Source organism: Ruditapes philippinarum, unplaced genomic scaffold (genome assembly GCF_026571515.1).
Source record: "Ruditapes philippinarum isolate M1 unplaced genomic scaffold, ASM2657151v2 ctg5514_1_1_1_1, whole genome shotgun sequence".
In the NCBI taxonomy this organism is placed as follows: Eukaryota; Metazoa; Mollusca; class Bivalvia; order Venerida; family Veneridae; genus Ruditapes; species Ruditapes philippinarum.
Genome location: NW_026855379.1, coordinates 1 through 57,138, shown reverse-complemented (window position 1 = coordinate 57,138; position 57,138 = coordinate 1). Strand labels below are relative to the sequence as shown.

The window sequence follows — 57,138 nt, the reverse complement described above, 5'->3', positions numbered from 1 at the left end:
TATTGAACGTTCTTGTCAATATTTGACAGAAAGGGCTTAGCTTAACCCTTTACCAAGAAAAAAGGAAATTATTTTGAAAATCTATTTTTAATGTGTCAAATATGAGTATACAGGTTTTTCTAATGATATAAAATATGAAACTGATTAATGAAAAATAACTTTGTAATTAATAGATAAGCATCGTATACGTCACTGATAAGAGACCTGTTCTTAAAATATCCACATATCGTAAGTTTCGGACAAAGAATCTGGATTAATCTACATGTAGATTATACAAGATAATGGTTACGAATACTTCTATTCACATTTCTCTCAATGAAAATGATGTTTGCGTAAAGCATGATTGAGAAGCATTCTTATGTACAACTACGATGATGATTTAAAAACATCTGGAAAATAAAGATGGTGAAAAAGAAATTGCTTTTGGGGCTTTATACTTTCCCTGCATGTCAATTTGAGAAAAATGCGGCGCTTGGCAATTTGTTTTTGTTTCACTATTTATCAACATTTGAAATGGTGAGATGATATTGTATGATTTCAAGAATTTGGAACTAAAAATGAAAGTGTATCTTTTTGTTCCAGATATACCGTACGAAATTTTGTTCATATGTAAAATACGTAGATTGGAGATGTCTTGAATCTATCCACCAAAGTGCTACGTGATTAATTAATTTTACCTAATAAAAAATGCCGATTCTAGTATTTGTTTTATCAAAAATAATGTATACGTACATGCATGCTTGCATGTATATTTAAACTTAAATGACAATTGAAGACCATGATTTAACATACGTGTGTACACTGTTTACGTACAGACAATAAAATATAAGTCATTTGTATTTTTTTGTATTTTTAATTTCCTTGGATATCATATGTCTCACACAAAATATTTGTTTTTAAATCATCGACAATTACTGGTGCATTTTTTAAAACTTTTTTTTCATTAACAAGGTATAAAGATGTATATAGAGACCAGAGCAGATCGTGACATATGTTTAAATGTAACTTATAAGTACAGTGTTCAGTTGTCCCTTTTCTTTTCACACTAAATTCCATTTCCAACTTTTTTGCTTTCTATAAAATTTCTTAAAATATTGCATGTAAACAAACTAAATATCCGCTGATTAACATCATGTATAATTTGTACTCCCTAATCGCTTGTCAGGTGATGGAGTGGTGATTAGGTAAAATCTATTTTTAGAACAGTGTTACCTTCAGATCGAAATTACAATTATTTGCATCTCATCAGCCGCTATACATACAAGCTACCTGTATTTCTTATCTGCAATCTGTTACTAATAATAGATTTTATAACGATAACGCACAACCTATAGTCACGTGTTTCAGGGAGAATTTGTTTATAATTAGATAAAATAATGAAATATAACAGGTCTCATAAAATATAAACAACAAAATAATTTAAAAGTGTCATTTCAAATATCATTCATGATTTATATATCATAAAATAGCAACGCTTGAAACATGGAAAAAAAGTTAAAGTATCCCTAAATTCAATGACTGATCCTTAGGGATACATTATTGATTCATTTTATGAATATTGTAATGTTGCTTTTTTAGATGTCAATATGTGTATATTTCATTTCATTGAGCAAAGTTATCATATGTTTGATTTTTTTAGATTACTGAAAATGAGTGTGGTCTTTAATGGTTCAGTAATTGATATGCTTTTATTTTCAGATTTTAAGGGCTTCTCCTACCATAGGTATAATATTAAACTGTTACAAATATAGTCGCCGGTTTCTACCGGCGACTAATTACATACTACCACGCTAAGCACGGAAAAGAAAAATCGGTGTCCACTTGGTAACAGACTATGGAGTAAGTGCAAAGGTTGTTGGACTGTCTGCTAGTAGCGCACTAGGTTTACTTATTGCCAGATTTAAAAAATTGGGTGACATACCACATAATGTATTTTTCAAAGTATTGTGATAATGTGGTATGGCCGGTTATTGCATATGGCGCCGCCATTTAGAGAGAAAAGTCAGATTCATGTATTGATGCTATTCAGTACAGGGCTATGAGGTTTTTCTTGGGGGTAGGGCGATACACGCCAAATAATTTAATGCAGTTACCGGTGATATGACATGGGTACCACCAATTGCTGGACAGTGGAAATGTATTAATAATTCTATTGTAAGAATTAGTAATATGGATAATGATAGATTGAATAAAAGACTGTATAAACATTTGGTAACATGCATTACTATCTCACGGAATACAAACAATTTCTCTCTCACGGAAAACAAACAAATATTTAATTGAAAAGCAAGTAAAAAATGTAATTTTCTAATACATATTCTATAATACTTTTCACACTTTTCAGTTTACATGACAGTCCTAAAATAAGAGTTATTCGGAGTGTTTTTTTTCCATCGAAAGCATTTGATTTTTAATTTGATTTTTTTTGCAAGTATCTTACAGAAAACCTGACCTAGCTAAACAGATTCGCATTATGAAATTAAATTTGCTATACTTTGTTACTGTTTTGATTGAAAACACCATAATTTTAGGTAGAAGTGGCAGTTGATGACGAAAAATCGTAAGCAACTTATATCAAGCAATGAAAAATAATTTTTAATGAGAGATTATGAAGACTTGTATTTATATTATCTGTTCATAAGAGATTATGAAGAGTCAAGACTCGTATTTATATTATCTGTTCATAAGAGATTATGAAGACTCGTATTTATATTATCTGTTCATAAGAGCTAGATTATGAAGACTCGTATTTATATAATCTGTTCATAAGAGATTATGAAGACTCGTATTTATATAATCTGTTCATAAGAGATTATGAAGACTCGTATTTATATTATCTGTTCATAAGAGATTATGAAGATTCGTATTTATATTATCTGTTCATAAGAGATTATGAAGACTCGTATTTATCTTATCTGTTCATAAGAGGTTATGAAGACTCGTACAACATCACCGCCCATCTCCACCATGCATGCACCTACCACCAGTGTATGAAATAGAATCTATCACTGTTCAATCATTGAAATCATGATCCCGAAGGACCATAAAAATATAACAACATTGGGAAACTTTTTACAGCTGCCACATAACACTTATCAGCTATCTAGTTCCAAAATGCTTTTACAATGTCGATTCTGATTTAAAACCTAATAAAATTGTGGTTGAGTAAGAATTTTTTATTTAGATATATATACTTGCCTTATATTATAGGTTATATGTTACCTTTTTTCTAATCTTGTTTTTTTTCAATCACACGTACTTATTACTTTTACCAGGCATTTGTGAATAGTGCACTTCCTTTGAAAAGGACGTATCATGACATGATGGTAAGAAAAAACATCCGATGGCCACCAAAATCCAAGATGACCGCCATATATGAACTATGTATAGGAACTCATTGCATTCAAAACAACATCTGTGACACCAAAACACCACACAAAAATCGCCTACAAAAGAATACAATCAAGATAAATGTATAGCCCACACCAGAAATTGAAACAAAAATCCATTTGAATTGCGGTTATTACATATTATAAGCAGTCCAATATAGAATAGCTTTAGAGCTACGTTCACACACTATATCAGTATTATGAAAGCTACCAACACCACCACTTAATTGATAGGAACCACGTTTTAGCCCCCACACACATTCAATATGAACTAGAATCTTAAATTGGGTATTTAAATTTTAATATATTTATTAAATAGCCCCATGACTTGTGTACAAAACACTTCGTTAGAAGTTATAAATCATTGTAGTCTTAGATTCGCATTTAACAAATAATTTACAATTTCCCACTTTGCAACCCCTGTTATAATTATCGAGAGTTGAGCAATTGAAATTTCGTTCAAATATTTGTTTGAGGCTGATTTACTTTGATAAGCGTAGGAATTCGTCCTCGTTCAGATTAATATATTTAACAATGAATTATGATAAAGCAATAAAATATACGAACTGCAAAAAAATCTTAATTGTGTTAAAGTTTATACATGATTAAACCTTATATTGTCGATGCGTGGTATTTTCTGAAATGGTATCAAATATGGACACGCTTATTCTACGAGGTATGATAAAAAACGTTCTCGGCCCGATATACTTCTGGCCACTACACTGACATTTACACACGATATGTCGATACCGATACATTTTGGAAGCAATGAATGTGTCATGAAGGTGGCCAATGAGTTCTTAGAGGACCAAAATAGAGAGTTCTTTTTTGAAGGATTAAACAAGTTAGAGCACAGGTGGGCAAGGTGCATTGATGCAGAAGGCGATTTTATTGAAAAGTAAGACCATAAGTTGGGTTCTCTGACTACTGGAAGTACATCGGGCCAAGAACTTTCTGAACAATCCTCGTAGACTATACTCAACCACAAAATGGGCGTTAAAATGGGCGATGAAACGCCAACTTCTCTTGCCACTGTTTCTGACCAGCGTCTTTGACAGCTATATAAGTGTCGCTTGCATTTCAATGAAATCATTACATTGTTTTGTGACATATGAAAATACTTGAAAATGAATGCTTTTGGATTCCTTCTGTGTAATATATTTTTCTGTTACATTTTAACTTTTCTAAATTAATTTACACCATTTTTTAAAATTTCTTTTACCTGAATTAAAATGAAATTCTATGTTTTCAAGTAATTACCTTTATTTCTACCATAGATCGTTGAAGAATCATGTTTTATATTTCAGGTGTATTTGTACCAGCTGTGATCGCGGCGGTCCCTCTTGAAAGCCGACATGCCAGAGATGTCAAGCCACCTTGTTTCCTGAACGATGACAATATCCAACCTGAAGTTAATTCAACATTAGCATCTTCTTTGGAAAAAATAAAAGATCAAGTACAGGATCTGAAGGCTAAAATTCAATTGCAGATAACGAGGGTAAGTGAGAAGAAACTACTTTCAATTCCATGTTTCAAGAGCAATAAATACACAAATATAGAAGCGAAGTTTGTCTCTAAATGTCTACAGAAAAGAATGGCGTTTCTTGTCATACATATTGGTTATCATCTCTGGTCGAGAAACAACAACAACAACAACAACAATAACAACAACAAAACGAAGAAAAAAATGTTAACTATCATATGTTTCTAGGCAAATAACAGATTAACCAAGCATCCACCATTTATGATTTTTATATGAGTACTTTTTGGTTTTTATTTTGTTTATTAGTCTAATTTAATTGGCGGAAATGTATTAAAACTGTAAGCAAAGTAACTGGGAATGTGCATATTTTCATATAGTTTTACAAATAGGGAAAATGTCAACGTTTTGCACTATTTTGGTTTTCTGATTGTCTTGCAATGAGGTGAAACAAGTATATCAAATGCAATCAAGTTGTAACGATTCAGTTTTAAATTGATCTTGTATGTAGTATTGTGTATGCTATGTCGTAATGGCAACCAGCCTTGAAAAAGTGAAATTTCATGACCACAAATGGCAACATGATGATAAGTTATTAATTGGCACAAGATAAACTCAAGATCACATTGATGTTTCATGCTAAAACGGTTTCGGATCAATAACTCGATAACCCAAAGAGCCCTTTGCCCTGGACGCCTTTTGATTTTGGGGTCGCGGATTTAAAGGTCAAAGTAACATCGGTCGGTTTGTCCGTACGTTCGTTCGTCCAACATAGTTTCCAATCAATTACTTAAGAAAACATAGACCCATCAACATACAACTTTATAGGTGAATTGCTCTTTGGAAGAAGATGACGTACCTATTGATTTTAGGATCAAGTGGCCCGCCTTTAAACTACATTGGTACATTGGTCTTTGACAGAAGATGACCCCAAATTTATATTGGGTCTATTAGCGCTCAAAGGCGATGCTCACATTGACTTGGTATGCCAAAACGTTTTCCGGGCAACACTGTATGCAATTTCCGAAATGTTAACGAGGGAAACATATGCTTGTTTTATAAACATCTCTTGTCTTATGTTTATTTGATGACTACTTTAATAATTGTCTACACACCTTATGTTTCAGATGCAAACATCTTATTGTATAGAAAGAGATAGCGATGCGTTGATGTCGGCCATTCTTTTGTTTTCACTTTCTGACAACCAGATTTTTGTACATGAAGTAAGTTCTTTGTATGACAACTTGTGTATGATTGCTACATGTATAATAATAATAATAATAATAATAATAATAATAATAATAATAATAATAATAATAATAATAATAATAATGCAATATAAAAGGCTATGTTTGACTCTTATTAAGCAATTAATGTTTTTAATCATGTACTGTATATAATTAAATATATACCTTATTGTGCCTTGAGTGAATAATGAAATGTTGTTCATTTTCTTTTACAGTTCACTGTAAATCAGTCATCTTTTCTTGAGAAAATTACTGGACATTACGATATGCTTGATAAATTGGCTCACACTTTGGAGAAGCTTTCTGAAACAGCCGCTGATGATCATGCTAAACAGAAATTACTGCAGATCCAAGCCCGAACATATAACGCCATGTGTGCCATGAAAACCTTATTGCGATCACAAAATAAACATCTTACCAATGAAGTACCAAGTGGAGGAAACAATTTTCATATTGATAGTATATGTGATCAGCATCAGTTGGAATATATTACAATGTTGAATGGTTATTTACTAGCGGAATACCTTGATTTGATGTATACAACGGTGTTAAATCATCAGAATTGACAAGTCAAACTGTTACGAATTTTTCCTTGCAGTATTGAATTGGAAACTCCTCCGGTTAATTATCTGAATAAGAATAGTGATAAGTGTTAGCGTGGGACAGATAATTCTTTATTCATATTCCTCTCCTCTTCTATAAATCATTCATTACTTCTGATATGTACCTGATTTGAAACCGGTGTTCACCATTCTGAATGCACTTCAATAGTATTTTAATGTCGCGGAAACATATTATATGTTAACGCAACTTGGAGGAGACAAAGTGGTATTTGTGCCTGCTTGCGCATCACTGCAAGCAAGACTTGTATTAAAAGACACAGTTCTAAAACAATTTAAGGATATTAATACTTACTATACTATACTCATGATCAAGGGTGGCATATTCAAATGCAAGCATAAATGATAAAATTGACATACATTTGTTATTTCACTGTGTTTATAGCGTTAATTTTTGCATTATGATTATGTGATCCAGCCTCTTGCTATAAAAAGTCATTTCTATTGCAGAATGATTTGTCCTTCCTCCTATTCGTTAACTGCATGGAATGCTTTAAAGAAAAACTGAAAGTAAAGCACCGTTGTAACACACTCGTAATAAGCTTACATGAAAATAAATATTTGAAACTCGCAATATTCAGGAGTAAATATTTTCTTATGCTTCCACTATAAATGCTTTGTCCTTTTCCTTAAAAATGATCATAGACATGTTCAATGGTCAAATTGTGCTATAACTAACTAGCCTATCTATGCAGATTGGCTTTAAAGAGAACATTCTTATATCAGAAAATTATTACTTATCTGAATGCTATGTATATTCATTAAAAAAACACTTCTTTTCACTGAGCTGAAACGTCCACTCTTTAATAAGGCGCAAATAACCCACGAAGAGCACAACACGTACGTATATTACACTTTCGATCCACTTGGACTGAGCATTTATAATTCATTTCATATATAACATACTTTAAACCTTACCTTAGTGCGTTTTCTCGTTTCGTGCAAAATGATGTATATTTTTCTAGCATGCGAAATCAATGCATACCGGAAAAATACCAAGTTCATCATACTCATATATCATATAAGGTGTTGATTTCTTAAGTTTAAAAATATATTTGTAAAATTTTAAATGAACTTTTTAAAATATATCAACATTTTCAAAACCCCCGATTTCGTATTCAAAAATTAATACAGGTTTTACCATTTTGTAAAATAGATTAACTGTAATTCGTACGGTAAATTAAAAAATTTAATTCTTTTTTTTCTTTGTTGAAGTAATAACTATCCCAATGTGGATTTAACTGTACCATAAAAATCCTATAATCGTGGGTCGTGTGAGCTTCACTGTACTCGCTAAAGCAAACCCGAGGTTTCACTGCCACCAGAATACCCTAATAGGCCTATCACCATGGGTCGTGTGAGCTTCACTGTATTCCATGAGGCTTAGAAATGTATATTACCGTGGATCGTGTCAGCTCAACAGTAATCCCTTTTTACCCCCTAAAAGGCCTATCACCGTGGTGGTCTGAGCTGCGATGTATTCCCTGAGGCTATGGTCTAGGGTGTTTCTGCGATCAGAACCATTTAAATGTCTATCACCGTTGGTCGTGTGAGCATTTCTGTATTCCCTGAGGCTATCACCGTGGTACTGAAAAATAACAATGCCACGCGAATATCTCCCTGACAATTTTCTTAAGTTTTGGCTTTGTAAATTATATTTCTGGAAAGAAGACCTTCCAAAGATGTACAAAATTGCATCCGCATTGGAATCAGGCAAACAAAATTTTCACAGTGGCCTTGAGAATATTACGAAAATTTTAAAAGTTTATATACAGAAAGAACAAATCGCCAAACCCCCAAAAAAACGACCATACCACGCGGAAATGCCTTGGATATATTTTTCAACTTTTGGCTTTGTGCCTTATATTTCTTGAAATTCTAAGTCCTACTAAACTTGTACAAAATCGAATCCGCATTAAAATCGGCCAAATGTTTTTTTTTTTCACAGTTGTATTGAGAATATAACGAAATCTCAACAGTTTATTGAAATAAAGATCAAATTGCCGGTCCAAAAATGACCATTCCACGCGGAAATGTCCTGGACAAATTTCTTAAGTTTTGACTCTGTGCCTTATATTTCTGGACAGAATACCTACCAAAATTGTGAATTATAAATGTCTGGACAGAAGACTTTCCAAAGTTGTGCAAAATCGCATCCGCATTGGAATCAGGCAAATAGTGTTTTCACAGTGGCCTTGAGAATATTACGAAAATTTCAACAGTTTATAATCAGAAAGAACAAATCGCCGGACTAGAAAACGATCATGCCACGCGAAAATCTTCCGGACATATTTCTTAACTTTTGGCTTTGTGAATTATATTTCTGGAAAGAAGACCTTCAAAAGTTGTACAAAATCGCATCCGCATTGGAATCAGGCAAATAGTGTTTTCACAGTGGCCTTGAGAATATTACGAAAAGTTTAACAGTTTATATACAGAAAGAACAAATCGCCGGTGAAAAAAAAACACCTATGCCATGCGGAAATCTCCTGGACTTATTTCTTGAGTTAAGGCTTTGAGCTTTATATTTCTGGAAAAGAAGAAATAACGAACTTGTACAAAATCGAATCCGCACTGGAATAGAGGAAATGGCTTTTTTAAACGGTTGTCTTGAGAACAGTGTGTTTTTTAACGAAAATTTCAACAGTTTATATACAGAAAGAACAAATCGCATGTCGAAAAACGACAATGCCATGCGGAAATCTCCTGGACATATTCATGAGTTAGGGTTTTGTGAATAATATTTCTGGAAAGGAGATCTACTAAACCTTTACAAAGTCGAATCTGCATTGGAATCAGGCAAGTGTGGCTTTTCTCCAGTTGCCTTGATAATATTGGTGTTTTTACGAAAATTTCACCAGTTTACAGTTTATATTCAGAAAGAACAAATCGCTTGTCCAAAAAAACGACCATGCCATGCGGGAATCTCCTGATCATTTTTCTTGACTTCGGCTTTGGGCCTTATATTACTCGAAAGAAGTAAAAAAAGAAAAAGATACCTGTACAAAAAATTTACATGCCACGCGGAAATTTCTCGGACATTGCATTTTTGTGATGGTTTGGGCCTGATGTTTCTGTGCAGAAGAAACTCAAACTTTACAATTCAATCCATCATCAATTCAACGGCTTGTTTTTTTAATAATTATTGATACTTGTATGGGACAATGGGGATTACGAAAGACAAAGTAAAACCCTAAACTTGAGTTTAACAGTTACTGGACTTCTGTTATAACATGAGAATTATGATAATTGTCAGAAAACTATTTAAATAAATAATTCCTGTCTGTGGGAACACTAGGCCACCATTCATATTTGTTCATTCCTATATTTATATTATGAATAATAATTATTAGCAAAATGCTTTTATTTCACAGCGTATTATTATGATGAAAATATACTAAAAGCATGAAATGGACTGCAATCGAGTCTACTTTGAAATAAACAACCTATACAAACAATGTAAACGACTCACGTTTAAGAGTAATAAATATTTACACTCGAGCTTATCAATGCGGCAAAACATACATATTAAGGTTTCCTTTAAATTTTACTTCGAAGCAATCAGAACAATCTCAGAATATCAATACACATAACAGTCTAACGTTTTATGGTAGCTTCAAAAAAGTAGTCCCTTACTTCATCTCAATGTGTCCTTGCTTCTTCATCGTTAATTCTAGACATTTAATGATGACAATTAACAAATGATATAAGAAAAGTGCATGAAACCGACCGAATTCTGCTCTTTACGTCCTTTAAAATCAAATATTTACAGGCATGACTGGTGACTTGCGCGTAGTCCGTATTCTACTGGTCCTTTTGAGACTAGTAAACAGTTCTTCATTTTTTTTCAGTTTTGTCTATTGCATCTGTGTGATATTTGGTGACTTTAAAGGGTTTTTGTGTATTCTTTAGGACCTCATATCCTGTAGGAAGGATGAAAATAAATAAATAAATATGTACTACGCGCCAACAGATATGACTTTTTAAACTGGATTTCTGAGACACAAAACAAAATTGAATTTTCTTAAGCGTCTCTAGAGATGGCTATTAGATTGTTCGGTGGTTAATGCTGAAGACAGTAAACTTTTCGACAGGGATTTTGTGACTGAATTAATACATGTATGCTAACGAAAGTGAAAATTGAGTGGATTGACCTTATCCGCACAGGTACGGTATGGTACGGCAAATACTCTTGCGGAAAACAACAACAACTTTTTAAGACGACAACAACAACAAAAACGTAGTTCCGGTGAAAACAAAATACAAGAAAATGAGATAAAATTACAAATTGCCAGAATATAACTGAAGATTGATGAAAAAGAAAATGTTTTCGAGATTTACAAGCATCCTGCAACATGCAGTGGATGCGGTAAGCGTAAGGAAAAGTTGAATAAATTTGATTTTATCATCGATCTATTAAAAATTTCTTCTTTGTTTTGTTATGTCAAAAATTAAAACATATATACCAGCCATGGATTTTGATAAATTGAAACATATGTCGTATGTTCATTGTTCAAATTTAATGCAATTTTAATTAACATTTAAAGAAACTACCCAATTCTGATTCTGAAAGTTACATTCATGTTCAGTCATAAAAAAACAACAACATAAAACTTTATACCAAATATATACTTAATCGTGTTTGTCTGTAGATGTTACAACTGATTAAACTATTAACAAAATTAATTACTGTTATAACAACTTTTCAATCTAAATATTTGTCATCATATTCATCAGTTAGAAAAGATTTTATTCATTTATATTGACAAATGGGAATATTTTATTTTTAATTTCGGGTGAAATATTTGTTTCCATGGCAACATGGTTACATTATTTTTTATTTAATGTGGAATGACATTTCAAATTGAACTGACACTGATTTTTGTTGTAGTTTGTTTTTCTGATATGTAAATCATGTGTTAAAGTAAGGACTAAGGACAGGGGCTAACATGTTTGTATTCTATTCTTAATCAAGTTAATCATTATGAGGGTCTATTTGCAAACAATGCATAGTAAAGCATTACACTATTTAGTGTAAAGACCCTGGACTTAACATGCCTAAGGGTGAAATGGTGAGAATGGACCTTGATGCAATTTCTATATAAGATTAATATACTTGATAAAGAGATCAGACCTGGGGTAATTGATTTTTTAATTGATTACATGATTACACTGTAATCATCATGTAATTGATTACCTTGCCCAAAATTGATTAATGTAATTGTAATTAATCAATTACAGCTAAAATTCTGTCAGTAATCATGATTACAATTTGATTGACATTGATTACTTTCAGATTAAACAGGAACCTATTTTAATTCAAATGATGCCATTATTTTACATGATACAGTGTAACTTTTGTTTTACATTTATACAGTAAAAGCCCTTAATTAAGACCATCATCTGGGCTGGACCAACATTGTCTTAACTGTGAACATTCTTATCATTGCTTACATACTTTATGACAATGGTCTGTTTTAGTCATTTTGTTTGAAAAAATAAACAACAGTATGTATCTTAAGCTACAAGCGCAATATAAAAGACACTATAAAAGTATGTTTTGATATCTGATGAGAGGAAAACATATAATGATATTTCTGAAAAAAATTTAACTTAAAATTCTCTTTGGTCAGATTTCAATATCAATTATTATATGATGTACATAAATCACCTATCAAATAAAAATTAATTCTTCACAAAAAATAAATTTGCTAGAAGCAACATTAAACCACTCTAAAATTTACCTTCTCACCTTATTTCATACAATAACCCAATAATAACAGTTTTTCACACCTTGTGAAATTAAGTGTCATGCAAAGCATTCAAGCAGATAATAACAACAAATTTAAGATCTAGATAGGTGTTGATTTTAATATCAGTGGTCTCAATAGTTGAGTCAAATTAAGAATTAAGCAAAGAATTTGGACTGAATTAGGTAGTCTTAAAAGTGGATAAGCGGTTGTTCTTAATTCTGGATCATGTAACAATTGACACAAAGAACCTTGTAAAAAAATAGTCTTATTAAGGGGGTGGTCTTAATTCAGGTATGGTCATTAGTAGGGATTCTACTTTACATTGAATGTAATCAATTATCAATCAATTACTCTCTTAGAGTAATTGTAATTCAATTGATTACAGAGGTAAGTCTGAGTAATCAATAGTAATCAATTACAATAAAATCAGAAAGTAATTGTAATTAAATCAATTACTGATCAATGTAATCATCCCCAGGTCTGAAAGAGATGAAGTTTACACCAAAACATTGTACAGCAACCAGTAACAATACAAAAAATTTAGTAGAAAATATATGTTAATCTAAGACACGTCACAGTATATGAAAAGATGTAGGTACTCTTATATTTAAAGAGCTGTTGTGCCAGTTAAAGGCTATATTCATCTTTTATAGAGCCAGTTAGCTCAAATTTGTTTTGAAATCTATTTTTAAAAATAAACATTCATAACTATGAATGAAATAATGCAGGAATTTTAAAACTTATTTCAATAATTTCATTGATCATCTGGTAAAAAAAACAAACAAAGAAAAAACCAAAACGAAAAACCGCCTTGGAAGAAAATGGAAACATTAAATAGGATCTAGACACTGAAAACTCTAATACATGTACCTGGCATTTTAAATTGGCTATTACACTAAGAAGTATTTTGTTCCTTTTCCTGCCTTTAGGGAACTAGGCCTTGTCAGCCCAATTGGGAAATTTTTGAGTTGCTGCATGGTACATTTGAGAAATTTTGGAAAAAAAAAATGACTTTCAACTGCCGTCAAATTTTGAATAATTATTGATACTTGTATGGGACAATGGGGATTTAAAAAGGAAGAAGCAAAACCCTAAACTTGAGTTTAACAGATACTGGACTTCTGTTATAACATGAGAAATATGATAATTGTCAGAAAACTATTTAAATCAATAATCCCTGTCTGTGAAAACACTATGCCACCATTCATATTTGTTCATTCCTATATTAATATTATAAACTGTTCTCAGCTTCCATTATTTTATGTGTTTTCTTTTCTTTCAGCTTGCACCTCAATTATCTCTTCAAGAAGAATTTGTCTTCCACTGGAAAGCTGTGACATCATTCTTTATTGACAACAAAGGTATTCTGATATACATTTGATTGATTACCAATGGCTGAATTATTTTCTTTTTATATCCTATCCTAGCCTGAAATTTATAAGTGTTTTATATGGGGTTATAAATACATTGTAGTTGAAATTTTTTACTACATTATGAACATAGAAAATTATTTGCAGGAACTGCAAAAAATAGTAGCAAATAGCTTAAAAAAGTATATGGGTGATATATTTGATTTACGAATTTGTAATAAAAATATACAATGTACTTATATATACAGTTGATATATATTTTTCTTAATTGGTCAGACATTTTGATGTACTGTTTCCTTACTAACATATCCTTATGTAAGTACAAAAGAAGGGATCGTAGGAGCATTTTTGAATCCTTGCAGCTAAATTTAACTGCAGGTAAAATCTTCTGTGAAGGGAGCACTTTCAAACTTTTCTTTTTTCAATAAAGGTGAGAAGCAGCCTATAGATCAGACGAGTATACCATCCCACCTAGAGCAGATGTTAGTCATTTTACAACAGGAGGACATGCAGTGTGAGAGGGGCATGTATGGACCATGCCTGGAATACCTTCTCCAACACAAGCTGCTGGAAACACTGTATTCTCTGGGAAGAAGTGATGTATGTTTGTGTATTACATATAATACAGTTTTAAAAAAAACATGAAAATAAATTTTTTATACCTTTTCTCCATTCATTAGACTTACATGTACATGTTCTTTTTGTTATGAAAGCTTTAATTTAAGTGTTATTAATATGCTCTTATTTTTTAATGCATAATTGTTTACTTCTATATGAGGACTAAAGAGAGCTATTGTACTCGGACATCGGCCTTATTATTCTAGGCTTTCGTTGGTATATACATGTATTTCTTCATTTCTATATGTAAACATATAGATTATTTGAAATAGTTAATATAGAGAAGACTTCAAAGAATTATCTTTTTTCTGTAAGATACATTTCAGCTGATATACATTGTGTATGTTACTTAATGATTAAGTATTAAGTGTCTGTACTGATTGTTAGATCTAGGAGATTTCTTGTCATGTTTGCCTGTCTGTTTTTCTACTGATACATGCAATTATAATCATCGAAAATTTGATATCACATTATATTCAAAACTGTCGTTAAAATTTATTAAACTTTTCAGTGATGAAATTTGAATTGTCCTTGATTTTTGTGTGCTATCTAATGTCTACACTGTTTGCTATTCAATCACTATATGTGTTGAAATTTCCCCTAAAAATGATGAATGGACTTGTCCAGCTTCAAAGATGGACAAGTCCATTTAAGGTTTAGTGTGGTAAGGGTTAATTAGATTAGACACAGCATCATATAGTTGCATCAATAATTTCAGTACCCACCTGGTATGAAGCAGATTGTGTTGTCATTCTTTACAAAGTTATTATCGAGAATCAAACAACCATTGCTGGCTCATGTCAGTGTATATAGAGCTGTACAGGTTAGTCATTCTATCATATAGTATCATATTTCATCTTGTTTATTTTGTAAATGCTTACTGTCAGAAACATAGCTACATAGCTACATTATTAAAGGAAGTAAGTAAAGAAAGTAAGTTATAAGTAACAACTTTATTAAATGGGGCAACACAGTTAGACAAGTCCAGTCTTCCCTGTGAGCCTCAACAATGTACAAAACAATTTATAAAATACAATACATCAATAAGAGATAGAATAATTACACTAGTTGATTTCATTATTATACATTCAACATAGAAATACGTGAGATCAACCTTGAACAAAAAAAAAATTTTATGAGACAAGAGTTGATAATTATATACATACATTCAACATGTAAGAGCACAGTCTTGATAACTAAAGTAACTGTAATGAAATAATCTCTTTGAAATGCATGATTTGCACCTAGCAAGAATGTTCAATACCAAAGATTTAGGATATGAATTTTATTTTATTTTATCATTTACTAAATTAAATCCCCATATGAAATAACATGAAGGAGCAGTTCGAAGCTAACACAATTTAAAATTGTTGACAAATGTATTAACTTGCAAGGAGATAGTGACAGGGCTCACACTGGCTCAAATAAAATAATAGCCAATAATTTCAACTTAAAAAAATAATAGCCAAAAGTTCAGCGGACTATTCACGAATTAGCGATTAACAAAATAAGCAGTTGATAAAATAAACATTACATTTATATCTTTCAGTTTTATAAGGATTCTCAAATAAACTGATATATTTGTGTATATTGATAACTAACTTTTTTTAAATAGAACCACAACTTTAATTGTTATTATAGAACAGAATAAAAACGTTATAATTAGTATAATTACTGTATAACAATAATATTAAAGATTCATTATAACTTTACATAATGCTGTTATCAGACAACTTTTTTTGTTTGTTCTAATCAAATTTGTCAGCTATAACCACTGTCAATTTCCACATTTCACACACAACTGGAGTAGATCTAGGTCATATTAGGCTATTAGCCTATAGAAATAACACAAGTTTGCAAACTCATTCACAGAATGCAGCCTTTTTTCTGAATAATTTACTGAAAAATATCATCATCACCAATGTAATACAAATTTTCTGCCATAGTAGTAAAGATTTTTAACAGAACATAGCTTATTTCACCTTTAAATAAATATCAAAATTATCGGTGTCGCGAAAATATGTGACAATCGGATTTTTCCTGTTTTCTGAAGAAATATTCACAATTTTGGTTGTTGTGCAAATAGTTGTTTGGAATTTAATACTTTTTAAACATTTTACCATTGTTTTCCACTGGCGATTAAGTCAAGTAGCTTAAAACAAAAAACAAATCAAAATTTGCAATTACTGGAATTCACGGTAAATTTTGGGTAAGTCAATATCCAGTTTATCAATTTTAAAACGATTTTTGTGGCTAATTGACGGATATTTGATGGCTATTATAAATGCTGGACAATATCTTTAAAGTACTTATACAATTATACATCTCGCATGTATTTTATCACCTCGGGCAATATAGTTAGCAGCACGTGACCGGTAAAAAGTTGACACTCAATTAAATGCACCCCGCTGGTGTTAATTGGGTCTACTGCATTCATTATCGATTTTTACACCTTATATAAATACTGTTGGAAGTAAAAAATAATCGCCAGATTTTGTAGCCAAAATGCAAAAATAATCGCCAATCTTATAAAATAATCGCAAATGGCGACTATGGCGACCGACAGCGTGAGCCCTGTAGTGACCATTAATTTAGATTTACTACATTGTATGTGGACAAATACTTGATTGCTGGGGATTAAAGATAGGCCTATAAGTTTCATTATCAACTCTTAAAACCTGGTGGTTGTATGATTAAGGTTGCTGATTTTAAATCAGTTGCCCATCACTGTTGTGGTTTCCAATGTTTGCCCCTCTCTGCTGTGGGTTCCAATGTTTGCCCCTCACAGATGTGGGTTCCAATGTTTGCCCCTCTCTGCTGTGGGTTCCAATGTTTGCCCCTCACAGATGTGGGTTCCAATGTTTGCCCCTTACTGCTGTGGGTTCCAATGTTAAGGTCCCATGATCAGAGACTTTGGATTGTTCTTTGTGATGAAGCTATCCAGCTAATTTACAGATGGTTGGTTGTTCCACTCTGCAGATGCCTGTTATTGCCTAAAATAGTCCTGAGCATTTTCTCCACCAAGCTGGAAAGTCACCATATGAGCCACGTCCTGACAAAACCAACATAATGGGTTTGCGACCAGCCTGGATCCAGACCAGTCTGGGCATCCGTGCAGTCTGATCAGGATTCATGCTGTTCGCTTACAGACCCTATAACAAGTAAAGAATCTGATAGCGAACAGCATGGATCCTGATCAGACTGCGGGAATGCGCAGGCTGGGCTGGATCCATGCTGGTTGCAAACCCATTATGTTGGTTTTTGTCATGACGTGGCTCATTTACAGTATCAGTGTGACTTAAATCCAACAAAAAAAACTGAACTCTTAATACTAATACATGTGTATTCAAATAATAATATTTAAAAAAGATTTGTGTAAAAGTGTAGGTTGTATTTTGTAGAGATTGATCAAGACATGTGGAGAGGTCAAGGCTGGCCCTACAGAAATTGAGGAGATCCAGTTTCTGTGTACTGTATGTGCTAAAATAAAGGCAGATCCTTATATTGTTAACTTCTTTCTAGAGGTAAGGAAAAATAAATGTTATTTTTGTCATATAATTTTCATCATTTGGGCCGCGTCATGACAAAACCAACATAGAGCATTTGCGACCAGCATGGATCCAGACCAGCCTGCGCATCTGGGTAGTCTGATCAGGATGCATGCTGTTCGCTTACTAACTCTATTACAAGTGGAGAAACTGACAGCGAACAGCATGGATCCTGATCAGATTGCACGGATGCGCAGGCTGGTGTGGATCCATGCTGTTCGCAAACGCATTAAGTTGGTTTTGTCGTGACGCGGCTCATTTGATTAATTGATCATCTGTAATATTATTGACAGGATATAGTTTTATAAATTGTTATTTTATCTTACTAGTCTTCATTAAGTCAACAAATGACTATCTGTTGAAACTTCCTGATAAAAATATCAAATTCAAGCGCTTGGGCAATAATGAATTATGTTTATAACTTTTGTAAAGGTTAACCATTATAAATGTTATATTTAGAAAAATCATTTCATATAATTGTCAAATCAATAGAAATAAGGTGGAAAAGGAAATATGCCAATGATTAACCCTTTATGCCGTCCCTGTTATTTTCGGCGTATTTGCCATATGAACGGCTTTAGCCGTTTCTATAATAATAATAGTAATAATAATAAATTAATAATAATAATAATAAAAATAATAATAAATATAAAGAAAATTATACCATTGACAATAATTATTATCATACTCACAGATTTGGAAACACATATAATTATTATAATACTAATAATAAATAATAATAATTATATTAATTAATTATATAGTCATTTCTTAGAAAACCCTCTGGCAAATAGGTGATCAATAAAACAATAACCCTCTGGCAGCGAAAGGGTTAAATACATTACAATGAGGAAACCCCTGGATACCTCTAATGTGCCAGTCTGCTCTCTATGTTTAAATTTGTAAAGTGGACTCACTAATTGTTTCCCGAACATCACTGGGACATTGTAAATAGCTTTTGGACACAGTTTTGAAGAAGGCTAAAAGTGGTATGATGCACTTTTTCAAGATAAAATTACAGGAATATTTAATTTAAAAATAATACAGAATTGTTTTTCCAACAGAAAATAAAAGTTGTAGGTCACTTTAAAGAATATTTCATTCTGTATAAGGCAGTGGGTTAATGTTATATTAGATAATTTATATATCATTTCATTGTGCATAATTTTTATATATCATTTCATTGTGCATAATTCTCTTTTTTTTCATAAGAGACCACTGTGTCAGTAGCTTTTAGTTTGTTTCTTGTTTGACTGTAGATGCCAAAGCCACCGCAGAATACTTCAGCAAGTGGAACCAGTACTCCTATAGTGCATGAACCAGCATCAGAAAATAAACTTAAACAACAGTTTCATCTTGTTACAACCCTACTTAATCTGTCTCATAGTGAGGTTAGTTTACATTATTATACTGTTAAAAGGGAAGGCAATGTTGGAATAAAAACTTTATATCAGAAATATAATACTATAAATAGTAAATCTACAAATTTTCTGCCTTCATATAATAATATTAAACGAATGATTACAAAATTTAAATCGCGTAATCACGGATTTCTACTAATCAGTAGGCGTGGCCATGTTTGTGTATTGGCTGTATAAAAACAGGTGCACGTGATGTCATTTCCCCACATCTTTAGAGTTATGATAAATCTAGTAGAATCGTAGTGAAATATAAAGATATTATAAAGTATTGACTAGACAAATTGATTTTAGAAGGATGTGTACAGAAGATTTTTTGAAAGTTTGAAATTGATAAGATACTTTTCTAGTTGCTGATTGTTTTACTACAACAATTTGATTGAAAGCAGTAGATTAACATATCTCATTTATATAGTAAAGTAAAAATTTAATTACTTGTGGAAAAATTAGTGCAGAGCTTAATTCGAAAATAAAAAATTGCTTCCCCATGGTATACTGCAAAATCATTATTTGTGGGACACTCATTTTCATGGTTTTCATGGAAGCATGATAAAGAATTAATTAGCTGACTTCAGTCTCTTGTCACTATATTATAGTGATCAGTCTATTGTTTTTGTCAGACAAATTAAGTAATATTAAGTAATACTTATATTTGAAACTATGCCCAGTTCAAATATGGTGAATACTTCATCTTACACAACTTGTAATCGTTTATGTTTATCTTACAGGATAGTCGAGTGGCTGTTAAGGCCTGTGAAGGTCTTATTCTCTGTTCTAGTCTACCAGATCCTATAGCTGCCCACTGTATGGTCAATAGTACAAATTTCTGCCAAGACTTCACTCAAAGGTTGATTGAAACCTACAAGAAACTACCTAGTGATGTGAATCCCATGGATTTAGAAAATGTTCAAGCAAAATGGGGGTAGGTGTTTCCTTTAGCATAAAATAATGAATCCTCAAGTATCTTTTAAAAAATTTTTTTTGTACTTTCTTAAATCTTTTATGATGCTTAGATCCCTGACCTGTCTAATTCTCAGATTAGTTGATACGATAAGAATTTTATCACAACATATTTGATAACAAAAGAGGATATGTTAATGTTTGCAGTTAAATCTATTAGCATTCAGATGGAAGGTCAGAGTAGGGATCTATCGAATGACCGTCTCGAGTCAGCTAATAAATATTTAGGTCACTATTTTTCAACTACAGTAATTTTAACTTATATGTTAATGAAATTTCATGTATAATAGATATTAATGATAAAAACTGCTGCCTAACTCAGTTTTTAGAAAGATTAAAAAATTCTTCATTTCAGGATGGAAGTTGTAACTAAGCGAGAAGATGACACAACATTTGCTGGAAAGCGCCACCTAGTGTCATTCCTGTCCTGGTTAGATTATTGTGATCAGCTCTCGGCTATAGCCAATCCAATAGTAGCCGAGGCATTGGCTCGAACTATACACCAAACATTTCTTACACCGTATGTTCTACCTGACATGCTACAAATGTAAGTAAATATCTGGAACAAAATGATCCCTTGTAAGCATTAAAAAACAGCAAAATTACACCAAAATTGCATACTAAGTTTGATTGCGCCTGTAAATGAAAGATAATGGAAAAGTGCAACATCCCAAACCACCCCTAGCACCGGCTTGAGCGGTACTCAATTCTTAATTATAAGTGTTGGACTCAGTGATCCCAAAGGACTAAAAAAATATAACAACACTGAAGTGAAGTATGGGCCAACTTTTTACATCTGCCATACAGCACTTGACACCTGCTGTTGTGAAGTTTTAATATCTGTTTATATTTTAATAATTTACATTTATTTAAAATTTGAACATCTTTTCTGGAAACATGGTTACGTCTACGTCCATGAATGTGTCTGAATTCTCTACAATGTATTTTTTTTTTATTTCAATTTTGTTATGAATATATGTTTTTCGGAGGTCAGTGGCAGAGTGGTTAAGGTTGTTGGCTTCAGACCACTTGCCCCTCACAGCTATTGGTTCGAATCCTGACAGGGACTTTGAATTCTTTCATGTCACTTTTTGTGAGGAAGCTATTCATCTAGATTAGGGAATGTTGTTTCGGTTTTTCTGAGGTGCCAGTTTGTGCCTGAAATAATTCTGGTGTGATAGATTTTTCTGTCTTATAGTGATTATAATAGCATATTACAAACAAAGATATGCTCAATATTTCTCATTCAAATGACCTAAAAATAGAACCAAACAACAGTATGTATGATGTTGTTTTATACAAAATGATAAGTATTTGAGCAGCGTCATGACAAAACCAACATAGTGCGTTTGCGACAAACATGGATCCAGACCAGCCTGGGCATCCGCACAGTCTGATCAGGGTCCATGCTGTTAGCTTACAAAGTCTATAACAAGTAGAGAAACTGATAGCGCACAGCATGGATCCTGATAAGACTGCATGGATGCGCAGGCTGGTCTGGATCCATGCTGGTCGCAAACCCATTATGTTGGTTTTGTCTTGACGCGGCTCATTTGATTCCCGTATGAATGAGGCATTTTAGTATAGCTAGTATTTTATAATATTTGTATATTACAGATGTGAGAGTGGATGTATCACTACTACAGCATATATGACGAGGTGTTTACGTACTGTTTGTTCAGAGAGAATGTTGTCAGGTAAATGAGCTTTCTTTTTAACTTGGCTATTCAAAAGAAAGGTTCAAACCCTGACAGGGGCTAGCCATTGTTTTCTTGAGCAAGAAACTTTACATTCATTGCTTAGTACTGGTTTGTTTCAGGAACGGATTTAAGAGTGTTTTATTAAATTTGTATATACTAAAGAAAGGCTTAGTTACTCTGCTCATAACATAATTAGCTCCAGGCACTTTTTTTATATTTTGTGCTACTTATCCTTTTCTCATATTAGTCTTTGAATTTAACAAATATCTCCAGAATCATGATTAAAAGTCACTCACCATGAAAAAAAAAATTATCAGAAATTTTTCTTGAAGATATATCCCAATCTGATCACATAATGTTCAGAATAGTTAAAAGAACAGTCTGTTATTAATATTTTACTTTATCGTCCTCGTATATCTGAACTACTATTTGCTGCCTGATAGCCCTTTTTTGTAGGAGTTTAGACTCTTCTTGTAATTTCTTATTGTTTGGATTACAAAAGAAGAGCACCCCACCATATTAATCTCTGGTCAAACTATAGAGATACACAGCAAACACAGAAACAGACATATCTTAAGCTTCATGTAAACTTTCTTTTCATTTCAGAACTGGTGCTATTTTTGTTGGGAGATGATCGTCATCCAGAGGTACACGGTGAGACGAAGGAAAGTTTACGTTCCCGTCTGATTGACAGATGTAATGGTGTATCAGAAGAGGTAGGTATCATATTGATTTATTCAGGGTAATAAACATAAACACATACTATATTGTCACATATATCTAGCATATATCAACATGCATATAAAACACACAAAACTGCAACAAAAAATAATTATAAAATTAAGTAGTACGTTATTATGTCATGCAGGTTTTTTATGCCACCGCAGCATCTGCGATGCGGTGGCATATAGCGATTCACCTGTGTGTTTGTGTGTGTGTGTGTTATATAGATTATATAGTGAACTTAAAAAATCTTTTTGTGAAAAACCACTTGTCCAATTTCAACCAAACTTGGCAGGATTGTTCCTTGGGTGAAGGGCTTCCAAAGTTGTTCAAAGAATTTCATTCCATGCAGAAATCTGGTTGCCATGGCAACCAAAAGGAATTATAAGAATAAATTAAAAAAATCTTCTTGTAAAGACCCAAAAGGCCTAGAGCTTAGATATTTTGCATAAGGCATTGTCTGGTAGACCTCTAACAAGATTGTTCAAATTATAGCCCTGGGGTCAAAATTGACCCCGCCCGGGGGGTCATTGATTTTCACTATGTACATATAGTAAAAACTTAAAATACCTTCTTGTAAAAACCAAAAGGCCTAGAGCTTAGATATTTTGCATAAGGCATCATCTGGTAGACCCTTACCAAGATTGTTCAAATTATAGCCCTTGGGTCAAAATCGGCCCCGCCCCGGGGTCATTGATTTTCGCTATATGTACATATAGTAAAAACTTAAAACACCTTCTTGTAAAGACCCAAAAGGCCTAGAGCTTAGATATTTTGCATAAGACATTGTCTGGTAGACCTCTACCCAGATTGTTCAAATTATAGCCCTGGGGTCAAAATCGGCCCTGCCCCAGGGGTCATTGGTTTTCCTTATATGTATATAGTAAAAACTTAAAAAAAATTCTTCTAGCTATTGACAAATGCTAGAGGTTAGATATTTTGCATGAAACATTGTGTTGTAAACCTCTAGCAAGATTGTTCATATTATAACCCTTGAGTCAAAATTGCCCTGATCCTGGGGGTCATTGATTTCAATATATACAAATAGTAAAAAATAAAAAAAATGTTATTATCTGAAGGTACAAGGCTTAGAGCTTTAATATTTGTTAAATAATATCATCTAAAGGTACTCTACCAAAATTGTTCAAATTTTGCCTCTTGTGTCAAAATAAGCCTCGCCCTCGGGAGCCATAGGTTTATCTTATATGTATATAGTTAAAACTTAAAAAATCATCTTCCCTAAATTTACAAAGGATAGAGTTAAGATATTTTGCATGAAACATTGTGTGGTGAACCTCTAGCATGATTGTTCAAATTATAGCCCTGGGGTCAAAATTGGTTCCGCCCTGGGGGTCATTGATTTTCATTATGTACATATAGTGAAAAAAAAAAATTTTTGTCTGAAGGTTCAAGGCATAGAGCTTTGATGTTTGATATAAAATATTATCTATAGGTCCTCTACCAAAGTTGTTCAAATGTCAAAAATTGGCCCTGCCCGGGGGCAGTGATTGTCATTATGTACACGTGGTAAAAACAGAAAATAAAACAAATGCAGTCTGAATGAGAGAAAGCTATAGCTTAGATATTTGACTTGAAATGTTGTTTGGTGGACCTGTATCAAGATTGTTATTAAACCCTTGGGTCAAAATTATGCCTTGCCCAAGGGGACAGTGACCTACTTTCTTGTCCTTTGATGTACAGCAATGACATTTCGACCATGTGCACAGTTTTAGTTGTAAAATTGAACTTTGACCTAGATTTTGATGATGTGACGTACTTTCTTGTCCTTTGATGTACAGCTATGAAATTTGAACCATGCGGTGGCATAGCATTTTTCTCAAATGCAATCTTGTTTTCTGTTACTTTCTCTATCAATTCAACTTAAGAAGTACTTTTTATATTTGTCTGTGTTAAAATCATTGCTTGTGATGTTAGGAAAATTAATATTTTATTAAGATAATTATTATACTGTATAGTTAATTGATAAAATAAACATATAGCTTCTTAAATGCTACTTTGAAATCTAATGATATAAGGACAAAATTATTCATGTGTAGTTCTTCTCTGTGTTTAACTGGATCTGTTTTTATTTTGCTATACCTGTTAGGTTTGCCTTGTAACACTTCAACTATTTGACACACTCCTACAGAAAGATGATGAGCATATTCTCCAAAATCTTGTGCTCCGTAATATTGAACAAAGGGATTACTTTGATTCTAAAGCTACAAGAAAAACTAGTATTGTAGATAAACATGTTGAAAAAGCAGATGCTTGTATTCCCTCTGATAATCATGCTGCTGACAAAAACTGTGGGTTGGAAAATGATTCAACTGTTAAGGAATCTCACAATGAGGCAGAGTCTCAATCTGAAAGTGAGGCTAAACCTCAGTCTGAAAGTGAGGCTAAACCTGAAACTGAAAGTGAGGCTGAATCTCCTAATTTGAAGGTTGAAAAGGTAGATGATAAAGTGACTAAAACTGAAGAGTTGGAAATAAATGGAAGTTCAGAAAATTCTGCGGAAAGTGAATGTGATACCAAGAAAAAAATGTGCCAAAATGAAAAGGAGCAATCTGGTAATACACTGAAGGTTGATGGAAAAATAAATGGTAATTTGTTCACATATATAAATATAAATTTTCTACATATTTGTTATAGTGTTTTATTCTGTCTTAAAAATGTATGCATGGAATTCAATAAACAGTATATTGCCCAAGTAGGCAAATACTAGTAATACTTTTATGCTTTATTCTAATGTACCAGTCAAACTTTTGTGGAACTGCAGTGTTGCATCTAGGACGCGCGATTGCGCGATTTGCCCATATTTTATGCAGATTGCGCATTTTAATGAAGTCAACGCGCGCCAAGTCGCGCATCTGACAATTTTTTAACTTTATTCATTTCATCTTCATCGTGCCTTGAAAGCTTCAGCCATGTTTGTTTTCACTTGTGGTAATGACTAAAATACGTACTAAAAAGCGTGTAGCAGCTGACTGGGTCATCTCGTGAGTGTTTTGTAGTATTCGTCAATATTTTATTTTTTCTACTTCCGTTTTTGAGCGGACGATAGCTGTCAAAAATGCCTGAACGTAAAATAAATGAATTCTTTTCGATAAGTCATAGTGTATTGTAAATGTGTGTCCCCCAATTTTTTTTCAACCCCCCCCACATTTTTCAGTTGAGTGGGGGACAATCCCCCATAATTTTGAAATTCTAGATGCAACACTGGAACTGTAAGACTATCTCATCTCAAAATAAAGATCACATAGATTTCCTAATCTGATACATTAATATTTATTTTCCCATTTGAAACGTAAAAATACTTGTTTGCAGAGTGATATTTATATTTATTTTCCCATTTGAAACATAAAAATACTTGTTCGGAGAGCGTTTATGAACAAAGACTCATTTTCATTTTTCTGATGTTTTACTATATTAACTTGTTTATTCATTTCAGATGATAAATTTGAAGAAGTAAGTCTTTCGCCATTTTCTACGCCACTTCACGTCAAGACAGAAGTTCACAAAATAGTCAACAGGTAAGTTGGATCCAAGTTATAACATGTGGTTTAATCATTTTGAATAGATACTTAAATTTGTGAGATATATAAGTTTGTCACAAACTGCGGCGCAGGAGTGTGATAAAACCATATAAACGTTATTGCACTAGTGTAATAACACTTTGATGTGACGTCATTTGTGTTATATACATACATAGCGTATTATCCAACCTACACTTATTCATTTTCCTCTATGTAAGAAGTTGTTGGCCAAACTGAATATATTGAATATAGTTCTAACATCATGATAAGGGTTAATTGTTTACAAAGCAGCTTTCATGGTTGTATAACACTATCTTGCTGGTGGTTACAGTTCTACCCATGTGACCAGTGCAGACCAAGATCAGTAAGCACATAATATGAGCCGCGTCTCGACAAAACCAACATAATGGGTTTGCGACCAGCATGGATCCAGACCAGCCTGTGCATCCGCGCAGTCTGATCAGGATCCATGCTGTTCGCTTACAAACTCTATTACAAGTAGAGAAACTGATAGCGCCCAGTGTGGATCCTGATCAGACTGTGCGGAGGCGCAGGTTGGTCTGGATCCATGCTGGTCACAAACCCATTATGTTGGTTTTGTCGTGAAGCGGCTCACATAATAATATGCCATCAGGTCATGGTCTGCACTGTTCAGTAGGTACAAATTTTGAAATTTTCTCTAAAAAAGATTAATGGTTATGTAAAAATTGAAAGATGGACAATTCCATTTACGATACAGTTGCGTAAGGCTTAATATCATAATAAATATTCATTTAATCTGATTAGTTTTATCCTATAACTTGTATTGCAATCAAATTTCATCAGAGGTCTGGCAGTCAGGTTCAAGCATATTTTAGAGCTTAACTACAATGCAGTCACATTCTTAAATTGGTGATAAATCCCAGAATGATGTAGATTTGTAGATTATAAGATTTATATGTAATATTTAAAATATTTAAACAGTTTCCTGACACTGTTACCAGAGGAACTTAAGTCCAGTTATCAGACAGCGGATGGTGGATATGATATGTACCTTAAAGATGCTCATAAACTGGTAATTTATTGTATTATTTATTAATATACATTTTATACCATGTCACTTGAAGCATTTATATGCTGACATGAACAGATAATTGAATCAAATGTATAGTGTTTAATCAAATAAGCCGCAGCATGGGAGTGTAATAAAGCCATTTAATAAAAACAATATTACATAAGTGTAATAACACTTTGATGTGACGTAATTTGCGTTATATTTAATTCTAACACTATCGGAAATTTTTCTATATAGACAAAGAAGGCCGGAAGCGTGCATTATTCTACAACAATGCACTCTCTGTTCTTTATCTCCCTGTATATTTTCACATGTACAATGGTTATGTCACATGTACAATGATAACGTCACACGTCTAAATATAGAACGTCAAACAGTGACTCTATTGCATAGTAATACACACTTTCGGTTCTTCTATGTTCAATAGGGAAAAATGCGGGCCGTGTTAGAATGTATAATAATGCACGTTTTTTGTTCAAATGCTTTGTAATTAATCACTCAGGTTTATCGGCCTTCGTGATTATAATCCTGGGCATTTGAACTTGAACCATGCATTATTAAACAACAATGTACTCAAAATTAATATCTATTTCCTAAACATAGAATTAAGGGGGGGGGGGGGGGGTGTAGGGGCTAATGATGGCGTTACACTATAAGCACCTCAATGAAAAATGACCCTTATTAACAGTTTACCGTTCTTATTTATATTATGTGATAAGTAGAATATTATATTTGTATAGATTTAATACTAAATTTATTCAACTTGTTGATTAAAAAATAATTATGCTCGCCAGAGTCTCGCGTAATATGATTTTATTCAACTTGTTCCATAAATTTAGTATTAAACCTGCACTCATTCAATATCCTCTATGTATATCACAAGTATACTGGTCGGGGACCATCAACCGGACACTTTTTTTAACATTGTTCTGTACATATTTCATAATTTTTAACCTAGATACCTAAAAATCTGACACAGTTCAGCTAGGTTCTTCTCCTAACTAACAAACTAGATTTTAATTTCTGATGGTATTGACACTTATATCTGAGCCTCAACAAGGAGGGTATAAAAATTGCCTAAATTGTCTACACTACAGTACCATGTGTGTGGACAGATATGTACATGATCTGATTTAATTCAGATAAAAGCTTTGGTGTTTTAATTTTTATGCCCCCACTTCAAAGCAAGGGGGGTATATTGCTTTGCATTTGTCTGTCTGTTGGTCGGTAGACCAAATGGTTTCCGAGTGACTAAAGAACCCTTAGGCCTAGGTCATGACCAGTAGATGACCCCTATTGATTTTGTGGTCAAGGGGTCAAAGGTCAAGGTCACATTGACCTTGTAGGTAAAACGGTTTCCGATCAATAATCAAAGAATGTGTTGGCCTAGGAACTTCATACTTGGTATGGTGATTGGTCATGACCAGTAGATGACCCCTATTGATTTTGGGGTCAAGGGGTCAAAGGTCACATTGACTTTGTAGGTAAATACAGTTTCTGATCAATAACTAAAGAACGCTTAGGCCTAGGAACTTCAAACTTGGTATGGTGATTGGTCATGACCAGTAGATGAACCCTATTGATTTTGGGGTCAAGGGGTCAGAGGTCACATTGACCTTATAGGTAAATACAGTTTCCGATCAATAAATAAAGAACGCTTAGGCCTAGGAACTTCAAACTTTATATGATGATTGGCCATGACCAGTAGATGACCCCAGTTGATTTTGTGGTCAAAGGTCAAAGTCACATTCACCTTGTAAGTAAAGACAGTTTCCGATCAATAACTAAAGTACACTTAGGCCTAGGAACTTCAAACTTTATATGATGATTTGCCATGACCAGTAGATGACCCCTATTGATTATGTGGTCAAAAGTCAAGGTCACATTCACCTTGTAAGTAAAAACGGTTTCCGATCAATAACTAAAGATCACTTAGGCCTAGGAACTTCAACTTTTATATGATGATTGGTCATGACCAGTAGATGACCCCTATTGATTTCGGGGTCAAGGGGTCAGTGTCAAATTTACCTTGTACTTTAAGATGGTTTCTGACCAATAACTCAACAAGTCAAGTTGCCTTGGTTGATATTTTTATATTAAACTAAAAATGCTTTTGGTATACACATTTGAAGGTCTTATGTAATATAACAACTTGGCTGTCATTAATGAGGCCTACATGATTCATAAAATTTATGCATATTTTATTTGGTAAGATTTGTAATAACTTAAATTGCTGCACACAACCTATGGGGTCACAATAATTATTACCTTGTGACTAGTCATGACCAGTAGATAACCCTTATTAATTTTTTGTTCACTGGGTCAGAAGTCATGCATAATAACCTGATCACATGACTAATTGGCTGCCCATAGGGGGCATACATGTTTTACAAACATATCTTGTTGATTTTAAACATGTTATACAATATTTCAGCAACAAATGATTCAGTTTCTATTCAGATTCTATTCTGTGTTTTTCTCATAAAGAGTCTTGGTAGGACCTAAAGCAATTGCAATAAATTTTACAAACTCCTTGTTCATATTTGTACAAGAGTACTTCTGATCCTTGAAATAATGTTTATAGAAAGCTTATGAGCTTTCATTTTGAACAAAGAAAATATGACATGTGTAAAATGAAAGTTTTATCATAATTTATGTATCTAACAACAAGTATGAATTTGCATTGTTTTACAGTATGCAGCAGTGGTTGAGTCATGTAAATCCTGGGGTTATCCACTTGAGTTTCCAAAACTGAAGACAAGTTCCCCTGATCAATTCTATGAGGGATCTTTTCTTCACATGATATTGGATAAATTATCACATCTGCTAGATCAGGTTAGCTTTAATTTTATATATTACATGTCATATCTTTCTTTCATTATCAAGATCTATGTGGTCTGCTATGATAAGAAAAAGAAGTGCCTTACCAAAGATTAAATGGTTACGTTTTCTGTCATTTTAACATTTGAACATTTTCAAGTCATCCAAAAAAGTTTGATTGCTTTTAGAAATTGAAAAGCTGCCCAACTACCTTAAGTAAGGTTGTGTGTTAAGTGCTCATATTGGTCTAAAATAAAAAGCATCTATAGTCACATTTCCATTGGTAAAGATGGTAAGTTGCCATATTAATATAACAGTGTTGTTAGTTAAATAATAACGCAACCAAAATTATAATTTACAAAAAAGAAAATGACCTCGGCTTGGCATGCTTTTATAAAAAAGAATTGTATAAATGTGTTTCTGTCAGTTTACAGTTTTGTTTCTCAACATCACCTTATGTAGGTAAAGAATTTACAGATAGTGTCTTGATTTATTTATCCAATCATGTCATATATTATAACCATCGCATTTGTTTTGTTTTTCAGAGTTATCCAATCAACTTACAGGTTACATCTGTGATATCTAAACTTGCCCTGGTTCCCCACCCATGCCTACATGAGTTTCTGCTGGACCCATACTTGCCACTGAAGCCAGGAGTCAGAAATCTTTTCTCTATATTTCAAAAGGTAGTGGAGCTACACTAACTTTAGTTGCATTTGATTGATTGTTGAGTCAAATACTCAGTGTTCTTAGTTATATAAATGTGTTTCTCATGATTTTTTCTCTTTAAATTGCCATATATATATCATTCACCAGTCCTTTATTAAAATCTGCCATACATAGCATGCAATAAAAACAAGTTGTCAAATATTAATGCAAAACATATTGAACAGGATCACTTTGTCTAAAGTGACATTATGTCAATCCATGGGTATATAGTTACAGGAGAAAGTCAGAATAAGTTTACATTTTGCCATGATTCCTTTCAATTTTAAAATTTACTTCTCATGAATGATAGATAACTCACATAGCCGTAAATATCCATCAGAATTTAATTCATAAAAAGAGTGGGGCAGTCTAATAATATTTTAGACAGCTTTATATTGTAAAACATTTTATAGTGTCAACTGTTGTTCAATCACCATTATAACAGCCACTCTTGTGAAGTATATTGTCAATTCAGCTTAACTTGACAATAAAGAAATGTGCATAATGTCACTTAAAACATACTTACTAGTATCTAATATCAATTGTGGAACATGTTCCTGCAATTTACATTTAACACTTTTGAATCATCTATCCGGAACTAACCAGTATTGTTGACATATGCGGAAACATTGTTTGACTCGAGTTAGACTTGAACCTACTGACCTTATTAGGTTGAGAGGTAGACAGTTTAAAGACTAGGACACTCCTGTTATGTAAGGTAAACAAGGTAATTTTACTCACTAGCCATCAGTGAGCTTATAAATATATGTTTGAAAGTATGATAAAAGTTAAATTCTGTTGTTTTTATAACCGTCTCCGTGGTCTGAGGGGTTAGAGTCGATGACTTCTAATCCAGTTACCTCTCTGGCGTGGATTCAATCCCCGGGAGATGCTTTGGTAGTTTAGCGCAGAGGAAGGTAGTCTAGTACTGGTGTAACTCTCCGTGAACGATCGTTAGGAAACTGCCCGCCTTTATGACTGAAATACTGTTGGAAAAAGGCGTAAAATGGTAACAAACAAACATACTGTTGTTTTTATAAACATGTATACTCGTATTTTAATACATTTATAACCAAATTCATTTTACAAGGTCTCCAATGAGATAAAGTCACAGTATGCCTCTGAATCTGACCTCAGCCAAAAGTTGATCAAAGTACGACGAAAATTAATGGGGAGCTCCTCCAGTATGCAAAGGTAAGATAAGTGTAGGAATAAGTTAAATTTGTCTTGATTTTGACATTAAAATAATGAAGAAGAAAAACTTTAAAGTTTTTTTGCAGTGATAGTGTGCTGTTAATTTTTTATGCATGAGAGATCAAGATTTTATTGAGACTCATAGATATAGAGCTTACTTGCTAACAGCTGATTTTGAAATAAATTATGTTTATTTATGATCCATTGATTTAGGTGATTGTTTGAAATATTTACATTTGTGCCCTCTGATCATGGTTTGCTCTGTTTTCACTATTTAGTTTGTACATATATCGAAATTTTCCTTTTAAATGATAAAAGGTTTTGTCCGGAATAAAACATATTTAGCACCGTAAAATTTGAAAGAAATATGACTTTAAAATAACATTTTCTATGTAACATTTTTAGCTCATTTAATGAACTAAGCTGCATGTTTTGACTTCTTCATCATAAAATATTTAATTGAGGCATTGAACAATATCCTTTAAGTTATGACTGTAAAAAATGTTGTGCATCTTGCTGCATTTGATGAATGTCTCAGATTATAGTATTATAATATTGTACCCTGGTTCTTTAGACACCATTTAAGTTCCATATTAATAATGATTCTGTTAAGACATTCAGTTATTTTAAAGCAGTAATCTTTCTTGTTTGTTATTCTAAACTTTCTTTGCAAGTTAGCTACAGGATACGTTTACACATTCTGAAATGTCATAGACAATACTTTTCTGTTGTTGAAAATATTACTGAATATAATTGAAAATAGAATTTGCTAATGTTGCCATTGAATGTTTTAGGCTTTTTCTTTCAAAATACAACATATAGGATTATTTGCAAAGAAATGACTGATTGTCACTGCAGGTACATTAGGGGGGAGCATGTTTAATAACTTTATGTTTATATTTTCATATAATTTCTATCTGTGTTTGAAACATATAACAGATTGAGAATTGTTGTGATTTAGATTTTTAGGTTTGCTTCCGTTTTTGTCCACCCGTCTAAGGTAAAAAAAAATACTGTGCTAGAATACAGGATTGTTCTTGACAAATACTGACCCCACATTTACATATTCTTTGCATATTTTACTATTAAAACTATAAAGTGAAAGATTTGTGAGTAAGATCTGTCTCCCCACAACCTCAGATTTGTAGTGGTCATTGCCCTAACCGAAATATAGTGGTGTTTGACCTGGTGAGATGGGTCGTCCCAGTATTCCCTGTCAGTCCACATCCTGGTTTCCTGTTGAATGGACAAGCATAAAACTGCTCAGATTGATCTATCTGATTGCATCCATGTGAAAAAGTGTCCAAAGAACTTGAACATCTATGTAAGATTGTTTTATCATTATAAGTTAATTTGTAAGACAATTTGGTTTTAAGACAAATCTCTCAAACACCATTTACTCTTAACTGCTGATTTCATTTATTAATGTAAACATGTTTGCAGTTAATGATTAAAAAACAGGCAACACAGCCACTGAATATTAGAAGCTCAGGTTTAATGTTGCTTGTATGACATATCTTTAAAATTGCCAACTTAAGGATGATAAATATCTGTAAGTATTGACACATGTTTGGGTAGAGTGGGGTAGAAGTTTAATAACACTACAGTTTTCTTACACTTATTTTTTGTATATATTGCTCACACAAGAATGTGTTTTCCTCTGTCACCTCATTATTTGAGAAAATTTATCATAATGGTACCTCCCATACATTAGGATTTATAATGAAAGAAATCTTTTGATGTTTTTCTTTAATACTAAAATTGAATATTGTTTGACCTGTTGATGTAAAGTATAAAGTATTTGTCAAGTTTGATCCTGCACAGACAATATTACAATAGAGTGAGCTTGTTTAACATTGAAAACATGGTTTGAACAATGTAAAGCAATTAAGTTTCAATTTTCTTATGATACATTATATTTTTTTCCCTTGGTATGGATAATCTTGAAACAATTTTCAAATGATACAAATAGATGGGACTTAAACAATAATCACTGATTATCATTTTCTTTAACACCTAATAATTTTTATATAAAACATTTTTGATATTGAAATCAATCCATGGGGTCCTTGGCTGAGGGGTTAAGGTTGTTGACTTCAAACCACTTGCCCCTCACCTCTGTGGGTTTGAATACAGTGACTTTGAATTCTTTCATGTGAGGGAGCTATCCAGCTAGCTTACAGAACATCAGTGGTTTTACTCAGGTGCCTGTTTGTGCTAGAAATAATAATGCAGGAAAGTGCATCTCATCTAAGGTTTTCCTCTAGTAAAGCTGGAAAGCCACCATACAAATCCAACAAAAACAAAAAAGATGAATCTGAGTCCCTTAATTTTTGAATGATCTGTTCCAACCAAATTCAATCCTGAGCAAATTCATTATGCAATTTTAGCATGTCCAATATTTAAGGTTTTGGAGTACAACATTGTTCATACCATGTTTTCTTGCTTGTCATGTATATATAATTATATAACCAGACTCAGAGTGACTAGATTATAGCAGTGTTATTAATAGTGAAGACATTTATTGGCTTTTATAACCGGGTTTTCCAGTGCAAGACTCTGGTTATTAGTTTTGTTAATGTTTGTGGGCAGATGGGTGTAAACAATTTCACCCATGAGCAATTTCTCAAGGGGTTTCAACCAAACTTTCACAACATGATTGGTATCAAGTGCCAATGCGCATTTTGATTTGAACTTTATAGCCCTTCGTTTTTTTTCGTATATCAACAACATGGCGAAAAGCATGACATTGTGACAATTTCCTATCACTTTGTATGCCTAAAATCAAAAATAAATAATTATAGGAATTATTTTTGTGTAAGAATTAGATAAATGTGCTTAACATGTAGTTGTATAAAGTGATGCAGAGTTTGAGAAGAATTGATATTTAGATATGTGTGTACAATTTAGGGATAGGTTATACATGAGATTTTTTTTGAATGGAACATAATTGTTCTGTTATTTTAAAGTTAAAAAACTTAAATAAACTTTAAGTAAGCACTGGTAAAGTTTGTGGTCAGTTAAGCTCAAAATATATATAAAATAATTCTTACATATGTATGTGGTAATTGTACACATTTAATCAGTTCTCATACTTTCATATTCAAAATTGTTAAATTTTCATGTTTAAAAGCTGAATGTACCTTACAGAAACTGTGAAAAGTTATCTAAGTGTTTAATTGCTTTTAAGCTAAAATATGGGAGCTTATTCAGGATATGCTTTTATCTGTAAAGCTGGTTAGTTATGATATAACAGTGGAACTGTATAGATTATTCTTAATACAAATTGTCTAAATGTCTACCTTGGTGTCTGCCTATAGCCTAAAATAATGCACCAAGTGATTAGCTTCTTAGATAGAATGGCCTTAGTTGTAATATAACAGAGGCACTGGATAAATCTTTAGGATAAATTTTTTTTCAAAGTTTTGAAATGCTGTTCACCTAAAATAATGCTTAGAGGGTGTCCTTTGATTCCATATATACAGCTGAGTAGGTGCAATATAACTGTGGCATTGTAACTTCAACATAATCAAATTTTTACTTCATCTGCTATATTTAACAGAAATAATTACATCTACCATGTATCATAAGGTAGAGTGCGAGAGAATTGTTTTATGAGTGATTGTAAACATTGCATGTTTTTGTTGCCAGTGTTAGAGAACTAGTACACAGACCCTATACCAGGTAAGCTCAATCACTTCATGTTGTAGGTACCTGTACATGGGCTTAACCTTAACAAGTTTACCTTTCTTTAAATTTTCATTTTTTCCTGACATTGTGTTTAAATAGTTATATTTACAGTTATATTAAAATATAGTTTGCTTATATGTTTCATCAGCAATATCAGCACCAAGCTTATGATAATAACTTTAATATTTTGTTTTTTGGGTTTTTTTGGTGAGTGGAAACAATGTACATGTGTACAGTCATGTATTATGTTTGCATATCTAAAAAGTAATTTCTTTGTAAATAGTACACATGAACTTACAATTATGTCACTTAATATCTGTATTTTTTTTAATAAATTGGGTTATGTGGGAAAATTAAGGTAGTATAGCACTTTCTTGTTGGAACTGGTCTTTAAAACAATGTTTCAAAATTGTAAAAAAGCTGTAATGACACTTTAACCCATTACTTCATGAGCATTTTGTGAAAAATGGCTGTTTTCATTGAAAAGTCTCCCGTTACAAGTTCAAATTGCTATAATACTATAAAAACTGCTTCAACACTAATCAAACTTGGCACAAATGTTGACTGGACCATTGCACTTGCAACAACATGCTCAGGCTTAAATTTTCTGTTACCATGGCAACGAGGGGACATCTCAAAATTGCCAAAAATCACTATTTTGCGTTGATTTTTTCCATCAAAATTGATTTCAAAGTGCTGCACTTTCTCAATGGATCGAGATAGAGTCAAAGGCTTTTCAGTGTTGGTTACACGTTACCTTATGATCGACCTTGGGTCATTTATAGCCTCTCACATGTCCAAAATTTTCTTGGCGATGAGGGGGACTCCTGCCCCTTCAAATCTCCCAAACAGAACGGGACACATCCCCCTTCTGGCAACCCCCTGATGTATATTTATATTGGGGCCGCGCCGAAAAAGAGGTCACTTTTTTAACAACATTTCTCAAACAAAAACAAGTGTTGGGTGCCTAAATAAGGCATTTTTTCACATTTGAGACAACAAAAAGGGGGGGGGGGTGAAAAAAGGCGTTAAAAGGCGTGTATATGAAGTAATGGGTTAACTGAAAATGATGAAAATACTTGAAATTACCCTAAATCGCGTTTTTTCATGTTTAAACATGGCCTGTCATATAAATTTGAAGAAAAATTGTTGTTTGTAGATTTTTTTTGTTATTTTCATTAACCCATTACTTCATTAGCATTTTGTGAAAAATGGCTGTTTTCATTGAAAAGTCTCCCGTTACAAGTTCAAATTGCTATAATACTATAAAAACTGCTTCAACACTAATCAAACTTGGCACAAATGTTGACTGGACCATTGCACTTGCAACAACATGCTCAGGCTTAAATTTTCTGTTACCATGGCAACGAGGGGACATCTCAAAATTGCCAAAAATCACTATTTTGCGTTGATTTTTTCCATCAAAATTGATTTCAAAGTGCTGCACTTTCTCAATGGATTGAGATAGAGTCAAATGCTTTTCAGCGTTGGTTACACGTTACCTTATGATCAATCTGGGGTCATTTACAGCCTCTCACAAGTCCAAAATTTTTCTTGGCGATGAGGGGGACTCCGCCCCCCTTCAAACCCCCCAAACAGAAGGGGGCACATCCCCCTTCTGGCAACCCCCTGATGTATATTTTGGTTGGGGGGCCGCGCCGAAAAAGAGGTCACTTTTTTTAACAACATTTCTCAAACAAAAACAAGTGTTGGGGGCCTAAATAAGGCATTTTTTCATCATTTGAGACAACAAAAAGGGGGGGGGGTGAAAAAGGCGTTAAAAGGCGTGTATATGAAGTAATGGGTTAAGGGTCAAATGGGCAATATTTAAATCGTGTCTTGAATTAGGAAGATTCTCAATCTATATATGTGGCATAAGGCAGTTTTGTTTTGACCTTATGATGTTCCCCAATGTTAAGTTTCTGGGACTGTAAGTATGCATGCAAGTTCCATCTTGCATAAACAATGTAGCAGTGTTGGCATTTCAATGCATAACTTCACTAATATCAGCATTGACAGACCTTATTGTGGATACTATAATTAAATCGTAATGTGATAATTTGATAATCTGATAATCAGATAACAAATTTTAGAGTTATGGCCCCTTGTATAGTAATAGTTGAAGGCATACATCTTATGGTTACTTTTCTTGAATATTTCTTTCATTATATGCATCTAAGTTATACACATGTAGTAGTGGCAGCATGCTTGCACATAATTTTTTATTCTTGTACATGTATATATATATCCCACCTGCATGTAGCTTTAGTATTATAAATATAATAACTCCATCTTAGTCACCTAGAAGTTTAGTATGTTTTACTCATACAGTCTTTCGTTGCTTGATGTCTGATGCAAACTTTTGTGATCTTTAATTATGTTCCTTCTGTTCTTTACTTTAAACTTATTTGTAATGAATTTAACCTATTAAATAAAGTAATGCTGAAAGTTGGAGTTATTTGTAAACCACAATTTGTATGTGTAACTTAGTACATTGTATTTAAATCATATATTGGTGAGAGATATTAATTTTAATATTATTCAATATGGTGCCTGATTTTTATGCATGTCTATATATAGTTTACTCAGTTAAGTGATTGAAATGTTATAGCAAGTGGATTATGTAATAATAGCCAATGTATATGTACATGTAATTGGGTATTGCAGATTTGGTTAAAAATTTATTTTTCACTGCAGTGAAACATATTTTTCCATATTTTCACTGGAGTCTTGCCTGACTACTTTCTTCTTAATTTAGCCAATACACAAAATTTAAGGGGATGTCTTTCTAATTGTTATATCAAAAAAGCAAAAAGAATGATATAATATTTCACTCATGGTTTCCACCACTCATGAAATACTTATTTTCATGCCACTAGATGAAAATAAATCCTGTATTTATAGAAACAACTTGCATAACCTCTATTTATTACCACTTTCACTGTCTTTTCTATGTGCATTGAGCATATTGAATAATTGATTTATATTTGCACATGCTTGTCACCTTTATAATTGAGCCATGCCATGACAAAATTAACATAATGGGTTTGCGACCAACATGGATCCAGACCAGCCTGCACTTCCACGCAGTCTGATCTTGATCCATGATGTTCACTATCAGTTTCTCTACTTGTTATAGGGTTTGTTAGCGAGCAGCATGGATCCTGATCAGACTGCGCAGATGCCCAGGCTGGTCTGGGTCCATGCTGGTCGCAAACCCATTATGTTAGTTTTGTCATGGCGCGGCTCAATTATTTATTGCCTCAAGTCACAATATAACTCACACATAATTATCACTTTGTATTCTTTATAGTTAAATCATTGATTGAAATAAAAAAACTTAAAGCTCATTTGAACCATTCTAGAGTCTCCTGGTGTCATATATTAACATACTTTGCTGTGCTACCTTGTACGTAAATGGAGCTTTCTTATACATAGACTTATATATGTCTGTGACATCATTATTGTTGTCATTATTATTGTTGTTGTTATTGTCAGACGTACATAACTTGTAGTAAACTTAGAAAAGAAGACAAAATGTTTAGGTACATTAAAAGCTATTCTAACACGACCCCCATTTTTCCCCATTGAACATAGAAGTACCGAAAGTGTGTGTTATTGTGTTATAAAATCACTGCTGACATTCTATATTTAGACATGTGACGTAATCATTATACATGTGACATAACCACTAGAAATGTGACGCGCTGAAAATAAGTAAGGAAACAAATCAGGTGCAATTTAGCTTAATACCAGGTAGTACAGCAGCATTTATTTGTTGATGTTGTGTTAGAATCAGAATAATATATCCAAATCGGTGATTTTATCGCTTGATAAAATCATTGTTTGTCCTTCATATGCGCATCATTATATCACTTGGGCTAGGCCTTCTTGATATAATTCCTCGCATCCTAACTCCAAACACTGATTTTATTGAGCGATAAAATGACTGTTTGGTATATATTATTTCTTAAATATATACAATACCTGGAACAAACCAGAATAGTTGTCAAAATCAGTGTCACTAAAGATCAAATTTGGTTTAACTGAATTCAATAATCAATGTAAGTGAAGTCTAAAATAATTGTAGCAAAAGTCAAAATCTCTGTAAAACAGAAAATTAAATTAAGTGTTACTGGAATCCAAAATCTTGCACCTGATGTTTAAAAGTTTTGTCACTTAAATCCAAAATCTCCATAACTGAGTTCAAATTTTTTGGTCCCGATTTCCAAAATTAGTGTAACTGAAGTCAAATTCCTGTAATCAGTGTTAGCGGCATCTTAAATTAGTGTAATGGAAGTCTACAGTCAGAGTAACTGATATTTAAAATTAGTGTCACTGAATTCCAAAATCCCTGTTATTGAATTCAAATTAAGAACTCTTGATTTCTAAAATCAGTGTAACTGTATAAAAATTCCTGTAACTGAAATTCAAATGCAGTCTTACTGAAGTCATAAATCAGTGTTACTGAAGTCCAAAATCAGTGTTACTGAAGTCCAAAATCAGTCTTACTTAAGTCCAAAATCAGTGTTACTGAAGTCCAAAATCAGTCTTACTTAAGTCCAAAATCAGTGTTACTGAAGTCCAAAATCAGTGTTACTGAAGTCCAAAATCAGTGTTACTGAAGTCCAAAATCAGTCTTACTTAAGTCCAAAATCAGTGTTACTGAAGTCCAAAACCAGTGTAACCAAAGTTAGAAAAAGATTGTTACTGAAGTCCAAAATCAGTGTTACTAAACTTCAAGCTTAAAATCGATTTTACTGAAATTCAAATTTGCTGTTACTGAATGCAAATGAAGTTTCCAAAGTCAATGTAAATGAAATATTTGGTACAAAATTCATTCAAATATTAAAAAACAACAACAACACTTTTCAAGAAGATAATTAAATATTTCATTATGAACTGATAACAAATGTAAGAAATGTATGTATTTTGTATGATTTCAGGTTGGATGATGAGAGTAGACTAGAGGCTATCATTGTATTTGAGGAGTTCTGTAAAGAGTTGTCAGCTATAGTGTTCGTCAAACATCATGCTGCAGTTACTGAAGACAGACAATAATACCAGAATTACCCCCCTTGTTACCCTTACCAAACACTGTGCTGCAGTCACTGAAGACAGGCAATAATACCAGAATTACCCCCTTGTTACCCTTACCAAACACTGTGCTGCAATCACTGATGACAGACAATAATACCAGAATTACCCCCTTTGTTACCAATACCAAACACTGTGCTGCAGTCACTGATGACAGTCAATAATACAAGAATTACCCCCCTTGTTACCCTTACCAAACACTGTGCTGCAGTCACTGAAGACAGGCAGTAATACCAGAATTACCCCCCTTGTTACCCTTACCAAACACTGTGCTGCAGTCACTGAAGACAGGCAATAATACCAGAATTACCCCCCCCCCCTTGTTACCCTTACCAAAAACACTGTGCTGCAGTCACTGAAGACAGGCAATGATACCAGAATTACCCCCCTTGTTACCCTTACCAAAAACACTGTGCTGCAGTCATTGAAGACAGGCAGTTATACCAGATTTACCCCCCTTGTTACCCTTACCAAACACTGTGCTGCAGTCACTGAATACAGGCAGTAATACCAGAATTACCCCCCTTGTTACCCTTACCAAAAACACTGTGCTGCAGTCATTGAAGACAGGCAGTTATACCAGATTTACCCCCCTTGTTACCCTTACCAAAAACACTGTGCTGCAGTCATTGAAGACAGGCAGTTATACCAGATTTACCCCCCTTGTTACCCTTACCAAACACTGTGCTGCAGTCACTGAAGACAGGCAATAATACCAGAATTCCCCCCCTTGTTACCCTTCCCAAACACTGTGCTGCAGTCACTGAAGACAGGCAGTAATACCAGAATTACCCCCCTTGTTACCCTTACCAAACACTGTGCTGCAGTCACTGAAGACAGGCAATAATACCAGAATTACCCCCCTTGTTACCCTTACCAAACACTGTGCTGCAGTCACTGAAGACAGGCAATAATACCAGAATTACCCCCTTGTTACCCTTACCAAACACTGTGCTGCAGTCACTGAAGACAGGCAATAATACCAGAATTACCCCCCTTGTTACCCTTACCAAACACTGTGCTGCAGTCACTGAAGACAGGCAGTAATACCAGAATTACCCCCCTTGTTACCCTTACCAAACACTGTGCTGCAGTCACTGAAGACAGGCAATAATACCAGAATTACCCCCCTTGTTACCCTTACCAAACACTGTGCTGCAGTCACTGAAGACAGGCAGTAATACCAGAATTACCCCCCTTGTTACCCTTACCAAACACTGTGCTGCAGTCACTGAAGACAGGCAATAAGAATTACCCCCTTGTTACCCTTACCAAACACTGTGCTGCAGTCACTGAAGACAGGCAGTAATACCAGAATTACCCCCCTTGTTACCCTTACCAAACACTGTGCTGCAGTCACTGAAGACAGGCAGTAATACCAGAATTACCCCCCTTGTTACCCTTACCAAAACACTGTGCTGCAGTCACTGAAGACAGGCAATAAGAATTACCCCCCTTGTTACCCTTACCAAAACACTGTGCTGCAGTCACTGAAGACAGTCAATAAGAATTACCCCCCTTGTTAACCCCTATACAGCACAGTTGTTTGAATTGTGGAAGAACTTTGCAATGGTCTAATATTTTCTAATATTTTATAGCTACATGTATTATGATTGTTATTGTTGTTTTCATACACAGTGGCCAACCATTATAATTTGATTCTTTTAAGTGGAATAAACATTTTGGAGAAGAATGGCAGATTATCCAAACTGAATACTGCATTTTTTGTAGAAGGAAATGAAATGTAATGTTTTCACGGCATATTTTTCCACCCAAACAAGTCAGCAAGTTGTTGCTATTTCGCTTTTAGCGAATTTCAGATATAATGAACAATATTTAAATGTCCCATTGGGTTCATTATAAGCGGAGTCGACTGTATCTATAAAGATGCAACATTCAAGGAAATCTATTTGTTCTATAAATGCTCTGATTTTCCGAGTTGAAATTCAGGATTTTTCATGAAAACAAAAAGTTTTAAAAGCTCAGACATAAAATTAAGCTACAATTCAACCTCTGTATAGCAATACCCTTAGGGAGGCAGAGAGTTTGGTTGTTAATGAGAGGTGTTGCTCTAGGTAAGTTAAATCTATTGTAAAGTTTTACTTTAAGAAAAAAATTGAAGCTGTGGTTGTTGTAAAGAGGTAGATGTTCTACAGAGGGCTGCTCTGTGGAGGTTTTCTGTATTTGATCTGTTTTATAATTTTGAGCTGTTAAAAGTTAAAGTTTGTATACTGGAGTACAATAAAATCGACTTTTTTTTACAGAAAAGATGTTGATATTTTTTGCCCGAGTGTTTTGTTAAGAATCTCATGTTAGTTAAGCTTTCTAGGTCATTTAGAAAGAGTTAAGTTGTCCCTTTTTAATATAATTATGTTTAATTTGTAATTTTTCATGTTATAAATGTATGTTATAAATGAAAATACAAGTTCTTATCATGTATATGGATTCAATGGTACTTACATTTTATTTAATTTTATGAAAATATTAGAATTTTTTTTTTAAAAAAACATTTAAGATCACTTGTTTTGCAAAGAGATACTTACATGTAAAATAAATTTTTCATTTAATTTTAGTTTATGATACAGGTTTAGAATAAAGGTGTTATACTGTAAATCATGTTATTTTTGCATACGGCAAAATCAGTAATGACTTCGGCAGTAATCGGATTTTAGCAAATCTAATTTTAACGATTTTGTTGTACATGCTTCTATATTTCCCATTTTTCTGCTAGCAAAGTGACACTACTCTTTTTGTCGAAGATTCAAATTTCCTATTGATGTATGAAAAAAAAACACCTGACATAATTATGGTGTTATCATTGGTTTTACTCAATATCTTGATATTATATTGAAGTTAATGTATATAAATTGTATATAATTATATTACAGCCTACTGCCATATGTTGTTCTAGTCCTATATATTTGTCTTCCAATTATCTCTACACTGATAATTTGTTTTATATCTATTGCATAATATGATCGTCAATGTTGATTGTAGTTAGAATTATTGATAATTTGTGCCTCGTCACGACAAAACCAACATAATGGGTTTGCGGCCAGCATGGATCCAGACCAGCCTGCGCATCTGCGCAGTCTGATCAGGATCCATGCTGTTTGCTATCAGTTTCTCTACTTGTTATAGGGTTTGTATGCAAACAGCATGGATCCTGATCAGACTGTGCGGATGTGCAGGCTTGTCTGGATCCATAATGGTCGCTAACACATTATGTTGGTTTTGTCATGACGCGGCTCATATGTGTATTGTGACTTGGAATGGGAATTTTTCTTGTCTTCCAACTGGACTGTGTTTTATAGAAAATCATAAGTCAGAAATCGGTCTATAGACCAAAACCAAAACAATTTTGTGTTTCAAAGAAAATATCCAAACTTATGACACTAGGGTTATGACTCATTAATTTCTGAATGGCAATGCTGATGGGTATTTACACATTGCGAATAAAAGCGTATGTCATTGTATTTCATTACTTTTCTTAGGAGAATGCATTTATTTAATATAGTCGACAGTGTTTACTTGCGGATAAAAATGTTAACTGAAATGGTTTTAGGTTAGTCCTAAAGTTGGTTTTATGCCCTATGACTTAGGATACACTTAAGACTAGGACTTTCTAAAGAAACACAGCCCAGATCTGTATATAAGACTTCCATATATATTTTGCTTGACTTTAAATAAACCAAAATAAAAGCACATGAAGTAAAATTCTGTCTTTATGTAAACAAAATTAAAGAACATAAATTATTACACCATGGCAGAAATAGTTGTGATTGCACCTTTAGTCATTGGGTGAATATTGTAAGATATTGGCTGGAAAAACTTTGTAAAATTCAAAGCAGAAAAATGTATGTCCAGAAGAATACCTCCTATTATCAACTGGTATTTTTTGATAATTTTTTCTTTGCATTAAGTTTGTAACATTGTTGCTTCACTTGTTTTAAAATGTCATTATTGAGAAACAAACATTAGATATATATTGGCCTGATTATATTGGTGGTATAGAATTGTTCTTCCCATTTCCAAAAAAATGAATCCAGCCATTTCTTAAAATTTACTCAAGCCATTTGCTTCTGTTTCTGGAAAGCAGGTCATTGCAATTTTAGTAGCATAAGGGTTACACAAGACATGTTAAATAATTTCACTATTGTTTTTATTATTTTGTACTCTGCTGACAGTATTTTTTAAAAAGTTGTTTCTGTTTTAAATGCTTATCACTTGTGCCAAAGGAATTGTGTCTGTCTCATTATAAAGGGTGTAAAGCTATACCTGGCAAAATATCCTAGATTATTTTTTTTTCTCGTAAGTAGTTTTTATGCAGATTTTCACACTTGTTTTAATCATACCTAGGTAGTTTGTATCTTAAAAAATTTCGCCTTGCCTTAGGATCAACTGGTAACACCTGGAAAACAAAACTGATGCTGGCCCTATTGAGCAAAGTGGATGAACTTTAAAAAACCAAGCTCTATTGTTTTCATATTCTTATGGTTATATCTGTGTAATGTTGGGAAAAAGTATCGTTCCCTAGTATCGAAATTCTATATATAGTTTTTATAATGATTTCCAAAGTGCACCATCTGCTGTAATGAAAATTTATAAACATTTTTCTTATAAGTGATGTACTTTGCCATGATTTTGATCAAGATACAGATATGAGCCGCGCCATGACAAAACCAACATAATGGGTTTGCGACCAGCATGGATCCAGACCAGCCTGCGCACCCGCGCAGTCTGATCAGGATCCATGCTGTTCGCTTTCCAACCCTATTACAAGCAAAGATCCTGATAGCGAACAGCATGGATCCTGATCAGACTGTGCGGATGCGCAGCCTGGTCTGGATCATGCTGGTCGCAAAATGTTGGTTTTGTCATGACGCTGCTCAATTATTATACCAATTATAGACAGCTAAATATAGCTTTATACCCTTTAATGTATATATTTCAACATGTTCTTGTTAGTATTGATGTTGTAGATATTGTATATTAATTGATCAACATCAAATTTACTTACTTACCATAATGAAAACATAAGATTTTGGTTTTACGTCAGTGGTTTGAAAAGTAAGTGTTGATTTAAACACTGTATATTCACAGAAAGTGATTGCAATTTTAATGTCCCTAAATTCAACAGATAATCTCTGTTTTATAAGTTTTAAGTATTATGATATTTAATAGATTGTTATGTCAGTTTAAACAAACATAATGAAACCCTGTCACAGAAATACAGTCACACGTGTGAACAAAGGCCATCGAAAAGGAGAGACAGTAAATGGCCTCTATATACAAGTGGTCTTTGCTTTGAGGTTACTTTGTTCTTATTAAAATCACCAGGTTTAAATAAAGGCCGATCTTCTTCAAAAACCTTCATTGATTAAATAATAAAAGATAGGTTTTTTTTTTATAAGTGGCTTTTATTAACAAAGTGAGCTGGTCTTTGGCAGATGTTTGACTGTACCTTAATTGTTTCTTATTTGCTAATTGATTCAAATATTACATGCCATGGTTAACATTTATTTTTTGTTTTGTTAAACAGGGTAGTTTTTTTTTTGTCTTTATAAAATTATGTTTATGCACTTTTTTCCTTAAGTTTTTCATGGCAATATAAAGATATGCCCAATTTCTTTGTTCATACCAATGGATACATCAGTCGTGTATAACAGGTGCCAAATACCATCTATGCAAAACTGTTATAGGATAGATGTTGGTGTTAAGGCACCATGCCTCCAGATTTCTGTTAACTTACAAATTATTGGCATTAGTACAAATATTGTCAAGTGTACAAATTTGGTGATATAACTTAACCTTAGGCACTTGCCATCCATTGAAATTTGTAGGGGTGTCACGTTTAAACGTGTACCGTTGGTTTATAGCTAAAAGCCAGTAAGAAAATACAGTAACTGAGGTTAGTATTTGACAAAGGGGCGAAAACGTTTTAAATTGATTCTAAGTAATGGCTTATTTTTTTTTAAAGCAAGATATGACCTTTGTTTGTATTTTACCTGTTCTCAACAATGTATTTTTTTCCGATCTGATTGAATATGGTACAACCCTAGCGGAAAACAGTTACTCCATATTCAGATTTGTATTGTATGTATTGTAATCATGTTGAATACAACAAAAACAAGCAAAAAGGCATATCTTATCATAAAGAAACAAAGATAATGTTGGAAAATGTAAAAAGTTTTATTAGTACGGTCAGTTAACATTTACCACGGTTATTACATCGCCTTCTAAACGGTTAGCATTTTTTTCTAATCGTGATACCCCTAGAAATTATCTTCAAAATATGTAGAATTTCTTTGACTCACTTCATACAAGAGTAGTGTTGGAAATAAAATCAGATTTTTTATACATACCTGGGATAACCAAAATAATATTCATTATTGAAATAGCTCTTTAACTGTAAGCATATTTTTCTTCAGTGTTTATTTAAGTCTTATTGAGGTATGCTGCTTTAAAATCACTAAATCCCAGTTAGCTGAAAGATGTATTAATAATTCTTTTTTTTACATTTATATTCAGTATGATTTAATTTTTTTTTATGCCTTAAGTTTTATATAGAAGACTCTTATCATAAGTTTTTTTATGCCACCGCAGCATCTGCGATGCGGTGGCATATAGCGATTCACCTGTGTGTGTGTGTGTTATATAGATTATATAGTGAACTTAAAAAATCTTCTTGTGAAGAACCACTAGTCCAATTTCAACCAAACTTGGCAGGATTGATCCTTGGGTGAAGGGCTTCCAAAGTTGTTGAAAGAATTTCATTCCATGCAGAAATCTGGTTGCCATGGCAACCAAAAGGAATTATAAGAATAAATTTAAAAAAATCTTCTTGTAAAGAACCAAAAGGCCTAGAGCTTAGATATTTTGCATAAGGCATTGTCTGGTAGACCTCTACCAAGATTGTTCAAATTATAGCCCTGGGGTCAAAATCGGCCCCGCCCTGGGGGTCATTGATTTTCACTATATGTACATATAGCAAAACCTTAAAATACCTTCTTGTAAAGAACCAAAAGGCCTAGAGCTTAGATATTTTGCATAAGGCATTGTCTGGTAGACCATTACCATGATTGTTCCAATTATAGCCCTGGGGTCAAAATCGGCCCCGCCCCGGGGTCATTGATTTTCACTATATGTACATATAGTAAAAACTTAAAATACCTTCTTGTAAAGACCCAAAAGGCCTAGAGCTTAGATATTTTGCATAAGGCATTGTCTGGTAGACCTCTACCAAGATTATTCAAAATTATAGCCCTGGGATCAGAATCGGCCCCGCCCCGGGGGTCATTGGTTTTCCTTATATGTATATAGGAAAAAAAACTTAAACATGACTTGTAGTAAAAACTTTAGAAAAATTTCTTCTAGTAATTGACAAATGCTAGAGGTTAGATATTTTGCATGAAACATTATGAAATGAACTTCTAGCAAGATTGTTTAAATTATAGCAATGGGGTCAAAATTGCCTTTGCCCCGGGGGTCATTGATTTTCAATATAAACATATAGTAAAAAAATCAAAAAATCTTATTGTCTGAAGGTACAAGGATTAATGCGGTGCATAGCATTTTTCTCAAATGCAATCTTGTTTTTTAATTTTTATTTTATTTGACGATGTAAAATCTTTTTTTACACTACGACTTGTATGATGTTGTCTTTCTTTTGACATGATGGTCAATTTCTTTATATATGTTTTTTTTTTTTTAATGATTATACAGTTCCTGCTTTTCCCTCAGACAAATTTTATCAAGGACATTGGTGTGTATGTGCATATGAACTTAATGTTCACTCTAAGTTTTCACAAATTATTAGTGCCATGCATAAATACATTTATACAAAATTATACATAACAGTTTGTGCAGGCTGGCCTGGCTCTAAAGTAGAGGCAAAAGTTAACAGTCAATTCCTGCAGGTTAAGTGTAATTTGTCAACAAATAATGTGAACTGGATTTATCTATATGTGTTTCCAAATTATAATGTCTAGTCATAGTTCTTGCATTTGAAATCCTTTATATTATACTAACTGTGTTAAGGCCTAATTTCAGAATTATTTAGATTATATGTTTGGTATGTTTATTTTTGAGATATTAAGAAAATAAAGAGAATTAAAACTTTCAATTTTGTTATACTAACATTCTGGAATGATGATAAGCAAAGTAGTATGCCACTACTTTTTATTCTCCTATGGGGGCTATAGTGCATATAGTCTGGCCATACATGTATGTGTGTTAGAATGTATGTATAGTTTGTATCGCAACTTTATCCATTACATTCAAAATTTGGTAGCCAAGGTCACCAAAGGGTAAAAGATTGTGTCTTGGTCAAGGTTCACAACATGGGAATAAACCTGCATTTTTGTCACAAAGTGCAGAAAGAGTGGTGATGTTGGTCCATTTAACTTCTGCAAAGCATGTTTGGACTTAAAACAACGGTCAGCCATGATCACTTTAAGACCATTCATTTCTGGAGATACAGGTGCGCTGGGAAAAGAATCATAATTTTCAATGCGCAGAATAAATTTACAACATTTTTGGGTGTGGTCAAAAGCAAAAATTAAAAGTCCCACTGTACATTTTAAAAATATTTGTTCTTAAATGCATAAAACTGGATTTTTTAAAATGAAGAATTATCAGTATCAGAAAGTTACAAAAAGCCTACTTATAAAGATATGACCAAATTTAACAATTCATGTAAATAAAGGGGCATAATTATTTAGAACTATATTTCTGATGTGCTCATATTTTCAATAGAAGATGAAGTGTTTATGTAGTACTTTAAAACTTATTTATACCCATATAAAATTGTTTGTATAAATATATCAAATTCTTAAATTACACAAATAAAACTGTGCACACGGTCAAAATGTGTTGGAAGGAAATGGACATGTGACCGAATATAATTTTGGTTTAACAGTATGTTACATCCTTAATTACACTATGCAGGATACACACACACAGTTTACTGTCAGTCTTTATAAATGACCATGTAGATTGTGCGAATTTCAATTTCCAAGGACATAATATTTTCTTTTGAAGAGGACCACAAGATGATGCTTCATGCCAAATATCTTTACTCTTGGTATTGTAATTTCTGAGGAAAGACTTTTGATCAGGCTTGAACCATTTAGGTCAACCTAAAATCATCCCTGTGAAGTTTGATGCAAATCCTCCTAGTGGTTTAGGTGCAGATGCTGTTTATTAAGAATTCAGCTTTAAAAAAAATCAAACCTATTACAAATAGCTCATTCGTTTCTCCAAGACCAAGGTATGCACCTTTTAAGGTTAAGATCAGTCTTAAAATTTATTACTAGATTTGTTGTCAAAATATTTGGGACAGGTCTTCACCAGTATGGCTATGTGTTGCATGCAAGACCCACATCAGATTCTGCAGTCAAAAGTTTTATTTGTAGGTTATATGTTAAATCTGGCCCAGCTTATAACATTTGGCACAATGATTGGTAAAATATTCAGCTTGTGTTTTCACCACTCAATGTTTCATACACAATATTCAGGGGCATACTCTTGTGACATCTTATTACAGTTGCCATACATAGTTTTCAATTAAAAAATACCGCAGATTCTCTCTAATATTTCAAGACACTGATTGGCTAATTGTTAAGAACCACGTTCCATCCATTCATGAAAATATAAAGGAATTACAAAGTCGCAGGCAATGATGAAAATTGACAAAAGTGACTGGCAATTGAATTGGTCAGCACTTTAACAGCTTCAAAGAATGTTACACTAAATTAGTGGATAAAATGAAAAAACAATCACTATGGAAACTGATGAAAAAATGTTTTATTGTTTTAAAAGACGATAATGAATGCTCACAGCTACAATAAAATCATTGATGAAAAACAAACTACAAACATTACTTGTACACGGTCACATCTACACTATACCAACAAGTATAACTACTATCCCCACATACATGTTATTTACTTCCATAACTTTCTTATTACTAATTCTCACTTTCTAATTATAGCATGTTATGATGGCAGATTAACTAATGTACATTAAAATGTGATTATGGAAACTTTTTGTACATTATACCTGGATGGAAATGATAAATGTGGCCTATGTCACTAATATCTATCAACATGTAAAAAAAATAAAAACATTATTTTGATCCATGGACCTTACTGTTCATCATATATAAATGGAAAATTTGGATACGACTCAACAATGTGACAAAATTAAACATTGAACGTACATGTATAAGGTTTCACCATACATTAAAGATCACAATGTTAATCTTTATGTAAATATATTTATAATTACTGCATTTATTTGTTTTAGTATTGTAACTTCCGTTACAAAAATATATGCGACAAAGGGACTATTTTTAAAACTATCGAAACTGGCAAAATACTGAAATTTATGCATGGAAAAAAAAAAACCCACATTGCTTTGGTAAAATGTGGATGCAGAATTAAATTGTACTTTCTTATGTATGATTATGTATATGGACACTTTAAAAAACCATTGCATTTCTCATGAAAACACCATGATTTCTTTAAATACTTTAGTACAATAAATATAAGCATGATAACCCCCTTCCGCTGCTAAATTCTGAGCCCGTCATGACAAAACCAAACAAATGGGTTTTTGCGACCAGCATGGATCCAGACAGCCTAACCAGCTGACCAGGATCCATGCTGTTGGCTGTCAGTTACTCTACTTGTAATAGGGTTTGTAAGCAAACAGCAAATGGAAATTCTGATCAGAACTGCGCGGATGCGGCAAAGCTGGTCTGGATCCATTACTTCCGCAAACGCATTAAATTTTGGGTTTTGTCAGCACGGGTCATTTATGTTTAGCTTTTTGCCACAAGAAAGACCCCAAACTAATCTCCGCAAACATGCACCCCAAACTGTTGGCCCAAACTATAAATTTATTCATCTTGATATAACCTATATTGAAGATATTGACAGCTGGGAAATTCAGCAGGTTAAGGGTTAACAATAAAACATCTTATAATTGTTTAGCCAATCATATTACATTAACACATAACAAAATATAAAACACATTTTAAAAGTCAATTTGCCCCTGCTTAATCTGTTTTGTACCTAAGATAAATGACAACATTTGTCTGTAAACCCCCTTTATAAAACCAGTCATGTATTATTCACTACCACAAACTTTCCTTTTTCGTCTTTTCAGCGTAATTGATATCAAGAACAGATGTAAGGTACTAAAGAAATTGTTATTTTTGTTCAGAAGACTTTTTAAACGACAGCATAACAATCTTTCTAATCTTTTTGTGGCGTTTTGCTTCGACTTTCTTGCTTCTCTTTATCACCTGACCTCCTACCTTGAACGAGAACGGCTGTAACGACCTTGACCTATGAATATTACAACAGCATAATTAAGCAAAACAGTAAGTTGAACTAGCAATGTTTCATGCTTTTATAACGTCATGCTTTCCATTTGGAAAATTAAAATTATATTAGAAAAAAAATTATAAAAATATAATTTCAGCTGTAGCTGGACTTATATCTGAATGCAGATGAAAAGAATATATCTTAAATAGAGGAAATATTGTCAGAAATATATCGTCGTCATGAGCAAAAAGTACTTGATAATGAGAAGCACATAAATATCTTCTGTACATATCATTTAATTCATGAAGTGTTACAGCATTATTTTTCACCAAAGAACAATGTGACTTGATGAAAATTTTAGTTTCAATGTATAGAGGATATTGTTTCTTTTGTACAAAAGATCAAATAATCTTTCACTCACAGGCACCAGCCCTTAGATTTTCACTTGTGACTCTGCCACTTGTGAAAAATAGAACATCTGGTGTTCAAGTCTGTCGAAATATATTTCGATCTTACATGTAACACAACAAATATCCTCTATATATTGAATTAAAATGCTAATATTTCACTCCACACCGACTGAGGTAACCTCAAAACGATTTGGACTAGGAAAGCAGTATGTTACGTTGAATTGAAATGGTAACATTAAATTTTTTTGACTGAACTGGGAAACATTACACAACTTTTTAAATAACCTCTACAAGGATTTAATATTTTAAGTTAACGAAATCATACATTCTACCATTTACACGAACTATTAAAGTAACCTCCACATTAGTTAACTAATTTGATATAACTTTTAATAATTTTAATTAAACTTTTTTATATATAATCTGAACTAAATACTACCCACTTTCAATTAAAATTTAAACAAGGGATGACCATTTCACTCAAACATTAAAACTAAACTGCGGGGTTACAAGTTCACAACAAGTCTGTATCTAGTGCCCTTTGTATGGTGAATCAAAAGTAGCAAGTACTTTGGGAATCATTCATGTCCAAAAAATGAAACTTTGATAAACTTTCATTACAAGCTACATCATTCTTTTTCTGTTCATGCATTGCTAAATCTTTTGAAAATTAACATTTCAAACAACTTAATCAATAATTTAAGAACAAGAAGATATTTAATTAATAAACTGTTTGGTTTTTATAAATTACTTAAACAGTTGAAAAATCATAACTACACAAATCAGCTCAATTTGATTGAGATTTTTTCCCCATTTAACTAACCCAAATTATATAAAGAATATGTATTGTTTCCAGTAAATCATTCCAACACTGATACTATCCTGAAAAGTACCTGTATAACCTATCAACTACTTTCAGGTGGTGGTGTAATCAAATGGTTAACATGTCTAAACTTAAAATTGTTAAGGATTGTTGGCCATTTTGGTTCAACCCAGTCCAGGGCAAGCTGTTGTTTTCCATGAGCAAGACACTTACACTCATTATTAGTACTTGTTGATTCCAGAAAAAGTATTTGAGTGTTTTAATAAGCTTCCAAACAAAATTAAGTATAATAAATTAGACTAATTTATAATAGTATAAACTAAACTACTAGTAGATAGCTAGAAAGTATACACTACTCACTTGAAAATTTATTCCATTCTCAAGCTCTAGGACCTTATTATTAAATTGGTAAATTCATTTATTTCATTTTACAAGCAAATGACCCTCCTAGCATTTTTTTATGTTTTATTTAACAATATACAAGGAAAACAAGATTCATGAAATTTCAAATGGTCGCTGGAACAGCTTTCATGGAAGGCAAAACAAAGTGTGTGGATTAAGATGGTAGTTGTAAATGGAAAGAGGTAAGTAAGACGTCATTAGTCGTTGTACCTGTTAGATCGTGACCTGCTTCTAGAAGTGTGTATGAACGGCGACCTCGACTCCTTGACCGTCTATAAATAAAGTTCAATAAAATATCCATGTCATATTCTTCAGTAACCAGGTAAATTTACTTGAATGTTTTGAAAATCCTAAATTAAGGAATAATCCTTGAAAACTTTTTTCCATGTATTGGCAATCTAAAATTTTATTATATACATTTCCCCTAAAACATTTAAAGTTTTAAAATAAAACTTGCATGTTATTATATTTAAAAACCAATGGGCAATGATTTAACATTCAGACCCCAATTCTTGCACTAAATTTAATATATTAACAATTGAAAATAAATATAGAAGCACTTACTTCTTCTCATAGCTCCTGGAACGTGATTTTTCCTTGAAATTGCAAAAAAAATGACAATAACTTCTTTAGTAATAATACCTTAAAAGGGAAAACTTTTCTGGATTTATAAACTATTTTTCCTTAAGCCCGATTGTTTCAAAGTTGAAACTTTTTGAAACATTGAGTTGGCTTCCCTGGAACTAAAACCGTATTGGTGTTCATATGACTAAAAACATGGCAATGTCCCCAGTACTTCTCAAAAATTCTAATCTTGCCCCCCCTTACCACTGCACACCTGTCCATTAGTAAAAAAAGTCCAAATGTTTGCGCAATGTTATTTTATATAAAAAGAAAATTACTTTCAAATCTTCTATCTTGATATGGTATCAATTCACATATCTAAGGTATCATTTCATTTTAAATCTGTTTTTTATCCTACACAGAAAAACTCTTTACTCATCATATTTTTCAAGTTGCAAACATTAAATACCTATCCTAAAATAAGAGGTAAGAAATGTGCAAAGACCAAAAATAACACTTAATTAACAGCCATATCTATGTGCATTTAAAGAACATAAACCACCTCCTGTCATAACTTCTTTGACCTGGAAGCGGTGCCTGCAAATAAAAGTCATTTTCCAACATTCAAGGCACTAGCCATCACAAAGTAACATACCTTTTTAACAGATATGCTTGAATATTTGCTATAATGCACTACACCACTTAATATTATCATAACAACTACCATAATTGTTTTTGACAGTCGAGATGCTGACAAATTCGAAAACATTGCTCAAATCATATGATTTTTGTCAAAAAGCTTTAGTTGTTTAAAGAATTTAAGATCTTTAAGAATTTTGTAACAGCTATATCACTGTATTTTAATGCATAGCTTTTTAAACTGTTAGAAAACTATTTCAGTCAAGTCAAGTTTATATAAAATAGACAATTGCATTATGGTACGATATATAAAACTTGCTTATATCAACTATGAAAAAATATTCAAAATAAAATTTTTGGTCACCTTCTGTCATAGCTTCTTGATCTTGATCGACGTCTGAAAAAATTTGAAAGGTAATGTCTGTGTAATAAAAAACTAGTCAACAAACCCAACATTTTATCATAACAAGAAATTGAATAGCAATTCATGATCCTTCTTTAAATTTTCAAACCACAGTTATCAAGAAAAGATGGCGTAACTCGACACTCTCAAAACAAAAACATCTACAAATCTAGTGAGTACATGCTCATGTAAAACATCAGTGTTTGATGATAGGTCTGTTAATGGGTCCGTTTCAAACACTAAATTTCCAAAAAAAATAATTAAAAATTCTCATATACAATTTTATAAATTTTGTTAATTTTTTAGAGGGACTCCAAAGTCAAGAAACAACCAAACAATTGTAATGAAACAAATAAAAAACATACAGATGTGTGTGTAATAATTGCAAGGTCAGCATAAACACCCTTTCAGTCAGTAAATTCAGCTTTATTTTTTTTAATCCAAAAAAAAGCTCTCAACACCACCAACAGAGTTCTAAATTACATGTATATTTATGCAATTAAAGCAGTGAAAGAGCTTTATGTACTACAAACACATGTACTTAATCAGCCATTTACAAACAAAATCAACATTAAATGATTTTTTTTACAAATTATTTCATGCTTTCCAGTGTTTTACTGTAATATATCAGGTGATTATTTCTGATTAAACCACTAGTGAAATTTTCAAATTTAATTTTCAATGTAGCGGGACAATATCTGAATGCGGATGAAAAGAAATAGCATAACTAAATGAATAACTGGCAAAAAAAATACTGTTCATACATCAATTTTGCTTCTTAGGAAAAGAAAGCTGATGTCATCATATATCATGTTAAAAATGAAACAAAATTATGAAATTAAACAGAACTATATTTCAAATTGATGTGACGTCATGATGTGATGAAATCATAAAGGAGAATGCACGACGTTATGCGGAAAAATCGGTAAAAAATACTTTAAAACATAAAAAGCATAAAATTAAAAAAGAAAATTTTTTGTTTTACATATAAGATTGAAATATATTTCATTCATAAACACCAGCTATTATAAAGTGCAAATTTATGTGCACTATGACACACATTAATTATTAAAGTTTATCCAAAAGAATTATTTTTTTAATAAATCAGACAATCATTATCAATACCTTGGACTTCTGCTGTATGACCTTCGTCTTCTGTCGTCATGGCGACTTCTGTATGGTGACCTTCTAGATGACCTTTCCTTCCCCCTCATTTGATTTGGCGCTGAAAATTTATTTCCATTTTACCATAAAATTCTAAACTTTATAAGAATATAGTACAAATGTATTAATAAATGAACTGAGATGAAGAGATATCTTATTTTTTTGTAATTCTTAACCCTTGTACCATTCATCTTGTAAATATTCATCTCTCAAAAATAATTTTGTAAAATTTCAGAACAAAAACACCATTTTAACATCATCTTTAAAGCAGCATGCCTTAAATTCATGCTAAATTTCATGAAAATTTTGAAAATGTAAATATTGAAAAATCAGTCATTCATGGCATGTAACACTTGAATTGTAAATATTTTTACTTTTATTAAAATCTAAGTACATTTTTCTTACTGTTGATTTTCTTGAACTTGTTTGGCTTATGTGAAAACATGCAGTTTTAATGGGAATTATTTAAAAA

General features: G+C 32.7%; 1 protein-coding gene across 5 annotated transcripts; it reads left to right on the top strand.

The window, feature by feature from the left end:
• Positions 1–10,928: 10,928 nt before the first annotated feature.
• Positions 10,929–41,020, top strand: LOC132743125 (FHF complex subunit HOOK interacting protein 2A-like). 5 transcript variants are annotated; one of them, XM_060731642.1, is made up of 19 exons: positions 10,929–11,111; positions 13,772–13,850; positions 14,290–14,459; positions 15,196–15,300; positions 17,879–18,001; positions 19,285–19,416; positions 20,172–20,365; positions 20,759–20,950; positions 22,021–22,100; positions 22,710–22,819; positions 24,934–25,432; positions 26,281–26,362; positions 27,329–27,419; positions 30,114–30,254; positions 30,785–30,925; positions 32,038–32,141; positions 33,103–33,141; positions 35,793–35,825; positions 40,778–41,020. In XM_060731642.1, exons 1-19 carry the CDS (start codon positions 11,049–11,051, stop codon positions 40,890–40,892), a joined length of 2,493 nt encoding a protein of 830 aa, XP_060587625.1. In that variant the 5' UTR covers positions 10,929–11,048; the 3' UTR covers positions 40,893–41,020. The 5 variants fall into 5 exon arrangements, with proteins under 5 accessions (XP_060587625.1, XP_060587629.1, XP_060587627.1 ...); XM_060731643.1 differs by having other exon boundaries at positions 10,930–11,105; positions 40,778–41,018; XM_060731646.1 differs by lacking the exon at positions 33,103–33,141 and having other exon boundaries at positions 40,778–41,019.
• Positions 41,021–57,138: the final 16,118 nt, after the last annotated feature.

What these genes read in the sequence shown, in the direction of transcription:
- LOC132743125 (XM_060731642.1), top strand. Translation starts at nt 11,049, where the DNA reads ATGAAAAAGAAAATGTTTTCGAGATTTACAAGCATCCTGCAACATGCA. An exon ending in TTAATCTGTCTCATAGTGAG is followed by an intron (nt 19,417 to 20,171) that starts GTTAGTTTACAT and finishes TTTATCTTACAG; the next exon opens with GATAGTCGAGTGGCTGTTAA. An exon ending in AGCTCCTCCAGTATGCAAAG is followed by an intron (nt 32,142 to 33,102) that starts GTAAGATAAGTG and finishes GTTGTGATTTAG; the next exon opens with ATTTTTAGGTTTGCTTCCGT.